Here is a 72089-nt window from a genome sequence, read left to right as displayed (position 1 = left end):
ATTCCGAAAGTTAGACAGAACAGACAGTGACTGACGAAATGTTTCTGATTAGACAGGGTCTTTGAGTAATACGAGTTAGAGATAACGAGGTCCAACTGTCTTCTTAAACGGAACGTGAGGTTGAAGTTTACATCTGATATACAGTCACAAGTCCCGTCTTTGTCAATACAAATATGATATCGATGAAGTAAATATATACATTACAAAGATAAATTTAGTACATAGATCAGCCGAGAACGAAAATACTTAGAATACAATTATATGTACCTAACGATAATCCCTTGAGTCGGTATTTATAGATTTATACAAATCGATTCTGCTCGATCCAGGACAGGTATTTGTGAACCAGAAAATTATGTTGCTGATAAAATCAATCCTCACAATGTAGACTGTGGTCATTCTTTTGAACAATTTATCCGAAATGTTGACAAAAGCAAGTTTTCTTGGCATTTCAATCATTAAACTGAAGGTGACAAGATTTAGGTTTAAATACTAAGGCAGCGGCGAGATACGCGTAGGCGTTCACACTTGGCAATGCATAACCCACAACTTATTTCACATATACTTCAGGGACTTTCTACGATTTTACATTTCAAAATATTTCACTACCGTAATAACTGACGCTGTTTACGGGTCTAAAAATGTTGATGCACACACAATCTCTCGCATGCAATTAGTACACGACAGAAATAATTCATCGCTGTGACACATACTTCTTTAGTTCCACTCGAGTGCATTCAAACTTGCTGTGTCAACAATTTCGGGCAAGGATGTTTTAAATTTTGGTTTACCTGAAATTTTCACTGGCTTTCTCAAGAAATGAACTGACCAACGTGGTTTGGCTGACTAAACATGTGCCTTCGTTCCCTCCTCAAAACGCAAAAAAAAATTTGTTCCAAATCAGGACAAACCACCAATTACACAACTTAAAAGAAGCTAACACACAAGAAGGTTTGTTTTCTGACTACTGCAGTAATCGCTTGTAGAACGACAATAATCGCTATTTAGACCTTCATCGATCGGCGAAACCTGAAATTGTAATGAACCTGCTTTTTCTCTAAGTCAACACGGTATCCAAAAACTGAGAGTCGTTATTTTAAAATCCATTTATCGGTTTTCTGTCTGAAAGCTTGCTCTCACAACCGACGGGATCTTTAAATTACTTAACAAGACTCTTGTAACACTTGTCTATACAGCAGACATGTACTCGAATAAAATGGTTTTAAAAGCTTCATAGCTAGTGGAGACATTTCTCTTGAAAACAATTCAATCTTTCACAATATCGACTGGTTAAAACTAAGGGAAAGTGTTCAAGATCAATGTACGCAAGTCTAAATTTTTATTAGTGTGTACTGTAAGTAAAACTAATTCATTTTAGTTTCATAGAAATGCACCTAAAGCTGGTAACCCTATACAGAGTAGTTGGCAAGTCTATAGAACAATTACGTATATAGATTGAATCCGTGATTACTTAGGCACTTATTCGGGAAATAAGTTGGAGCGGGGAAAGGAAGGTCGATAATCATGGAAGCTCAGATAATATTTATCAAGATATAGTATAATCCATAGTATATACGATATTGATCGGGACCCAATGTTAATGAATTACCACAATTTCTGTTACAGTGACAGATAAACCCCCACAGACTCCCGCCTGCCAACAGCACGTGCAGCACAATATACGGATATGACCTTGCCCGGGCTCTATTAGAGAATTGGAAATATCGACGAAGAAGGACATTGGAGCTTGCTACTGCTACAAGTAATTGCTTCCCAACAACACACGTGAAATGCACCAGCATGCTTCTGTTTGAACGTAACTTCACGCCGGCCTTCTAGATTCGGTCGTGTTTCAAGTCATGTTGGGGTGAGTGAGCTCTGTCTTCTATCGCTGTCAGAGAATTTAGTCAAAATCGCAGATACTACAGCCATTCCTGTACAGGATGTATGTAGAAAGTATTATCTCCAGTCTGGAGCGTTCGCTTTCGGAATCCATTTGTCAGAGAGAGCATCTTCAGGACATAACCGATGAATGTGTTCTAGACATACACAGGCGAACGGGATTTCTACATGCCGCCATTGATGAGATAGATAAAGATTTCACAAAACGAATTCTAGATTTACAGAACACTGAATTGGATAGGCTGTCAAAACATGAGCAGCAAATACAACGATTTCTAGTGGAGCTGTCGGCCAGAAAAACAGCAACAATGAAACAATGTACAGAGTTATCTTTCCATGATTCCATTGATATTTCTGATCACAACATGGAACTGGAATTGTTAGATGAAGAACTTAGAAAAGTTCAAAAACTAACTGATCTAGAACGGATTTGTTTGAATTTTAAACCAGCAAGTGTCTCCAAAGACGATCTCAACCCCATATTTGGATCGATAGATTTTTTCCACATAACTCTGCCGTCCTCTTTTACAACAGAATCTCAGGCACCTGTCCAGTCTCCAAGATTTTCGATAAAAAAGTTAGCTTGCTTTACTTGCAAGGAAATGTCCCCAAACATTCACGCGCTGTTGCCAATTTCAGCAACCGAGGCTTGGATTTGCTGTGGTTGGGGTAGCAAAGATATCCATCTCTACGACGTGGACGGTTATAAGAAAGCGTCTTTAACCTTAGATGTAGGTGTGGATCATATGGTTATGACATCAAGTGGAGATCTTTTGGTTTCTAGCTACAATGGAACAGTGATAACAAGAGTTGATGAACATCTTCAGATGACGACGTTTGCTGTCCTCAATTTTATACCTCGGGGAATGGCTGTGTCTGATTCACGGGAAGTATACGTCTGTGGCGTGGAGAGACTTTCGGGAAAGAGTGAAAGCAATCGTTATTTAATCGTTAAGATGTCAGAAGAGGGTCACGTGATCTCTGATATTGACGTTGCACCACATGATCCTCACAGAATTGCCGTGGATTCTTGTGGGAACATGTTTTTCTCGGATTATAACGGTAGCAGACGAGAGTTTGTCGTCATGGATACTGTTGGAAATGTCAAGGTCAAATACAACACGCCTCCTGGCGACCCCCTTGATAATCCGTTTTACCCTCTAGGCGTGACACGTGACCGATATGGTCACGTGCTTGTGTCGGACTGGAATAACGACTGCATTCATTTGCTGGATAAAGACGGAAATTTCGTCCGGTATTTGCTAAGGTCTGGAGACGGAGTAGAATGTCCGTCTGCTCTAGGAATAGATCGGGAACACAGACTTTGGGTTGGGAACGGTATTGGATGTGTCAGTGTGTATCAGTACGTGATATAGAAACGTGTGTGTCTGATGTTATACATGTATATATGTATATGGTGAGATGATAAGATAAATGTCAGTCTGCCACAACGAGCTTACAAGTAAACTGCTACGGGTATCTGTAATATTTGTGTCATAAAAAATCAATCGAACGTTTTATATTTTAAATGCTGTAATACGCATATATCATTGAAAACATAATTAATTTCAAAGCTAATACGGGATTATGTTTTTTCTACAAGGGTTTATTTTTTTATTAATAAAAACATACGTAGTTTTATAGATAACGTATTGATGTTTCAAATCCAAGTGTGCCAACCGCAGGAAACAAGTGCTTTGTTACAGTACATACAGCGGGAAAAACTACTGGCCAACTTTTGTTGAATAAATTCAACCGGGTACTTGGCAGATGACAAAATGACTTATCAATTTTCTTTTTAATAAATGGTTGTTCGGATATGACACCATGAAAATATTTCATATCCCGGCCTCTCGCTTAATGAAACAAGGCAACGAAAAAAATATATTGAAAAAAAGGATTTTTTTAGTTCTATTCTTTAAACTGTAAAGCATCATAATCCAAAGTATATTGTGTATTTCTTTTATAAAGCCATGGATATAATAGAAGAGAACCTAAGATAGCTGACTTCCTGAAATGTCCATCATTTTGATCAATGAATATCTGTTTTTTCCTAGGTGATATTAAACTGCAAGCCCACTTGAGATATATTCGAAATCACGTGATTAGTTTTGGTAGAATCGGTACAGTTATGTATGACTCTGGGGTACTTTTTTCTGTATTGACTTTTTCCTGTTTAATTGTACGTCGACACCGGGTACAGAAATCCAGACGGCTATCAATGGAATCCAATATTTAAACAAGACGATAAGAAGTGTTGGCAACTCTGACTGAACAGACTTGTCTGAAAGTCTATCGACCTGTTTTTTCATGTTTCCTTGAAGGTTTACCGACGTTTAATCTTATTTCTGTTTCAGAATCACGGAACTTGTTCTAATTTGATAAACATACGTATTTTGAAAGGTCACATTATTGAATATTTTAATGTCAGATTGATTTTTGGATATGCTTGGCTGAACTTTTCTCAGGAAGATTTCACGCACTAAAGATTAAGAATGACTTAGAGTTTATAATGTTAACTGTTGATTGCCGTTTTTCCGAGACTCCGGATGCGGGGATGTACAGCTGTAGTTAAACGTTATCGAAACATAAGTCTTTATCCATTTCTGTAGTTTCAATTTTTTTTTTTTTTTTTTTTGCTTTATTTTTACACAAACTGTAATCGGCATACAGCGATTCCGTTTTTTATGAGAACATTTGACGTGTTTGTAGTTAAAATCATGCGCAATATACTTGTAACGACATGTATAAAACGTGCTGTGATATCAAAGAGAATCGATCACATGCCATTGAAGATAAATTTGATAAAAATCTATAAATTCAGACTAATAAAATAAAATTTTGTGAACCCAAAAATAACCGATTAAAAAAAACCCACATAAATATTAATGTGAAAAATAGTAATAAAATTGATTTTTGCTTTAATCAGTACCAATGTGTTGACTTCAACCGTCATTCTGTTTGATGATTTATGTATCTCAGCAAGCAGAGACATGGGCCAATCACCGCTGCCGTAGTTATGTCCTCGTTGAGATTAGTCTCGTGCAGCCACTACAAACGACAAAGCGACACCGCCTCAAAATGACGATACTTAATTTGTTGACGGACCATAAACCTATAAAACAATTTCAATTAATGTTCGTACCCGTTCTTGTTCCTATGACAGTTTTTTTACCTATATAGGAATATAGTAAAATTTCCCTTGAAATCGACATCAAGTGCACTAGTAAAGAGTTCGATACAAGTCATGTATGTCATTTTCAACTACTTTCTATCTAAAAGTGCTAGAATACGGGTCTTTCTTTCTCAGTATTATCAATTCAACTCTTACTGATTCACATTTTAACAAACAAAAACCTGAATACACTAGCAGCTAAGCACTGTATATGTTTTGACGTGTCCCTGTTAACTGTAGGATATTTACGGTACATGTAGTGACGTGTCCCGTTTACTGTGTAGGATGTTTACGGTACATGTAGTGACGTGTCCCGTTTACTGTGTAGGATATGTACGGTACATGTAGTGACGTGTCCCTGCTTACTGTGTAGGATATTTATTGTACATGTAGTGACAAGTCCCTGTTTACTGTGTAGGAAAACTACAGTATATGCAGTGACGTGTCTCTATTTACTGTGTAGGATCTTTACGGTACATGTAGTTACGTGTCCCTGGTTACTTTGTAGGATATTTACGGTACATGTAGTGACGAGTCTCTGTTTACTATGTAGGATATTTACGGTACATGTAGTGACGTGTTCTTGTTTAATGTGTAGGATTTTACGGTACATGTATTTACGTTTCCTTGTCTACTGTGTAGGATATATACGGTATATGTAGTGACGTTTCCTTGTTTACTGTGTAGGATATATACGATACATATAGTGACGTGTCCCTGTTTACTGTGTAGGATATTTACGGTACATATAGTGACTTGTCCCTGTTTACTGTGTAGGATATATACGGTACAAGTAGTGACGAGTCTCAGTTTACTGTGAAGGATATTTACGGTACATGTAGTGACGTGTTCCTGGTTACTTTGTAGGATATATACGGTACATATAGTGACATGTCCCTGTTTAAAATGTAGGATATTTACGGTACATGTAGTGACTTGTCCCTGTTTATTGTGTAGGATATGTACGGTACATGTAGTGACGTGTCCCTGTTTACTGTGTAGGGTATTTACGGTTCATGTAGTGACGTGTCCTTGTTTACTGTGTAGGATATTTACGGTACATGTAGTGACGTGTCCCTGTTTAAAATGTAGGATATTTACGGTACATGTAGTGACTTGTCCTTGTTTACTGTGTAGGATATGTACTGTACATGTAGTGACGTGTCCCTATTTACTGTGTAAGACATATACGATACATATAGTGACGTGTCATTGTTTACTGTGTAGGATATTTACGGTACATGTAGTAACGTGTTCTTGTTTACTGTGTAAGATTTTACGGTACATGTGGTGACGTGTCCTTGTTTACTGTGTAGGATATTTACGGTATATGTAGTGACTTGTCCTTGTTTACTGTGTAGGAAAACTAGGGTAGATGCAGTGACGTGTCCCTGTTTACTACGTAGGATATTTATGGTATAATTATGACGTTTCCTTGTTTACTGTGTAGGAAAACTACAGTACATGCAGTGACGTGTCCCTGTTTACTGTGTAGGATCTTTACGGTACATGTAGTGACGTGTTCTTGTTTACTGTGTAGGATTTTACGGTACATGTATTTACGTGTCCTTGTCTACTTTGTAGGATATATACGATATATGTAGTGACGTTTCCTTGTTTACTGTGTAGGATATTTACGGTACATGTAGTGACGTGTCCTTGTTTACTGTGTAGGATATATACGATACATATAGTGACGTGTCCCTGTTTACTGTGTAGGATATTTACGGTACATATGGTGACTTGTCCCTGTTTACTGTGTAGGATATATACGGTACAAGTAGTGACGAGTCTCAGTTTACTGTGTAGGATATTTACGGTACATATAGTGACGTGTTCCTGGTTACTTTGTAGGATATATACGGTACATATAGTGACGTGTCCCTGTTTAAAATGTAGGATATTTACGGTACATGTAGTGACGTGTCCCTGTTTATAGTGTAGGATATGTACGGTACATGTAGTGACGTGTCCCTGTTTACTGTGTAGGATATTTACGGTTCATGTAGTGACGTGTACCTGTTTACTGTGTAGGCTATTTACGGTACATGTAGTAACGTGTCCCTGTTTACTGTGTAGGATATGTACGGTACAGGTAGTGACAAGTCCCCGTTTACTGTGTAGGATATTTACGGTACATGTATTTACGTGTCCTTGTTTACTGTGTAGGATATATACGGTATATGTAGTGACGTTTCCTTGTTTACTGTGTAGGATATCTACGGTACATGTGGTGACGTGTCCTTGTTTACTGTGTAGGATATTTACGGTATATGTAGTGACTTGTCCTTGTTTACTGTGTAGGAAAACTAGGGTAGATGCAGTGACGTGTCCCTGTTTACTACGTAGGATATTTATGGTATAATTATGACGTTTCCTTGTTTACTGTGTAGGATATCTACGGTACATGTAGTGACGTGTCCCTGTTTACTATGTAGGATATTTACGGTACATGTAGTGACGTGTCCCTGTTTACTGTGTAAGATATTTACGGTATAATGTTTTGCCTTGTCCCTGTTTAGCGGGCCGGGTATTTACGGTACATGTTGCGACATGAACTATAAAAATAGGAAGGTATATTAAACCTTTCTTATGGAAAGTATTTAATGCCTTTTTAATGTCAACAATTTCAAATAATAACTTGTTCTAAATGAAAAAGTTAATAATGTTAATTGTCAATGTTTCGAACTGTTTGAAAAGGGTTGGTCGTATTCACGTAAACAACTTTCATCAGACTTAAAAGTATCAGTTATCAAAAGACCCAATGCATATTGACCAAAATTGTTTGGATGAAGGACTTTCAATGTTAATCAAAATAACAAGCATTATAGATCAACAATGTCAAACGTTATATAACTTCATATCGAAGCAGCACGAGACATGCTGGTCGGCAAGTAGAATCTTGAGGTGAGATACCTTAAGGTTTGCGCAGGTTTATAACCTTGACATATTTTCAATGCCAGAAAGGGCAAATATGCTGAAACTTTATAATACCATTTTTAGCATAACCAAGTTGATCATTGAAACTACTTAATTTTTGTAGCATGTTTTTATTATATGATATATCATGCCAAGAATCAAGCTACTTTCTGGTTGTCGTGAAAACATTGCTCGCCTGGTTTATCGTCGTTCGAACAGCCAGAGTCATTCTGAAACAGGTGTTTCTTGTAATGTGGCTACCTCACCGAACATCATTCAAGTGGCTCGTCACATGCTATAAAACAAGTGGGCTTAAGTGTCTTCTTGCTTAAAGAAACATCCACGTCATCCCGGAACGGTTCGAGCGGAGATTTAATCTGTTCCCACAAGTTGCACGAGACTGATGGTCCGTCGACTTCTCTATCGCGGCTCAATCCTGAAAATTCGGAAGGCGCATTGTATGACGAAAGGACTCGACGCTATCTCTGATATCATTAGAGATGACTGTGACAAACTACCTCTTGTCTACTTTACGCTGAAAGGCGCATTGTATGACGAAAGGACTCGACGCTCTCTGATATCATTACAGATGACTGTGACAAACTACCTCTTGTCTACTTTACGCTGAAAGGCGCATTGTATGACGAAAGGACTCGACGCTATCTCTGATATCATTACAGATGACTGTGACAAACTACCTCTTGTCTACTTTACGCTGAAAGGCGCATTGTATGACGAAAGGACTCGACGCTATCTCTGATATCATTACAGATGACTGTGACAAACTACCTCTTGTCTACTTTACGCTGAAAGGCGCATTGTATGACGAAAGGACTCGACGCTATCTCTGATATCATTAGAGATGACTGTGACAAACTACCTCTTGTCTACTTTACGCTGAAAGGCGCATTGTATGACGAAAGGACTCGACGCTATCTCTGATATCATTACAGATGACTGTGACAAACTACCTCTTGTCTACTTTACGCTGAAAGGCGCATTGTATGACGAAAGGACTCGACGCTATCTCTGATATCATTACAGATGACTGTGACAAACTACCTCTTGTCTACTTTACGCTGAAAGGCGCATTGTATGACGAAAGGACTCGACGCTATCTCTGATATCATTACAGATGACTGTGACAAACTACCTCTTGTCTACTTTACGCTGAAAGGCGCATTGTATGACGAAAGGACTCGACGCTATCTCTGATATCATTACAGATGACTGTGACAAACTACCTCTTGTCTACTTTACGCTGAAAGGCGCATTGTATGACGAAAGGACTCGACGCTATCTCTGATATCATTAGAGATGACTGTGACAAACTACCTCTTGTCTACTTTACGCTGAAAGGCGCATTGTATGACGAAAGGACTCGACGCTATCTCTGATATCATTACAGATGACTGTGACAAACTACCTCTTGTCTACTTTACGCTGAAAGGCGCATTGTATGACGAAAGGACTCGACGCTATCTCTGATATCATTAGAGATCACTGTGACAAACTACCTCTTGTCTACTTTACGCTGAAAGGCGCATTGTATGACGAAAGGACTCGACGCTATCTCTGATATCATTAGAGATGACTGTGACAAACTACCTCTTGTCTACTTTACGCTGAAAGGCGCATTGTATGACGAAAGGACTCGACGCTATCTCTGATATCATTACGGATGACTGTGACAAACTACCTCTTGTCTACTTTACGCTGAAAGGCGCATTGTATGACGAAAGGACTCGACGCTATCTCTGATATCATTACAGATGACTGTGACAAACTACCTCTTGTCTACTTTACGCTGAAAGGCGCATTGTATGACGAAAGGACTCGACGCTATCTCTGATATCATTAGAGATGACTGTGACAAACTACCTCTTGTCTACTTTACGCTGAAAGGCGCATTGTATGACGAAAGGACTCGACGCTATCTCTGATATCATTACAGATGACTGTGACAAACTACCTCTTGTCTACTTTACGCTGAAAGGCGCATTGTATGACGAAAGGACTCGACGCTATCTCTGATATCATTAGAGATGACTGTGACAAACTACCTCTTGTCTACTTTACGCTGAAAGGCGCATTGTATGACGAAAGGACTCGACGCTATCTCTGATATCATTAGAGATGACTGTGACAAACTACCTCTTGTCTACTTTACGCTGAAAGGCGCATTAATTAGAGTTTAATCTCCAATTAACGTGTATTACGAAAATGAGGTGAACGGTGTCACCATCACATGTGGTTACATATAAGATATTAAACCGCGCTTAATAAGAATTAATGTTCGTTTTATGCAGTGTCATAAAGCAAAAACAAGATGTGCTACTATTTCTATAATTAAACTTCACGACGGATATGTCCTTATAACAACACTTAAGCTTTAACACATAGACACTGATTTGACAATCTTATATACGAGTTCGTTACCGGAATGACAGTAATGATACAATTTATTGCCTCAGAAATGTGTTCTATAAAAGCATAACAGTCTCACATAAAACAACCACAGCTTAAATATTCATTATCATAACTGACGTTACGATTACGTCTCTCTGTACAAAGATATCAAGGACTAGGTTTAAATTAACTCTCGTATACGTATTTGGTAGATTCACCTTGACCGATTACATCAAACACTCACATGATCAGATTTATTTCTGATCTTTAAGTTTAAACGATATTTATATTATTCATTAATGGAATACAAGAGGATAACACAAAATTCACAGAGGTTATATTAGTCATTGCCCATAAATGGATAAGCATAAACATTGCTAATGAGTGGTACAAAGATAATGATAGGTTATAGTATAAGAACAAAATGGGGTAAATACTTCACATATATGTGTGTATTTATATATATGTATGTATATGTGTGTGTGTTTGTTTGTTTGTTTGTTTGTGTGGGGGGTGGGTGGTGTGTGTGTGTGTGTGTGTGTGTGTGGGTGTTTATATATATTTGTATTTATATATGTGTATCTATATATTTATTTGATGATTGTTGCTCAAGGATAAAAACCAACAGTGAACTGATCTTTTCCAAACTCGGCAACCAACCAACTTATCACGATTTCTATGGGATTTCATTCATTTTACAAATCAAACGCTCATTTTTTTCAAATATTATTTTTGTAAAACGAGCATAACGAGTGTTCCTCAGTGGCAGCGGCCGTTTGATCATTGTAAGTGACATTCTATATGTTAATAACTGAACAAAGAACACTGCATGTAAGAAAAAAATAAATATTTATGACAACAAGAAACGTATACATTTTCAAACATTATTTAACGCGATTTTTACTATGAATAATGTATAGTTCAAGTTATCAAAACGACATAATTCAATTTTGACTGATTTAATATACATATTCAACACATTAAGACGTGAATATTAAGTAAAGCATGACTATCTTAATGGCTTATGGTCGACACAGAAAGTATATCAAGCTCAAAAACCCAAGCCATATGAAAATGTGCATACAAATGTACTTGTATAAGGAAGATATTGGTTTCTTAATTTTGATATTTCACCAATATAACATGGTTACTTATGATGATGATTGTGAATTAATATTAATGAGTGAAGTTTAAGTTTATGATTAACCCGTTTATAAAATATCTGATTCTGATATTTTTTATCTCTTGTCCCACAAATTCTTTGAATATTATCAATCAAAACCTTTTAAATTTTATTACTAATTAATATTGATATAAAATGGAAATTAGACTTTGAATTATTGTAATGATATTCGTATATATATAACACATAATTGTTTTTAACAACTGAATAAAGGATGGAACATCAACACAATGGATTCCGTGATCTGTAGTTTTATTAGGTTGACATGTTTCGACTAGCTAGACTAGCCGTCATCAGAACAGCGGTACAAGTATCGACATAGTTAAGCTTAAAATTACGGTTCAGGCGTGACGTAATAACGCATTGTCTTGGTCACGTGATGATAACAATGCAGTTCGTTACACTATACAAAGTAAAGGGACAAAGGTAGCTATAGATTATATAAAATACAAAAGTGGTACAGCGGTGATGTTTATAAACTAATTGAAATGTTCTGTAACGATTTTCAAATGTAAATTAGAAGTTCTAAAGGTATCATCGATGCGTTGAGACCAGCTAGGCTAGCCGTCATTGGGATGGCAGTGTCAGTAAATATCGATGATGAGGTAGTAACAACTAAATAAAGGATGGGACATCAACACCAAGGATTCCGTGATCGGTAGGTTTATTAGGTATTAGTTATCCGAAACATGTCAACCTAATAAAACAAGCGATCACGGAATCCTTGGTGTTGATGTTCCATCCTTTAGTTAGTGGTTAGTACCTATCTCGTCTATGGAGGTCTGCTAGAATCCTCCGAATCCACCTAGGATTCCTCTACCGATACATCTACCAACAAGTACCACTCACGGGACGTTGGACTCCTCCACCTCTTTTTCTTTTCCCATAATTGTTTTTAGTTTAAGTTGCCTTTTCGTGATTTATACTCGATATAGATTGACGTGACATTTATAATAGATATGAATGCCATCTCGTATATGATAATATCATTATTATTTTGTTTTATATTTGCACATCTATATTTGCATGACGATGTATGTAAAAAATATTAGGTTTATTTTGCAAAAACAAATGTCATATCCAGCTTAGCACCTTTATGACGTCAGCATGGGCTTTAAAAAAATAGATCAAATTTCATCGCAATAATACAGCAACATGGATATTGAATCGATGTACAAGCATGGAATTGTCCTCTCGTGGATTTTATAGTCGGTATGATTGACAAAGGTTTGTAGGCAATCATAATCTTGTATATTACGCCAATGAGTGCAATAACAAGATGGGTCAATGCTTAATGTTATCATTGATACACGCACTCTTTAAATGTGAAAAAAATACAAACATTAATTAAAAATATTTCTTAATTTAATTAAAAAAAAACAGGAAAAAATGTTTGAGTTTAAATATTCAAAAACAAAAAATCTCCATTTATTTTGCTTTGTTAGCTGAACATAACCCACTCACAGAAGCGCAAGCAAGCTCAATTTTTCATGAAATTTTCGTTTTCCTGTGACATTTATCGGCTTACAGAAATGAACGCTTTGTGTCAAATCTGTTAGGCTCCTATTTATTATAGTTGTCATATAAAAAGAAATTCAGTACTGAAATCTTTCTGGATGCTGATGGGTGACACTAATATTATGTTCACTATATCACTGAGTCCTACCTACACGTGTATAATACATACTGGGAACACAATGTATTGTCATCCAAAACTGTAAACGTGTGTTGTTACTAACATAATATCAGGACGTAATTAATGATTGGTGATTCATTAATGGCTTGTTAAAAATATGTTATATTTATAAACATGACAAGAACAAGAAATCACATGTTTATTAATTATTTACTTGTTTCCTTTTTAATTGTTCCGGCAGCATTAAGCAATGCCCAGTCACTACAGAACACCTACCGAGGTAAACATCAGTATCTTATTTCATGTATGATATACCTATCCGTCAAATTTACATCAAAAACGTACCAAAATATGACTTATACGTAATCATATGTCTCGTCTGTCTCGATTTGTTAGCATGGTCATTTTATGTCCAGTTGTATGTATCTCCCCTAAAAGTACCAAAATTCAAAATAAATTCTTATCGATAATATGTAAACACCATGAATATTTTCTTGTCACGTTTTAAAATTGATTCAACAGGAATGTTTGATATTTGTATTTTGGCTACAGATCATGTTATCTAACATTATATGAAACCTATTACATCGTCAGTGAATTTGATTTCATCTTTTGTAGTCCTGTAGTGATGGATGACAGCATATTTCTGATAATTTTATCATACGATATTCAATTGTCTGATAGTGAAACTGTCGTGATCCTGCACTATCTTAAAAATGTACCTGTCATTCATAAAATGAACTTATGACAAAATTTTGAATTTAATTTTTCCTTTCTTTTTCTGTTTCCGTGAGGTTTTTTTATTTTCCAAACATGACCTCTATTTCATTTAACCGTTGGCTGTCTCTGACCTCAGATTTTAGAGTTTTATCATTACTCTCAGGCATACACTTAGCACTAGGATTTCATCCGGATTTGGTTGAGAAAGAGAGCCACTCCAGTGAGAATTTAACGTCCTTCCGATGTTAATTTGGTCAAAATTTTAAAACTGGCTCACAGTTTCTGTACCGATTACACATTTTCTGAAAATTTAGTCCCGTGTTCTTCCTGACGTCCAATTTAAAGTGGTTTTCACCATCCATCTTATATTGCTTCCTGTAGATGTCTGCTGCTTGTGTTTGTCAGTTATTATCCTGTACACATGGGTTTGATCAGCGAGTGGTTGTGCTCGAATTTGTGAAGACCAAACTCTCCACGTCTTTCTGGGCAACTCTTGTTTTTTACCATCCTTTACTTTTTGTTGCATTGTTCTCTCAAAGAATATACTTTATTTTATAGTACCGACCTTGCTGGGAGACATATTCACGTCATATTCTCATTCTAAAAAAATAATAATAATAGTTAAAAATCGATCCTTTCCGGTTTTTTTCATTCACAAAATTCTTAATCAAAAGTTGACAATATAATAATTGTGACAAATAAACAATATTATCACTTGTCAACGTATAAATATAAAGCATGGTCACATGGTATTATTTACACCAATCAACACTCTAGTGTAACAGGGTCACACGGTAGTATTTACACCAATCAACACTCTAGTGTAACACAGGGTCACATGGTTGTATTTACACCAATCAACACTCTAGTGTAACACAGGGTCACACGGTAGTATTTACACCAATCAACACTCTAGTGTAACACAGGGTCACACGGTAGTATTTACACCAATCAACACTCTAGTGTAACACAGGGTCACACGGTATTATTTACATCAATCAACACTCTAGTGTAACACAGGGTCACACGGTAGTATTTACATCAATCAACACTCTAGTGTAACACAGGGTCACACGGTAGTATTTACACCAATCAACACTCTAGTGTAACACAGGGTCACACGGTATTATTTACATCAATCAACACTCTAGTGTAACACAGGGTCACACGGTAGTATTTACACCAATCAACACTCTAGCGTAACACAGGGTCAAATGGTTGTATTTACACCAATCAACACTCTAGTGTAACACAGGGTCACACGGTAGTATTTACACCAATCAACACTCTAGTGTAACACAGGGTCACACGGTAGTATTTACATCAATCAACACTCTAGTGTAACACAGGGTCACAGGGTAGTATTTACACCAATCAACACTCTAGTGTAACACAGGGTCACATGGTTGTATTTACACCAATCAACACTCTAGTGTAACACAGGGTCACATGGTTGTATTTACAACAATCAACACTCTAGTGTAACACAGGGTCACACGGTAGTATTTACACCAATCAACACTCTAGTGTAACACAGGGTCACATGGTTGTATTTACACCAATCAACACTCTAGTGTAACACAGGGTCACATGATTGTATTTACACCAATCAACACTCTAGTGTAACACAGGGTCACACGGTATTATTTACATCAATCAACACTCTAGTGTAACACAGGGTCACACGGTAGTATTTACACCAATCAACACTCTAGTGTAACACAGGGTCACATGGTTGTATTTACACCAATCAACACTCTAGTGTAACACAGGGTCACATGATTGTATTTACAACAATCAACACTCTAGTGTAACACAGGGTCACATGGTTGTATTTACACCAATCAACACTCTAGTGTAACACAGGGTCACATGATTGTATTTACAACAATCAACACTCTAGTGTAACACAGGGTCACACGGTAGTATTTACACCAGTCAACACTCTAGTGTAACACAGGGTCACATGGTTGTATTTACACCAATCAACACTCTAGTGTAACACAGGGTCACATGGTTGTATTTACATCAATCAACACTCTAGTGTAACACAGGGTCACACGGTAGTATTTACACCAATCAACACTCTAGTGTAACACAGGGTCACATGGTTGTATTTACACCAATCAACACTCTAGTGTAACACAGGGTCACACGGTAGTATTTACACCAATCAACAATCTAGTGTAACACAGGGTCACACGGTTGTATTTACACCAATCAACACTCTAGTGTAACATAGGGTCACATGGTTGTATTTACACCAATCAACACTCTAGTGTAACACAGGGTCACACGGTAGTATTTACACCAATCAACACTCTAGTGTAACACAGGGTCACATGGTAGTATTTACACCAATCAACACTCTAGTGTAACACAGGGTCACATGGTTATATTTACACCAATCAACACTCTAGTGTAACACAGGGTCACACGGTAGTATTTACACCAATCAACACTCTTGTGTAACACAGGGTTACACTTTATTATTAACTTCAATCAAAACGATACAAAACAAGTTAAAACATCTTTTCTCAATTTATCCTAATCAGTTGATATGAATATATGAATTAGCGATGGAAACAGGTTGCAAAATTTTTTTAGCGATTGTTCAACATAGTGAAGATATTGGAATTCTCTGCTGGATATGGAAGTATGATGCTAGAATTTCAGGAACGCTCTTTGCACTCCCGGATGAAGATTAAGAGACGGATCATTTGCTATACTTTTGTTAAAAGTCCACGTTTAATCCATAATGTCTACAACACAATCATGCATGCAGTAAATGGTTGTTTTAATATGCTTTAAATGTGTATGAATGACAAAACTGAATTCTGTTTAACTAGGTTTGAATCTTTTGCAAATCTAAATAGATTCAATAATCTCCATTCAAATATCACCGATAGCTGTACCTAACACTTGAACTATCTGATCTGGAGAGTGTTGTTTGTTTGTTTTGCTTTCGGCGACGTCGTGTCTTTGGCAAATTCAATTCAATTAAATAAACTATACCATAGTGAATTTCATTAATGAAAAAATGCACCTAATGTATATGTGGCAATAAGATAATTATACCAAGAGGGATAATTCAAGGTTTGTGATTATAACCACGCTGTATATATTTAAATCAATATCAAAACGATATACATCGTTTCAAATCAATCAAATTAATTTAATCAGCTGCATGTACCAAAGGGAACTGTGACATTTCTTCTGTCTTCCAAAGTATACATACCTTCCACAGGTTTCTGTGACATCACTTGACAATCCTGTATAACAGTAATACGTAGCTGAAAGGAGACTAGTGTTTTTATATTCCCCATCGTATATAACACCTATTCATGCTTTGTTTGTGGTGTGTAGATATCACAACCACATTTGTAAACACAATTACTTTTCTGAATTTCTCATTGTAGTATATTGAGACAACGGTAACACAGATGATTTCAATATGACAGGTTTCTCCTGTCAGAAACCTAAAATATGACCCCTGTAGTAGTTGTACAATATGTCTATCAAATATCAATAATTTAACACATCATATAATATACAGTGATGGTCTTCCTTCGTCATTTATGTGACCAAGTTAAAAAAGATAAATCATATATACTTTAAAAAAAACCCAGAGGCATCGTGAAAGGTTAATGCATATGAGTATCGATACATTGGTACCATCTGAATGCATATACATATATATATATTGTTTAGGTAACGGCTTACTAACAGTCCATAGTGTGATATATCAATTTATTGATGAGGAAGGAATGGTGCCGATGTTCTGACTGTTAAAACTAAATAATACGAATTCCATCAATTTTTGTTGTGTTTGGGAGATGGTTTCTCGCTCTGATATAGGGATAAATAGAGGTACGGAGTGGAGAGGCAGAAAAATAAGTTTACCCGAGACAGAGTAGGCTGCTGTGCAATGGTCTCTGGATGTTGTCAACATTTATTTGTTATTAATTGTTTAATGCATAGTCTTAAAAGGAAATTAAAATATAAATGTGTAAGAATGACTGAAATATCAGTCTGAAGTAGCGATATGATCGGATGGTCTAGTCGTGTTTTATCGTGTTATTCATATTAAAGACTCCCAGTATGATTTATGTGTTTAAGTATATCCTATTAAATTTATGCAAATGAGAATCATCTCAAGCTCAGACACAGGTGTAAAATGTACCTTTGTGTAATCAAAAATTGGCCTTCCCGAAAGTTTGAACTGGTATACATGTAAAACCTTCGCCTACCTTTGCAATATCTCCTCTGATTGGACCCAGGGGTTGTAGCAGTGATATGCTGATATCGGAACCTCATTCTTTTTGTTGGAAGTGAACACTGGTTAGATATTCGAAACTCTTTGCTATAGGCAGTTGTGTTTTTATTGGAGACCGCCGTAATAACATTCTTATCTCTCAGAGTTACTGCCCTTCGTTTTCACTCTGTCAGATAGTATAGCGAAAAGCTTGGTAGCCGATAAGCTCCATGTGAATGTATGTATTGTATCTTACGTTTTCGGTATATTTTGATAATTTTGAAACACATATTCTTGTGGTGTAAACTGGGGGTTTGCTATAATCATGTGCGAGGTGGAATAGAGGTCCTTTGGTGGTAAGATAAACGTTAATCAAGCTGTAAAAATATACAAATAACTACTGATATACAGGTAAACTGAAATGGATATAGAAAAGGTATTTCTTTAATTGTAAATTATTTTGTATTGAATATACAGAACCATATAAATAGTAAAGGAATATCAGGGCACCTTACCTAATGCGACTATAAATGTTAAAGATTAGTCGAGAACGTCATATGGGGATGGTTGACGACACATGTACCCAGACGTTTCCCTATCATACGATGGATGGCCTTGCTCGATTCACATTATTTCTATCAGAAGGCCGTCAACGTGTGTACCGGCGTCGAGGAGAGCGTCTTGCAGACGCATGTGTTTTAGAACTCGACATATCTAGGGGTGGATCGGTTATGGTTTAGGGAGGAATTCACCATGGTTTAAAGGCACTTTTAGTGATCATTAACGTGAATTTAACAGAGACGAGATCTTGAGGTCTCGTGTTTGGGATCGGCATGACAACTGCCTATCGGTATATTAAAAAGGACATCCGTAACACCGATCATATGCCAAAACTCAGCAACCACAAAATTTCGTTATCTGGATAATGTAAGCGGGATGATCTACTGAATATTGTTCAACTGACTTGTGAATGTTGTTTACCTGGCTTGTGAATGTTGTTTACCTGGCCTGTGGATGTTGTTTACCTGTCTTGTGAATGTTGTTGACCTGGCCTGTGAATGTTGTTTACCTGTCTTGTGAATGTTGTTTACCTGGCCTGTGAAAGTTGTTTACCTGTCTTGTGAATGTTGTTGATCTGGCCTGTGGATGTTGTTTACCTGTCTTGTGAATGTTGTTGACCTGGCCTGTGAATGTTGTTTACCTGGCTTGTGAATGTTGTTTACCTGGCCTGTGGATGTTGTTTACCTGTCTTGTGAATGTTGTTGACCTGGCCTGTGAATGTTGTTTACCTGTCTTGTGAATGTTGTTTACCTGGCTTGTGAATGTTGTTTACCTGGCTTGTGAAAGTTGTTTACCTGGCCTGTGAATGTTGTTTACCTGGCTTGTGAATGTTGTTTACCTGACATGTTTATAATGTTTATGGCCATGCTCTTGTATATATGTTAACGTTTCATTAATTTAGTGAACATTCAAATCTCTCTATGCCGACAGAAAAAATGAAAAAAAGAAAAACCGTTTCTTAATTGATATTGCTTGAACAGAACTTTTTATTGTTTATGTTATCAAAATGAAAACTAAAGAAAAAGATCGGGGCACAGGTTAACTGCAAAGAGGCAAATAATGTTAATCCACTGTTACTTCGGTGTTTTTTAGTCCAGTTTCCATCCTGAGAAAGTAGAAACTCCATAATGATTGTCGGTACTTACTATAGTCCCAACTGCTACAGTTGTATATCCCATCCGGATAAAAACATGATCTCCTTCGTTCAAAAAGATAACCACCACAGCGGTAGATTGGTAATAGTCGCCATTTTCTGAGGTATCTGAAAAAGAGGATCCTCTAACATCGCCGTTCACTATGAGAAAAGTATCGAATTCCTGACGAGCATCAGCCAATATAGTCCATGTTAAAACATAGGTCCCGGACTGTGGAACAATGTAGATACCCTCAGTCGGACTATATCCGTTCCCATTGTCCAGTGCCTCGTGATCGAAGATCACGGCGGCGTCAGTTTTGAAAGCGGTTTTGAAAGTGGAAAGGGCCGTGTGGAACGCAACTGCCCGCATTGTTGGAACGCCTAGAACAGGCAATGGTATGAATACAATACTTTTCAAATCGCTCATATTATCGATGTATGCTTGATACTGTAAAATCCTATATCTTTATGAGTTGGTATTTCGTTGTTTTTCAGAAATAACTATTTCGTGGATACTAGATTTCGTGGATAAATACAGCTTATTTTATCTTCTTTTATTCAATGAAAAAACTTGGACTTATGAATCCGAGGAATAAGAATATCCGCGAAACCAATGAAAATAAATTCCCATTAAAGATTATCGTCTTACAGTATATAGAGATTCGTTTTGAGATTAGGAGTCCTCATACTACTGGAGGTTATGTTCAGATTAATTCTCCTGAATTTTAGTCTGTAAATTTAATGTAAACTTCTTTAAGACTTAAATATAGCAATCGTCTGATGACACATTAAAAGAAATTTCTAAATATTTTCTGACTGTGATAAAAACACGACAGGAAATGGTAATACGTGTACTACAAAAATCGGTAAAAATCTTTTTTTTTTTTTTTTTTTTTTGTGCTGTTAGCAGTGTTTGTCATGTTGCTACATGTCACCATTTAATATTTAATAAAGGGGACTTACGGTTTTGTCTTGAGCTGGAAATAGTGCTAACTTCTTCATCATCATCATCAGTTCTCTTCAGGATATCATTTCGTTTGGTAGGTTGCTCCTGATGTCCAACCGTTTGTCTGGAAGACGGTGCAATAGAATTACGTTTCGAACTTACTTCTTTTTCTTCATTACACGCAGAACATGGCGGCGATTGGAATTGTGTGTCTTGTGGTTTGTTTTCGGAAGTAGCAGGTCCAAAGATTTTCTGCAGGATGGCAGTATTGTTTCGCGGTGATCGATTATCATTTAAAATATTAGCATTTGGTGTCGAAAAGTCTAAATGTGATTCTGGATCGTCCGCGTTTTTGTTTTTTTCTATAAACGGTTTGGATGATTCTATTGTCTCCAAGACTGAAACTCTTCTTATTAGCCGCTCTATAATAACATCCTTTTGTAAAATTGCCGTTTCGTGTGACGCGATTTTCAGTTCAAGCTGGTCAATGCGTTCATCCTTTTCGGCCATCTGACGCTCCATGCTTTCAAATTTTTGATAAACAAAATCAACGAAATCATGCTGGTGTTGTGGTTGAAATCCAGGGTTAAGGTTCTTCCATGGTCGCTGCTGGTTAACAGTGTCAAACTTTTTTCCATTCAGAAAGTCAAAACAATCAGAAGCTAATATGATCAAAACAATATTTACGAAAATGTCAGCCATTTTGTCTCTTAAACAATGCTAACACAGTTCTAGACGTTTCGCAGCTATCTTATCTTACCAGCGTACGTGACCTTGATCTTGGCTATGGGACAAGTACATAGACTTTGATGTATTATATATTACCAATTAAAAATATTCTGTCATTGATAAAGACAACCACAGTTAGATAAAAACTGTACTGATCCGTATTTACACCCACGTTGTTTTAAACATTAAAGCCTTTTATCGAGTTGTATACCTCAACAAACAAACAGATCAACATACAATGCCCTTTTTTGTGACCTGGCGACAACGAACGATAACATAAAACGAAATATGATTGTTCATATGGGGACTTGAGTTCCCAGTCCATAGGCAATAATATAAAAGCAGAGAGTTTTCCAGCACTAACAAAACAATATGGTGAAACACTTTATTGGTAGAAAGTGTTTTCACCGCTGTCCTATTTATCAATCCAAGTAAGAATTATCTAAAGTAATTTCAAGAAAGTAACAACATGTCAACATAATCATAATCCATACTTAGATTCCGTAAAGCTAAGGCAAAATATGAACAAAAGAAGATTTAAACGAAGACCCTTGACAAAAATATCAAGAAAATTCCAACATGTCAATATAATCATAATTCATCATCAAACTCAATTAAACTAGGGCAATATATGAACAGAAGAAAGATTTACATGGAGACTCATGGAAAAAGTGCAGGGACCACGTGATCAGGAAGAGTAAGCGTCTTCTCCTTCATCGACGAGATGTTCTCCTTGGTCAACTTAAGTAATGCCAAGGTCCACAACAACAGAACCAACTGGCAAACAAATGAGCATCAATTACGTCCAGCTTCAAATCGCAGTAAGAGATAGAATATTTCTTCATAAGATCACTATTATGGCGATATAATTCCCCCATCATTTCATCAACCTACATCTTTTGAAATTCCGAATTTGTCCGTCAGTTTTCGGGATCTTTTCATGAAAATCGTGATACTTGGAAAATGTCTTTGAATATCGAATTAACTGCGACATGTCAACATGGGGAAACAGGATGTTGCTATCTAGAAAATGGAAAGAATCGTGCTATTCAATAAAAGCTCTTGAAAAATACTTATTTGTGTTCATGTCTCATTTTGGTAAATGTCTCCATCTATTGTGATTTATTATAACATTCCTGTTGGGCGTATTGTTTTTCATTTTCATGTAAATTGAAATTTCCTTGCATTACGAAAACAAAAATATCATGAATTTTTGCCATCATTAAAATACTCTGAAAATAAACATATTATAGAGAAGCGTAAAGCATTTTGTTTAAGAAGTTCAAATAAACTTCAACTTAATCATGTCATACATGAGATGACAACGCTTTCTGTTTGTTGAAATGGGCTCCTGAACATTGTTACAGTGGATATGGCATAATTTGGTATTTTGAATGGCATCTCGAACTGACATCGCCTTCAGGAGTAAAACATTACAAAGTTACAAATTATTTATAAGAGTCTAGATCTACAATATTATTTGCATTGAAGCATCATAACGACCAGTGGTTGCATCTGCCTGGCAAATCGGTTAAATGCTGTTGACAAATAGTAGCTGCATACTTTGACCTCATACAACCTACTGACACCGAATCAGGAGTGTAGTCAATTAGAAAACAGGTTAATAATCCAATCTTTTCCCCGGCAAATTTACAGTATCATCAGCGATATACCTCATTTCGTTAGATACAAATGATGTGGAATGTTGATTTATTTTTTGTTTTGTCGGTTTCAGTTGGGTCCTGACATGCAAATAAAGTATTTTTCTAAAATCTTATATTTTTCTTATATCGATATACATGAACAATGCATACAGCACAATTGACTCTCTTTTGTTTTCGCAAATTATAAAATAAGAACACGTGCGATTCAGAGAATACATACATTTTAATATTAATATTTGCTATATTTATATAAATTGTACCTTTTAGATGAAGTAACATAATCAAAAATATGATTGTGCTACAAAAATTTTTTTTCATTTCAGAATATTTTATTGTACGGATCGTATGTACAAAAGGAATTGGGCAACAGGCAAAGCCTATATTAGCCCTCTCCTTAAAAAATATAACAGTAATTACATGCACATTACATATGAATATATCTTGAACATAATCTTCTTGTATTATTACATAACTTAGATAGAAGATTATTTGTACTATTGAGTGAATTTCAATGGACAAGAAACATTCTAATGATCAGAATTAATGTAATACTAAGCTAATTTAGAGTTCAGAAAAATCTTTTGGTGTCTCTGATGTATTTCTGAACCGCCTCCATAATATAAATATTCATGTTTATAACTTGAGGCTGAAAACCATAAATTAACGTTTGAATATTGAGTGGAATGGAATCGTTTATTGCTGACAAAGAGTTGAATAAAGTTAGTCTTTGATTAGAATATAGAGGACAGTGCAAGAAAAAATGTTCACGATCTTCTAATGGAGCACCACATGTACAAGCAGGGCTATCACTAAGGTATGAATTGAATAAATCAGAGTTCAGATTACTTGCAAAATTTCCTAACTGACATAATATTATGTTAAATTTCCTATCACCTTGATATTTAAAAACATTAGAACATAATGGATAGGCATCCGTATCTGATGAGTTTAAACATTCCCTTTTTAATGCTGCAAGTGATGTCATTGTGGGTAACAGACAGGCTGGCTCATTCCATTCTGACATAAGTCTTGGAAAAAAGCTACAAAAATTGTTGTAAATATATTCAACTGCACTTCTAGAGGCGGATACATGTAGGTGTAGATAGATTTTTTCTTGGAATTACACAATTCGTTACCATTGTGTCTACATTATGTTATTAATTTGCGTCACTATCGGACCAAACGAACAAATTTGCTGTTATAAATAAAAAAAATACGAAAAATTCCTAATCATGGTCTGACGTATTCCCAAATATTCAGCAAAACTGAAAAATTACGAATAATACCGCACAGCGGTTTATTTTTGCGAGGACGATAATTTCGCTATTTCGCAGTGGACTAAAGTGATTGCGAAAATTCAAAGTTTGAAGAAACGATGAATGCAAAATAAGACAACCGGATGGTTTGATGGTTGATCAACAGAAAATTATTGGCTGCCGGATAGTCGGATAGTAGATGACACGACGATTAGTGAAGCGATACAACGGATTAGAACTAAAGAGGTGCAGTTGGGTAGAGAGTAGGATAACCATGTCCGTTTGGGTATGGTTGGGGGTGGATAGGACAACAGGAAGAATGGGTGGCGGATAGCTGGACAGAAAGGCTGTAAAGTTACAAAAGAGGAATATTGGTGGTTAGATATGGATATTTACGACTGGTTTGTGGGAAAAGGTGATGGGCTCTGATTGGATAGCTAGATAAGAATTAGTATTGTAGCAGTTTGACAACCAAGTTTGTAATTGCAGGATGCTTTGAAATCCAGGTTCGGAGGTAGATTTGACAACATAGTTGAAATGCGTTTGGATTGTAGGATAATCTAATTAGGGATGAATGGATAATGTGACTAAATTGTAAATTGAACCAGTGAACACAAGGGTAAATGTTGGTTTGATATTATGTTTGTTTGTTGAGTTCATCGCCTCGAGAATAGCCGGGGTCATTTGGAGGCAGAATCTCACCGAAGTATACTTAGCTTGTGATCCACTCAAGAATATAGTGGAGGGAGCACATCTAATGATATCCAACAGTTTGTAGTTCGGACAGTAAGTTAAGTGATTCATGATAACAGGATTAAGTAAATAAATATTGTATGGATATATGGGATCAAAGGCGAACCTTTGGAAGCTGGTTTGTAGGACAGTCCTATAAAGAACCGATGATGATTTGATAAAGTTAGAAATGATTTAGCATTTTTGTTGAAAGGGTAGTAAGTGGAATAAAATGCACCAAAGATATAAAGCAAACAATGGTATTTTGAAGATTCACAGTACATTCATTGTAAGTATATTTTCAGCATTGAGATGTAGGCAGACTGTCTTTTCGATGTCGTAGTCTAGATCAATCTGCCACAAGAAACACGTGACATATGCAACTTCATTCGTTAATCATAGAGAACAAAATGAATATGATAGTTACCTTAAACCGCTACATCGAGAAATAAAATGGTTAACGAAGCATGATAAACAGCTGTATACATTGGTTACTTATTAACACAACACACTTTGTCGTTCTAGTCCAGTTTGCGGATGAATTTGGGATGGGCGTGATCTCAATTTCGACGGAAATTTACCAAAGAATGTACATGTATGTATCGTAGTTGTGTAAATAAATTACATAAAGGAAAAAATGCAAACAAACGTGACCGAATATTGATAACATGAGGTTTCAAATGTCTTTCTAAATCATAGCTTTATCACAAATATTTCTTAATTTTCGTTAGTGAAAATGCTAGCACCGTTATACTGCCATCCGTCCCATTTCCGCAATCTGGAAAAAAGTTTATTCTTGCGTTTCAATATTTCACACCTCAGGCAATTCTTTTTTATTTCATGTACTCCGATTCTGAGATTTGCCCAGCTCATCCTCGCGTTGAAGTTTACCCTTAATAACGCTACTCCTTTTATCGTCTTTCGATATGCTTGCTACAACTATAGCTGGCAGGATAATTCGATCTCCGCGATCGACCTCTCCCTGTGCTCCATAATACCGATAATGTAACTTTGATTTCTCCCAACAAAATTGCAAGGAAGGCGTTTCCAGTAACATAATCCACACAAGTTGAATGCACTTCGAAACAAAATCCTTCATTTTTACATTTACGTTGTCTTTTGTTGTAATCAGACTCGATTTGGAAGCGCCGTGATGATATATTTTTTCCATCCATACGTCATCAAAAAAAGCCTGTAATCAAACCAAACAAATTTGGTTGTTTTCTTTCTTTCATACAAAGACAGTGTTATTTGTACAGGAAGATCCTTTCAGTTTTTGTTGAATAATACTGTGAATAAAGTTTCATTAATATTCATTGTGAAAAGTAAAGTGAATATTTAATAATGAGTTTTTGCTGTATATTGCAATTAAAGATCGCAAATTACAAAAAACTACAAATAAATAAAACAATGATAATCAAAAGCAGAATTTAGAATGAAAAATAAAAACTTTAATCTATAAAAGCCTACCTTACCACTACACCGTAACATTTGACATAGCCCCTTAACTCATAACTACGCATTTTTACGCATTGTGACGTCGGTGTCCCCCTTATTTGTGGAGGCGTTGATCTACTCATGAAACCAGAGAAAATGCTGAACAACTTTTGTTACTATCAAATTTTCGTTTAAAAAATATTTCTTACAAATTTTGCGAGTTGAAAAAACAAGGCGTTGTTTTTAACATCATTGGATTGATGACGTCATGTGCACGGTTGACGTAAATGTCTATTCGCGGGTCCGGTTTGTTAACCACACATATGTTCGGAAAGAACGAGAGCTTTCACTCGAATTTCAAAACATGGACACCTAATATATAAAACCATGTGCATGTGCCATCACTTTTCATAATTCACTGCAAATGTTTTGATTTGAAATTCATCCGATACTATTGAAACAGCCTCGTGTCAACCTATACTACACACCTAAGGCCGATTCGAATGATATTGCATACAAATACTCACTGAATTTTATCGTCATTTAAAAGCCAAAATCTAATCAAAATCTATCTTTTTCAATTTCAATTCAGAAAATACCAAAATAAAGATTTCTTGAGTTGACAAAAGCAGTCGCTTTTAAGTACCTAAACAAACACCACAGTAAGTTGAAGTCTTGCGTTGAACAAACACGTGTGTGATTACGATCGCAACAGTACAGCTTTTCTGTTAGTTTTATAATACGCTATGTAAACAGTCGTTTAGCCTGAAATATTTCATTTTATTCACATAAAGTAAAAAACGACGATCATCCAGAAACTGAAATAAAACATATGAAAAAACCTAATCATCGACGGAAAAGGCTTTTCGGGTATTTCCAGAGTGACCACTTCCGATTTACAGACTCGATCACATATTTTGCCGAAATACAGTACAGTACGCTGCGAACAATGTACATATCACTGGTTCTTTCATGCGCCACTCAACCACACGTGCATTCTTAAATCCTGGCAAACCTATTTGTTTTAGTTGCCAATTTATTTCGTAAATGAATTTTGAAATTATCATGACAATTAAAGGAAAAGTATGAATTCCTATCAAGTTGTACGAGATTGAAAGTAACATGTATTAAAAAGGAATGGTATTTTTCACTGTTTGAGGTTTGAGTCCGCAAGCCTTATACATAGTTTGAATGTCAAGATCCACCAACCCCTGTTATCTGGAAACATCTATATTAGGAAAGTTACATAACAATTATAGTGAAAATATTTTTATTCCATACAAACTTCTAACTATTTCCAATGAAGTTTAAATAGTTATTAAGTGTACAAAATGATGCTTATATTTTCGTTTTTTCCCCCGAGTTTCTCATAACAACACAAGATTGTTATAGATTGGACAGAGTGTGATGATACTGGAACATTCAAGTCATTCTATGCCATCGGAGCCAGATATTCTTCATCTATTTTCCCCTTACCATTTATTTTCCATGAGGATTATGCAAAAAAAACTATTTCATTTAAATTGTGTGCAGTTGGGTTTTTTTTGTTTACACAGAAAATGAAACCCCACAAGCGGAGAGGAAATGTCTAGACATTCAAATGACAAACCATGCTTGAAGTTATTGGTCATCATGAGAACTAAAACACATACAGAATAAACATATTGAAAAATTAATTTTATATTACAGATATTCGTAATGTATGTCCTTACACAGTTTTCACACTTTGTACATCAGCACTACAGCTGTGTAACGAAGGTTTACATCATTATAAAACATTTACACTTTTTGGTACACGTTTATTGTATGTAAGCTGATCAAGATGCCTTTTCTACATTTTCCAATTATGAATTATGCTTTTTCATTTTATCAGATTCGTAATAATAACACTCGATAAAACTAGGGGAAAATATGAACAAGTAAAAGATTTACACGAAGACTCTTGAAAGAAGTAAAGGAATTTTTTTATGAATAATAAGTGTCTTCTGCTTCATCGACGTCATTCACCATGCACATCCTGGTCAATCCAAATAAGTAAAGTCATGTTCCCAAATAAGTTAAACACCAAAGGAACCACGAGGCATACTTACCAGCATGAAACACGTCCATATTCAATTTTTAATTACCCTTACCTCCAGTAACGCCTTTTCGATATCGTAGCTTAGAGACCGTTGAAGGTGTTGGATTTTATTCTGATTCTGTAACAAAAAGCAAAATGTTGTCGTAACATACTGTTTGAAACTTTGACAATGATAGATATCATACGATCATGTACCAGTAAACCCACATAATTGTTATCAAAAATCTGTGGAGTTATATAAATAGGAACTTGACAAAAGAGCAAAATACAAAAGAAATAAATCCAAATAGGCCGGAAACGGAATCTTCTTATGTTTTCTCTGTGGTTTAGACTTTATGTTGTCTATAGGGTAAATAGACCGATTGGCAAAAGGTAAGATATATAAAAAATACATCGTCAGTGTCTTAAAATATAAGCTGTATTTTGGCTAGGGTGAAGAAAGACAGAAGTGGCAAGTCTTTCTGTCCCGAGCGAAAATACAGCTTATATTCTACGACGTGGACCATGCATTCTATTTATCCTGAAACATTGCTTGGAAATCTTACTAATGAAACACAAACAGTTTTGTTGTTCAATGTGGTCAATCACGTTGACATTACGCTGCATTTTGCCTAATGTGGGGCGCCAAAAGAAGTGCTCTGCGCGGAAATATGGCTCCAAACTTCATCGGATATAACAGCAATTTTAAAACGTTTTAATGAATCAGTTTGTTCATTAAAACATGTAAAATCACATATTTCAACAGCTATTTATATTTCTAAATGTAATATTTAAATGAATTCGGAGAGTATGTATGTCAAATTTCCGCACATGCTAAAATGTAAAAAAATTCCGGTACTGCCAAATGCAACAAAAATATATGTGGTAGGCGTATTTCGACGATGACAGCGCCAGTTGCAGGATAAATTCTATTATGATATTAGATACGTATAAAACTGACTCCTTTATCCATGTGTAGAAGCTCTGATATTTTCTTGGCCTGTTCCTGTTGTTCCTCTTGTACAAATTTAAACACTGTCTGAAATTATAAATTACAAATTGATTTTGAAATCAAAATCAGTTCATTTCAAAAACTTTATGAGTAGATAATTTCTAAAAAAGGGAACCTGTATAAAATATATATAGACAATAAGAGAGCATTTTACTTAAAGTATTTACTTTATTCGATTGAAAGACAATAAAAACTTCATTGTAGGTGAATGTTACGATAATTTCATTTACGTATTTTATGATAAAAAAATTAAATTGATAATCTCAACGAAAAACACACATACTCAACGAAATAAAATAAGATATAACACAATATGATAGACGATGATGAACTGAAATGGCAACCGTTATGTCAGTATTTGGTTTTTAAATATTTCATTTCCTTGTGAACACTGACTAATGAAACCATTCACACAAGGAAGTCTGGCAGTTTAAACCAAATCAAATTTCAGCCAAATAGCCTAACAAGGATTGTATCAGTATAATCTTTGGGGGTTTCCGAGAATTCCGAAATCTCTCCATCCAAATTCCTTTCAAAGTCATTTTTATTTCTCCTTTACAAATCATCCCTCCCCCGAATTCCAGATGACGTTTATGTACCCAAATCATTGATATGGATTACTGAATTACTGTGACAAGTATTGAATTAAAAAAATAACAGCCAGGCAATATTGACTTTTTTAAAGAAACGCGGGAAAAAGGGGACAGCATTTTAAATCTAATATACAAAATGAATCCCTTTCCCCCAAAATCCTCGATTTATAGAAAACAATAACAATATACTTAACAAGCCACTGCAATTTAAAAATGAAAATATAATATTACTTTGATAATCGTCAGTATTAGTTCAGAGTCCTCTCTGGCTAACACGCTCATTTCTGTTCCTTTTGAGAGAGTACTGATAACGGAACTGCGGGCTGTGTTGAGAGCCTCCATCGCCGTCTCGACTGGCACATTACCAGCACTGGCGGTAGGAGTCGATTTTCTCTTTCCTTCTCCACGTAGCAAATTTAACCTGATAAAGAAATTAGATACACCATTAGAACGTGTACATTACTCTTCAGTATACAATGGGATCAAATGGCACTGGTTACCCTTCTACACGCCTAACATGTAGGGAGAAGGACGGGAAGAAGGGGGTTATGGCAAACATGTCACAACCCAGTGTGGCCAACGCCTATCTCATAGAATATTAACATCAAGGGGTCTGCTAAAAGTAACTATCAAAACTGTAGGAGTATAGATGTCTAACTGATTTCGCAAAGACACCCTTTTAATCGTTTATGCAATACATACATTCGCGGTCGGTAATGCATTCCATGACCAACACATTACGTCACTGTGGTAGAACTAGGTCTGCTCGCTAAGCAATGTTTTCATCTGAAGACAGTTGAAAGTTTTTATCTTTTAAATTGTGGCATATTTTTTTGAATTCGTCGTTCGAGTCATGGACAAACTTTCTTCGACTGTTGCGTAGGCAACTTTCGCAATATTTAAAGGATGACCTCGGCCTAATTCCAGCCAATACGATCTAACGTGCCTAGAATTAATTTTGACATGTACGGAATGGATCATTATAATAAATCTATGCCCGTAAATATGCTTATTGATTTTTGTTTTCGTTTTGAAAAACAACTCAAATTCAGTTTGAAATAAGCTTGAATATTTGAAAATAACGCTAGATCACAGTTAGAGACACTACAATCCGTGTGCCCCTTCCGTCCGTTGCGCCGTGATCAGTGACTAGTAGGATGGTAACTATAATTGTCAGTTTAAACGATATGGATAAAATTCATTTTTATGGCTTTCTACGTAATTTATATTTCTAAGTTAAATATACAATTGATGAAACTTTTTGGCTGATTCTGCAATCGATTTTTATTCTCTGGCATTATGTTATTGTTAAAGTTAATTTTGTTTTTTCTCGAAAAGGTCGGGTCATTCATTAAACAACGTCAGCCTTTAGATATGAACTATTACTGTTTTTGACAAATATCAAATACAAAACCAATCAATATATTTTATTTGGAAGATTACTTATCTAGAAAAGTTGGAAAATCAAACATTCTGTAAATGCAATTTATATTCGTGAAAATTTCACTCTCACTAGTGTTCGCTCGCAGTTTTTGGAGTGAAATCAAGGTTATGAAGGTGTAGCACTACTATAATTTGTAATGCTAAGAACAGAAACTATAAAGACTTGTGAAAAGATGCCTCATATGTACAGCATATCAAATATCTAGATTTTGTTTACGCTAATATTTCCGATTATACCTCTAATACCTTAAAAATTATCGGATAGTAGTTTGGCTTTAAAAAAACGTAAATGTGAGTTAGAAAATAATTCGATAAATAGAAGACAAAATAGGAGATCAATACATATACGACTTTAGTACTAGTTATTATTTACCTTTCTTGTAAGTTTGCAACTTCATCTCTTTCGTGGTCATGTATACCTTTCAGTACCCGGAATGTGCCCTCCTGAATTTATCAAAAACACAAAATGATTGTTATAAAAAAAATACACAGAAACATTAGCATATGTATTTTGAAATTTGCAGTTGTATATCTTGGAGTTCTTATATATAGAAATACCGCTGTAAATTGCGACGCCGAACGGGAAAAGAAAATGGATATGTCATGTCTGAATTGTCTTATTAAGACTTTTATGACTCAGTGTCCGAATTAACGACTTCATTATAATATCAAATTATCCACACTTCCTCGTTGACTAGATTGCCATGTGATTTGTTGTAGAAAAGAACATATGGATCGGCAGTTCAAAAATAACTGGTTAACAAACTTATTGAGTGGGTGTTACTGAAAATATATTCATTTCTCAAAAATGAGTCCTGCGACAACTTTGACAGAGCATTAGCAAGATTGCAGTGTTGTTATCATAAACAAACTAAACAATAACAAGTGGGACACAACACCAACTGTTCTTTATCAGAAGTATCTCGAGGTCTGCCAGACCTGGGACGCTTGTCAACAACCAGTTTGGTTAAGAAACTGCATTAATCACGAAATAGCAGAATGGCTGACACTAAACCATTCAGCTACATGCCTGTATGTTATACCAACTACAACCATTCCAGAAACTTTCCATCTTTTAGCAAATGTCAATGTTCGACTTGTCACTTTGAGATACAGTATGAGTAAGGGTATGATTTACCAGCAATACACGTGTAAACGTTGCTTTTGGTGGCAAAACAGACTTGTGTTTTGAGGATAACATACCCCAGTTTAATACGGGTTATCTTTAACAGAGTGCATCGCTTGGTGACATACAGTGTCAAACACAAAAGGAGACAATGCAAGGAGTATGACAAGGTTCAAGTTTACAAAAGCGAAAATCAGTTTTGAATAAAACTTTCATACTGAAATCGATGGTCCCCTAACGTTTGGCTAAGTATACAGAAGGAAGGTCTATAAGGCCGGATTTTGGCACTATGTTTCAGTCACCAAGTTTTGTCGGAAGCCTGTAAAACACACTAGCTTTCTACATTTTTCCCTAGACATTTTTATAATCAGGATTATCATTTATCCATTTTATTTATTTCTAACCTTTTCGTGTGTGAAGTGATCTACATGTTTACGGTCTAGACACCAAAGCGAGATGGATTTGTCTATAAATTTGAACAAACATTATCTATTATTAGTGTTTCCTGTGTTGTGCTCAATCCTTCATCAACGCAAAAATGTTATCAATGCCTAAACGTAATTTATATCACATTCAGTTTTACTTACTAAAACATCAGATCAATACTTTGTGGTACAAAAAATATAACTCTATCTTGCGTTGTATCATACCGATCTCTCATTATCGACAATATGATAAATGATATATTTTTAAAGTTTTCATGAACGTTATAAACTACCGGCTTTCGCAAACCCGTAGACAGACATTCATCCTGACTGAAAAACAATCTGAAGATCAAGGGTTAAAGAAATACTAATCCGCTAAAAATTGGTAACATTATTACTCTATTCCCCTCTTTCGGATTTGTTGCACGTTTCGCTTGATCAGTCAACTGTTCTTCTCCACCCATGCATACCTACGTATACGCTCAGTACGGTAAGTACAACTCTATAACACCTTTCGTTCAGACAGAGACGTAACATGTCTGTTATCCACGTATCTGGTTCAGAATAGACATTTTCCGTTTCTGGTATAACTTACTTTTACCTACCTGTTTTATTCTGAGTAATTCCAACATTTCCTTGATCTCGTCATCAGGCGGGGATTCATTAATCCACTCTTCAAAATGTTTATCTAACTTTTCCATAATGCTTGCAGATCTACAATACTAAAAAGGGTACACCTCAGCTTACTGGCTTGGAAAGCAGAAGTGACACCCAACAACGCAAAACGATAAAAACATGCACATTTCTAGATAAGATGAAACTTCCTCGTTTCAGTAAAATATAATAGATGTTAAGTTAACAGTTCAATAACTTTAATATATAACTGTTATCAAGGAGATCGTACTGGGCGAGGCGTGTGGTCGACAGGTAGGTAAACAAATAACCTTTTGGTGATCAAATGTACGAGGAACGAGGAAGTAAACTAGATAGATAAGGCAACTTGACGTTTTTACAAATTATTGACATAAGTAATACAGGTTGTAAGTATTAAACAAAACAGACGAGACTTCAGGACCCGGAATTAACTGGTTTTCATGGTAACGGAAGATTGTTGAAACTTAAGTGATAATGAAACCTTTAAGCTCAAAACAATTGTGATAACACAGCTTACTTATCATCATTTTATGATTTATTATTTGTTGAATGATATGAACGATTAGGTGAAAATATTTAGTCATCAGGTTGAGTTAGGTTTTTCCTTTTACTCCAGGTATTAGTAATTTTTTTCCTTCATTTTCATTATTTGTCATATGCTTCTGTTGATTATACTTATATTGTATATTGTTGACTAAAGCGTTGACATTTAAAGACTTATTAAGACATCTGCTTCTATAGATATATTGTTTAATGATCAGCATGAACATATTATCAACAGTACAATTCAGACGTCTGTCAGCAACTCCACCGATTGGAAGGGATTGTTTGTTGATTAAAAAGAATGTAAAGCTTCTAGGAATATTTCTGAACTTTAAAGTAGATTTCATACTGACATCGTCACTGTCTATGACAGTACATGGTGTCTATGTCGTCCCTGTCTATGACAGTACATGGTGTCTATGCCGTCCCTGTCTATGACAGTACATGGTGTCTATGCCGTCCCTGTCTATGACAGTACATGGTGTCTATGCCGTCCCTGTCTATGACAGTACATGGTGGCTATGTAGTCCCTGTCTATGACAGTACATGGTGGCTATATATGATTTCTGTGTAGTCCCTGTCTATGCCAGTATATGATGGCTATGTAGTCCCTGTCTATGACAGTACATGGTGGCTATGGTGTCCATGTCTATGACAGTATATGATTTCTCTGTAGTCCCTGTCTATGACAGTATATGATGTCTATGTAGTCCCTGTCTATGACAGTACATGGTGGCTATGGTGTCCCTGTCTATGACAGTATATGATGTCTGTGTAGTCCCTGTCTATGACAGTATATGATGTCCCTGTCTATGACAGTATATGATGTCTATGTAGTCCCTGTCTATGACAGTATATGATGTCTATATCGTCCCTGTCTATGACAGTATACGGTGTCTATGTCGTCCCTGTCTATGACAGTATATAATGTCTATATCGTCCCTGTCTATGACAGTATATGATGTCTATATCGTCCCTGTCTATGACAGTATATAATGTATATATCGTCCCTGTCTATGACAGTATATGATGTCTATATCGTCCCTGTCTATGACAGTACATGGTGTCTATGTCGCCCCTGTCTATGACAGTATATAATGTCTATATCGTCCCTGTCTATGACAGTATATGGTGTCTATGTCGTCCCTGTCTATGACAGTACATGGTGTCTATATCGTCCCTGTCTATGACAGTATATAATGTCTATATCGTCCCTGTCTATGACAGTATATGTCGTCCCTGTCTATGACAGTATATAATGTCTATATCGTCCCTGTCTATGACAGTATATAATGTCTATATCGTCCCTGTCTATGACAGTATAAAATGTCTATATCGTCCCTGTCTATGACAGTATACGGTGTCTATGTCGTCCCTGTCTATGACAGTATATGGTGTCTATATCGTCCCTGTCTATGACAGTACATGGTGTCTATGTCGCCCCTGTCTATGACAGTATATGGTGTCTATGTCGTCCCTGTCTATGACAGTATATGGCGTCTATGTCGTCCCTGCCTATGACAGTACATGGTGTCTATGTCGTCCCTGTCTATGACAGTATATAATGTCTATATCGTCCCTGTCTATGACAGTATACGGTGTCTATGTCGTCCCTGTCTATGCCAGTATATAATGGTGTCTATGTCGTCGTCCCTGTCTATGACAGTATATGGTGTATATATCGTCCCTGACTATGACAGTACATGGTGTCTATGTCGTCCCTGTCTATGACAGTATATATGTCTATGTCGTCCCTGTCTATGACAGTATATGGTGTATATATCGTCTGTCTATGTCCCTGTCTATGACAGTATATCTATGTATATGTCGTCCCTGTCTATGACAGTACATGGTGTCTATATCGTCCCTGTCTATGACAGTATAAAATGTCTATATCGTCCCTGTCTATGACAGTATACGGTGTCTATGTCGTCCCTGTCTATGACAGTATATGTTGTATATATCGTCCCTGTCTATGACAGTATATGGTGTCTATGTCGTCCCTGTCTATGACAGTACATGGTATCTATGTCGTCCCTGTCTATGACAGTATATGATGTCTATGTAGTCCCTGTCTATGACAGTACATGGTGGCTATGGAGTCCCTGTCAGTGACAGTATATGATGTCTATATCGTCCCTGTCTATGACAGTACATGGTGTCTATGTCGTCCCTGTCTATGACAGTATATGATGTCTGTGTAGTCCCTGTCTATGACAGTATATAATGTCTATGTCGTCCCTGTCTATGACAGTATATGGTGTATATATCGTCCCTGACTATGACAGTACATGGTGTCTATGTCGTCCCTGTCTATGACAGTACATGGTGTCTATGTCGCCCCTGTCTATGACAGTATATGGTGTCTATGTCGTCCCTGTCTATGACAGTATATGGTGTCTATGTCGTCCCTGTCTATGACAGTATATGGTGTATATATCGTCCCTGTCTATGACAGTATATAATGTCTATATCGTCCCTGTCTATGACAGTATATGATGTCTGTGTAGTCCCTGTCTATGACAGTATATGGTGTATATATCGTCCCTGTCTATGACAGTACATGGTGTCTATGTCGCCCCTGTCTATGACAGTATATAATGTCTATATCGTCCCTGTCTATGACAGTATATGATGTCTGTGTAGTCCCTGTCTATGACAGTATATGGTGTATATATCGTCCCTGTCTATGACAGTACATGGTGTCTATGTCGTCCCTGTCTATGACAGTATATGATGTCTGTGTCGTCCCTGTCTATGACAGTATATGATGTCTGTGTAGTCCCTGTCTATGACAGTATATGGTGTCTATATCGTCCCTGTCTATGACAGTACATGGTGTCTATGTCGTCCCTGTCTATGACAGTACATGGTGTCTATGTCGTCCCTGTCTATGACAGTATATGGTGTCTATGTCGTCCCTGTCTATGCCAGTATACGGTGTCTATATCGTCCCTGTCTATGACAGTATATAATGTCTATGTCGTCCCTGTCTATGACAGTACATGGTGTCTATATCGCCCCTGTCTATGACAGTATATAATGTCTATGTCTATGTCCCTGTCTATGACAGTATATGGTGTCTATATCGTCCCTGTCTATGACAGTATATGGTGTCTATGTCGTCCCCTGTCTATGACAGTATATGGTGTCTATGTCGTCCCTGTCTATGACAGTATATGGTGTCTATGTCGTCCCTGTCTATGACAGTATATGGTGTCCCTATGACAGTATAAAATGTCTATATCGTCCCTGTCTATGACAGTATACGGTGTCTATGTCGTCCCTGTCTATGACAGTATATGTTGTATATATCGTCCCTGTCTATGACAGTACATGGTGTCTATGTCGCCCCTGTCTATGACAGTATATGGTGTCTATGTCGTCCCTGTCTATGACAGTATATGGTGTCTATGTCGTCCCTGTCTATGACAGTATATGGTGTCTATGTCGTCCCTGTCTATGACAGTACATGGTGTCTATGTCGTCCCTGTCTATGACAGTATATAATGTCTATATCGTCCCTGTCTATGACAGTATATGATGTCTGTGTAGTCCCTGTCTATGACAGTATATGGTGTCTATGTCGTCCCTGTCTATGACAGTATATGGTGTCTATATCGTCCCTGTCTATGACAGTATATGATGTCTATGTCGTCCCTGTCTATGACAGTATATGGTGTATATATCGTCCCTGTTTATGACAGTAATGGTGTCTATGTCGTCCCTGTCTATGACAGTACATGATGTCTATGTCGCCCCTGTCTATGACAGTATATGATGTCTATATCGTCCCTGTCTATGACAGTATACGGTGTATATGTCGTCCCTGTCTATGACAGTACATGGTGTCTATGTCGTCCCTGTCTATGACAGTACATGGTGTCTATGTCGTCCCTGTCTATGACAGTACATGGTGTCTATGTCGTCACTGTCTATGACAGGATATAATGTCTATATCGTCCCTGTCTATGACAGTATATAATGTCTATATCGTCCCTGTCTATGACAGTACATGGTGTCTATGTCGTCCCTGTCTATGACAGTACATGGTGTCTATGTCGCCCCTGTCTATGACAGTATATGGTGTCTATATCGTCCCTGTCCATGACAGTATATGGTGTCTATGTGGTCCCTGTCCATGACAGTATAAGATGTCTATGTCGTCCCTGTCTATGACAGTACATGATGTCTATGTCGCCCCTGTCTATGACAGTATATGATGTCTATATCGTCCCTGTCCATGACAGTATATGATGTCTATGTGGTCCCTGTCCATGACAGTATAAGATGTCTATGTCGTCCCTGTCTATGACAGTACATGGTGTCTATGTCGTCCCTGTCTATGACAGTACATGGTGTCTATGTCGTCCCTGTCTATGACAGGATATAATGTCTATATCGTCCCTGTCTATGACAGTATATAATGTCTATATCGTCCCTGTCTATGACAGTACATGGTGTCTATGTCGTCCCTGTCTATGACAGTATATGATGTCTGTGTAGTCCCTGTCTATGACAGTATATGGTGTATATATCGTCCCTGTCTATGACAGTACATGGTGTCTATGTCGTCCCTGTCTATGACAGTATATGATGTCTGTGTAGTCCCTGTCTATGACAGTATATGATGTCTATGTAGTCCCTGTCTATGACAGTACATGGTGTCTATGTCGTCCCTGTCTATGACAGTATATGGTGTCTATGTCGTCCCTGTCTATGACAGTATATAATGTCTATATCGTCCCTGTCTATGACAGTATACGGTGTCTATGTCGTCCCTGTCTATGACAGTATATGGTGTATATATCGTCCCTGTCTATGACAGTACATGGTGTCTATGTCGTCCCTGTCTATGACAGTATATAATGTCTATGTCGTCCCTGTCTATGACAGTACATGGTGTCTATATCGCCCCTGTCTATGACAGTATATAATGTCTATATCGCCCCTGTCTATGACAGTATGTGGTGTCTATGCCGTCCCTGTCTATGACAGTATACGGTGTCTATGCCGTCCCTGTCTATGACAGTACATGGTGTCTATGTCGTCCCTGTCTATGACAGTATATGGTGTCTATTCCGTCCCTGTCTATGACAGTACATGGTGTCTATGTGGTCCCTGTGTATGTCAGTACATGGTGTCTATATCGTCCCTGTCTATGACAGTATATAATGTCTATGTCGCCCCTGTCTATGACGGTATACGTTGTCTATGTGGTCCCTGTCTGTGACAGTATATGGTGTCTATGTAGTCGCTGTCTATGACAGTATGTGGTGTCTATGTCGTTCCTGTCTATGACAGTATACGGTGTCTATGCCGTCCCTGTCTATGACAGTATATGGTGTCTATGATGTCCCTGTCTATGAAAGTATATGGTGTCTATATCGTCCCTGTTTATGACAGCATGTGGTGTCTATATCGTCCCTGTCTATGACAGTATATGGTGTCTATGTCTTTCCTCTTCTATGACAGTATATGATGTATATATGGTCCCTGTCTATGACAGTACATGGTGTCTATGTCGTCCCTGTCTATGACAGTATATGATGTCTATATGGTCCCTGTCTATGACAGTACATGGTTTTCCAGTTTGCTACGGGGTTCCGTACCCGCAGCTTATGTTCACTAGAAACAGATCGGTCCGTGCTGACGTGGCTGTGTCTTCCGCTCGGTCGATGTTCTTAATGAGATTAACCAACCATGAAAAGGAGACCCCGCCTCTAAATGATAGGCCTGCTATTCAAGGGGTTATAAACTATACTTACAGGTGCACATGAACTAAACTTTACGTAATGAGTAAACAACATAGTATCAATAGTATTCATGGAAAAATAATATAAAAAAAACATCTCTATTTACAATATCTCAACAGGTATATTTGTGTTTCAGGATCAGACATTTGTCATACTGGTGACTAGTTATTTTTACATTAAGGATAACACCGCGATGCTATCCTCGGGTGGCGTACCCGACTGCACATTGTTTCATACTTAACACAGGGACTTGGAACGAATTCCAAAGTCATGCTTAGTATATGCAATATATGTAGGCCGTGGGTTGGGAATTAATGCAAAGTCCTTATGATACTAAAGCATAAACAATGGGTTTTAAAATTCATTTAGAAGAAACAACCTAAAAGCACACAGACTTCGAAAATTTGAGAAATGCATGCCTAGTTTATATCGGCCGAAACATAAAACACAGGGACATGACACATGTACCTCAGGAGCTTACGTGTGTACAAACCATTGAGTGGATTATTCGTCACGTCCCTGTGGCACGACATATATTATACTTCTATAGATATCCATACCTCATGCACACTGTCCCTTTATGTTTCAGTAGGTGATCAGAGATGTGGTTTCAGTAGATCCAATGTAATGTTTACGAACACGTGTAATAGTGTGATATCAAAGCTTATAAAGATATCTCCCCAACACACTTCGGAGTCTTCCGTCCGTGTTCTTTCGCCAGAAATAGGTTATAGATTACTAAACAAAGAAATAGATCGAAAAATTACGATATTGCTGGATTCCAAACTTGTCTTACCTGTAACAGCTGTGGAATGCCTACTTTCGTTTTGACTAGGAAGTGATAAAGCGTGTTTTGTTCGAGTTGTCTCCCTTCTGTCATTCGGGAATCAAATTGTTTCTGATGTTTTACCAAGAAATGCTCCTTTGAAAACAAAAACTATCAAACATTTAATGCCGTATGTTTTTTTTTGTTTTGCACGTAATTTAACAACTTCAATATATTTTCTTTGGATTTGAAGAGAATGCAATGTTATTCTTCCTACTCCTCGTAACGTGGTAGGGATACATGTATGTCCAAGCCTAATATGGTAGGTAATCCTGGTCTTGTACAAGTGTATGGTGACGAATGGTAGATTCTGCGCAAAATGCATATATACGGTACAAATATCAATTAATTAATGAATCTATAGCTTTATTGAAGTCACATGGTCTAAATCAAGTGTTACAAGTAAAGAAATGTAGTTAAGGATTGAATAATCTTGTTATGGCATAACAAGACCCGCAAACACTATACTGAGAGGTAGATAAATAAGGTTTCCCTGCTTGTAATGTCTGGCATTAATATCGACCATGAATGCCAAGACCATACAAGTTAAAACATGTGTTTACTTGCCCCATCCATTCCGTTATCTTACGTCGATTATACTAAGATGGTTTAGACTAAGATGACCTATCATCTTCAGCACTGTAATCCGTCAAGCGGAAAGGCCATTTTGACGGCGAACCGTAGCCATTTCAATGCCCACAAGACTAACGTCATGATTAATTTTGACATAACGGTCGCGCTTTGAATAGAATTGTATCGTAAATCACGCATCTTTCTGGTTTCTGCCATTGTAGTGAAAATTTGAATATTTCGTTTTAAAACAGAGATGAAAATAAAACTAATATGACGTATGACGTATGACGTATGCAATTTCTAAATTAATTTTTAGACTTTCCACAATTTTTTATCGAATAACAAGGAAAATAATCACAACATAATTATCGGTGTATTACCTAATTCGGTTTTGTCAACAACTCAGACAATGGTCAATAGATTATCCATTTTACTTTTTTTTCTTTTTGAATTCTAAGCAATGAATCGTTGAATGTTCAACAGATACTGTGTAACGTACTAGTAGTCTGGAACGTTAAAAATGTGTATTAGACCTCAAGTTAATCCCAGATTTCAATCTCCTGCAAGTTGAATGTCTTTGAAAGTATCTAACGTACGATACATATGATCCCGAACATTTGCAACCTCTAGGGTGTGTAATATATTATCGTGACCCTAGTCCGTGAACAGAGGATCAAAAAATTTATCCGTAATTCGATAATCCCGCCTGACAAAGCGTACCAGATTCGTTTTTATTCTACCGCATTTGCGCTAAAATGACACTTTTAAAATCAGATAAAACAGGCAGAGCTCCTCTCACTGTAATAGACTGTCATACTTTTGTCCTGTTTTAAGTTTTCACGCCGATATTTTACTTGTCTATTCGTCAAATCTATTTTCTAATTGACGTATAATTAGCAGTTTACAATGTAGTTCATAAGATTTCGTTTCCATACACTATGTGACATCAGATTGGTTTTATACCGATCATTATTTTTGTCTTGTTTGAAAATTTTGTCATTGTATCTGTATCATTGATGGCCATTGGTCTTAAATCTTTTGTTTGTTTGTTTGTTTTGTTTTTGTTTTGTATACAAAATGGTTTCGCAACCCCTCTCCCCCCCCCCCCTTTTTTTTGATTTTTGGTTGCTTTTTTTTGTCATAATTTTCAAAGTGTATTCAAAATTATATTGTATTCGAAGGCACTGATACTCACAAGTCTATTCAATAGGATGTTACCCAACATGAGAACTGTGGCATTAGAATCACGCTAGGGATCTGAATTGGTAAACACAGTTAGGTTACTAGGTATGGATAGAAAATACACTGGTGCATTCAGTGTGGAATTTATTACAGGTGTGTGCCAAAAAATATCTACCTACCAACTATATTCAGTTAACACAAGTATCCATATTGTTTAAGTCGTTGATCCTCTCATCCGGATTATCTAGATCAGACGTCAATCGTCACAAGTGTAAGGCGATACAAATGTATTTATGTGATATTTCTATTTCAAACTGTATGTCAAGTTAGATTGTATTTTTTTATGAACAGTTCTGAAACGTAAAATAATTAATTATGGCCTTACCTTCCGTTCGGAACTACTCATCTTCGCCATTTTGAATTCTTACTCGAATACCATTCATAAAAAAGACAAATGCTATTGTCAAAGACATTAGATTTATCGTCAGTTGATTGATAATGGGGACCTAGGAATATGTTTGGTGAAAAAGTCTTAATCATGAATACATTTCGTTTATGGATTTTATAGGAATTTTGTTAAATGTGATATTTATTTGATCAAACTACGCTACTGGAACTGTCGTCAAAATGTATCTAGTAATTTTCGCAGCTGTTGCCATATTCCTGTTCGGATCTGCAGGTAAGTGTGATATCAAAAATATTTGAAAATCAATTGTCGTTGTAATTTTTGAAGTTTATAATGCAATTACCGATATTTTCTGATGGATTTGATTCAATTGTTTTATTTTCTGATGGTGTGTATATCAGGTGTTCATTTTATATATGTATAAGATGGAATACTTTACCTCCTCGGATTGCAATGATCCTTGTTTTTGAACCATTTTCAAATCTTCCGGGTGTTTATTATTTACAAAACATGTTATTCAGCATTTAGCTGAAAAATACAAATTCGTTTGTTTATTGACTACAATAATACTTATGTTAATATTAATATATCTAACTACAAAGTAAAGGTAAGATTTAGGCACGGAAGTATACAGTACGACACTGCACTGTTAGTTACATAGATTGTGGTGGAATTCCCGCAGTGGCAACTATCGTTCAATGTTCTTGCTATATAGTGTGTATTATAGAGAGGACTTTGGGCGCCCTAACTATGGTGTCGCCATGTACCTATGTCTTAGTGATTAATTTCATATGTTTGAGATTTATCGTTCTTGTAGAAGAAAAAAATATTTATTTTCACTTATTTTGGGTTTCCCCACACTTATTAATACTATGTTATTAAAACTTAATTTATTTTACAACGATTGTCATACGTGTTTTCTCTACCTATGATAATCACTCGTAGAAGTGATGGAGGGGTCATACGATGTGAGGAAACTGGAGTGCTATTGGAAAACCCACGTGATAACCCTATACCTTTCCACGTGCGTTGCGGAAATTGAAATTTCTCCCTCCCTATTTCTAAAGTTTTCCTGGTTTTGAGTATTCATAAACTCAACAACTTGTACCCATGTTTACCAGGAAAATTAGCTCATGTGGCAAGCAAATAATGAGTACCATAACGGAATTAGATTGTCTTCATTCTCTATACACCTTGTCCATGTCTAGGTAACTGTATACTGATGGGTAAACGGTCTAAAGTTTAGATAAACTTTAAACTTGAATTATAACGAATATTCTGTAGAACATGATAACCGGAAAAACAGATGAGTAATTTTACACGTTACTCTAGTACATCAAAGAGTTTTCTTGTTTTGATATCAGTTTTACAACACCTTTCCTTTACCTCCAGATTCCTCGTGTACATTTCCAACTGAACTCACTGGAGATTGGATCAGTTCACATAAAGGTGTGATTACGTTCTCAAACGACAGTACCCTTCTGTACAACTACCCCATGTACATGTCCGCTACTGTGAATGCACTGAACTTCACCTGTGACCAACAAACTGATAGAAAATATTTACTCAAGTATGTGTCAAATAAGTTATTGTATTTTTATACGTTGAATGTTAACATATAATACATTTCATCAGGAAAATATGATTAAAAGAATATTATGCTAAGATTAACTTTGAATTTCTAAGTTGCTTTTCCCGAGAAGGTAATATTCTAATATTTTTAGATTGAGAAATCGGAGAATATGGAGTGGTTCTACAACTTTTCAACCGCGTAGTGGAATTTGAATAATAATGTTTTTTTGCCTTTTCTCGACAGTAACATTTCAATAGCATTCTGTATACCAGTGTACAGTTCAGTGTGTAAGATTTTGTTTCAATTCTAGGTCCACTGGTTCTGTATTGGCGTTTGGCTCCAATATTGATGCGTACGTCTGTATAGAACTCCACAGAGTGTCCGCATACAAATTCTACTACTATCTTGGAACAGGTAATATTTGCAGCAGCAACATCATTATAGCGAAAATTTCCCCACAATCAATGAAGTGAGGTATGAAATGAAAATGTTCACGTATACACGTCGTAAACACAACATTTCTTTTTTATAAATTAGATAAATAAATAGTTCAATAAATAAGTAAATAAAGTTCAATTTTAAATTTTTTCTTAAAAAATGTCAAAGTCACGCTGTAAACGCTGACCACCGACAAAAGTCTGGAAACTCGTGTGTTGGTTAATTTTTAGCAAAGAGCACATCTTTGTCGGAAACAACTCTTTAAAGTTTATTTGTAATAACCAACATTTTGCTAACATGTGCCATTATATCCACAGATGTAGCCATTACAAAATAAATAGATAATAAATGATGTGAGAAAATAACATTCTAAAATGAGACAATTTTCATAGTGGTAGATATATCTTTCGATTTTGAATTTACAAGCGTATTTGTGATAACTAAGCACTGTTTTATTTGTAAGTATCATCTGTTAAGATTTTACAATCACGTAAAAATGAACAAGTTAGAACTAAGAAGCACTTTTAACGAATATTTTTAATCCTAAGCGGAGAGTAGCACGAACAGTGATTATGTATACGGCAGAGCGACCGGAACGGTGGTGTATCTCGCGGACGCTTGTAACAGAGCGGAACCGTACGAAACAGGAACTTACGTCACACTCGTCAAGTCAGGTGAGATATATCATTTTTCCTTTTATCAATCTGGATAAAAATCAAACGTTTCTTATGCGATGAATTCTGAATTTAAGATTTTTTAGTATTTGTTATGATGAACATAACTTGTATCTGACGACGTTATCTCATCGCATTTGAATCATTGTCCAAATACACAATACACGAATATGTATGTATGTATGTATGTATGTATGTATGTATGTATGTATGTATGTATGTAGGCATATCAACCGTTCGGCCGTTTAATTCAAATTACCTATATTTATAGGTGCTGTCGAAGGCGGTATGGCTGATGCTACTTGTCCAGATGATATTTTGGCTACCTACACAAATATAACTTACACAGACCATTCCGGAGCATCTGCTTGTTCTGGTAATTCTGAAGACGCATGCGCCAACAAGGTTTTGATGACGTATACCTACCAGAGCTGTGCAAGCGGTAGTGTGTTTTCAGGTAGGCAAGGGAACAAAGAACATTTTTGTTAAAATAGTTCAAGCTGTGTATTTTTCTTTCTAGATTTGGATATAGATAAATAAATTGATGATAACATTCATTCTTTGTAGACCAATGGTAAGTAATCGACATTTTTTTTTAGAATTTTATACTTGTTTTAGCAAATGGATCTTTCCACTGTATGTATTCGGCGACGAATGGATCGACAACGTACCTGTCTGTGTGGAATGATGACGTCACAGTGGATGACTCGACCACATTTCAATTCACATGTTTGGTAAGAATTGCACTTCAGATTTGTTGTAATAAGTTATTTTTTTGTTTTCTTTTTTAAATTGTTGCATATTTGTAAGGAGTACAATGAGTTGCGATGATTGTTTTTTTTTGTTTTGTTTTGTTTTTTGTTTTGTTTTTTGTTTTCTTTTGTGGAATGGTGTTCTATTCAAATATCATTATAATATTCTTCAGATTCACTCGGACAATAGAACTTATTTAAACGTAAACAATTTATTTCAAATAGTTCAAAGAAGAAATCATTCCCAACATACTTTTTGGTATTCAATCCCTGCGTTCATATTAATAAAAGTAAAGATAATAAAAACTAGCACTGAAGTTTGTTAGTAGCCTTCACAAATAAATAAATAATTTCTTTTTTCAATAAAGAAAGCACCAGATTGTGTACATCGTAATTTCTGACATGAAGAACAAATGTTTCCGTTAAAGGCTTTCCGGAAGGAGGGAGCTACTATCTATGCCACGGAGTATCCTCGGTTTTGTAAAGACGCTACACAAGATAGTACAACGGTGGCTTCCCCAGGAATTAAAGTAGTGTTTGAGGCCCAGTCTGCTACTTGTGGTGAGTTTATCACACATCTCATGGTCGTTGCAGTTTTTGTTCTGAATATCACCTATAATATATATGAATATTGTTCTGAATTATTGTGGAGACTGACACAGAATTTTGAGGAAATGAAAATAAAAAGATTAATAACTAAGAAATGAAAAAAATCTTTCACTCCAAATTCTTTGTGTAAAGGTATTGTAGAAGACACGTACATTATCCTTACTGAGCAAGCACGATTCTGACGGACTGTGATATTACTTTTTTAAGTCTATTGAAAGGATATTAAACTTTTGATGAAAATGAAGACGTTGATGGCTACTTAATGATGAAATATCACTCGACGACTTTTAACACGGTAGTAATTTTCTTATTTTCATTTCGTCTTGATAAATCCTTGTTAGAGAAATACATTAGTAAGATAAGACATGTGTCTAAATATGCGTCTTTTGTTTTTGCTAGAAACACTGGTTTCTTTTTAAACTTGCCAACATTGGATGTAAAGAAATAGGTTTTCTGACAAAATCTATTTCATACCAATAACCTTTAAAATGAAAATCAAAAATGGTGATAACTTAGTTCGTGAATGCTAGCAATAAATATCACATATCATTTATAAAAAGTACCAACAAAATTTGTCTATGGACATTATTTTGCTTCGATGTTTTTCAACTTACGACATCTACAATTAATAAAAAACGGATCTTACATGAGTGTGAATGTCATATGGAGTTTATCAAACGAGTTCAATAAATAGATATTGTATATCATGATCCTTTAGCCGAGTGATGCATAAAATTATTAAACAAGTTTGATCAATTTCATATTACATCGAAACGAATGTAAGATTCTGTTTATCGCAAAATCCGTAATTATGAAGAATAACCAAAATCTTTCAAATTAGTTTCCCTATTAGACAGACTTATCTCGACGGGGACGGTGCCTTTTCACTACTGAGACAATCTTATGATGTCATCAAAACGTGACTTATTTATGACATCACAATAGTGTTATGACTTTGCCATGAATGCCGTAACACAACAGGCAACATGTATATTAAAACCAAAATTTTCTGTGTAGATTATATTGATATATTGACGTATCAAAGTTGTAAAACGAATATATTTTTTCTCTGAAAAATCACCTTTAAGATTCAAATCATGTGATACTACCTATATTTTGTTTGGTTTACCTAATTTCAGTAACGACTGTGACGGCCATATCCAGTGGCTGGTGGATCGCACTAATTGTACTGTTAGTGCTGGTCGTAGTAGGAGGTATTTTGGTCGGAATTGTTTTACTTAAGAAACACAAGAACAAGATCAACATGCTGTAAGTATACATTTTCACAGTTTGTCATTAAAACAGATATAGATCGTATTAATATGTCTTTTTCATTGATGTAACCATGACTGTGCAGCTTCCTTTTTCCATTTGACGTAATATTGAAAACCATCTTTCCCGCACCATTTTTGTATGATACAATGTATGTATTTATTCTTATGTTATCTTAACATCTTATAAAGAAACTCATTATAGGTACCAATATTGTCTAACTTTGAGTCCTTCCTCTTATAAGCCTGTTACATACAATCTTTCATGACCTCCCATCTTGTTAATTTGCTTTTGTGACCAGTAGGTGAAGGAAGAAGCTTACTCACAAGATCACTTGGAATTATATAAAACATTTATTACTCTATTATCAGTTACTAAATATGATTGATTTCGGAACACTGAAACCTTATGAGAATACTATCATCAACTCGAAGTACCATATAAGATATGACAGTATCGGTACCTTCCTCCGACTGCGGTGACCATACCCTTAACCAGGTTGATAAATCACTGAATTGACATCGATAGCGGTTTTACGTTGTATATACCACTTCAGGCATTTGTGTACTACGATGAAACATAGATAGATTGTGTTCTTCTTTGGAGAATGTTTTGTACAGTAATGTTAAGCTTCCGTCCTGAACATGAAAGCAAGTTAACGTTCAACCATACTGTAGAATCATATTTTTTCGAGGGGCCCAATTTTCGTACTCGAAAAAATCTTGCACGATTAATTTGGTGAAAAAAATATAGTTCAATAGATCTACTGACTTTTATCTTAGCAGTTTATTGATACATAAATTCGTTGATTTACAATACCCACAAAAATAAATCCCCCACGGAAAATAATGATTTTACAGTAGTAATTTTCTCGTGTCGTTAGTTATACCAAGTTTTTGTTTCCCATACTCCAGTGCTAGCTATCAATTCACATCCAACATGGAAATCAAACGCCAAGAGCAGGATAACCACAAACCCAACGGTGAGACCCCGTACAGATTAATTATCATGTTTATTATTACAACAGTCGAACCTCGTTATCTCGAAATCGACGGGACCATGAGAAAAAATTCGAGACAACTGAATATTCGATTTAAGTGAGTTCGAATGTTTTGTTTTAATTAGACAGGGACCTCGAATTAAACGGAGTCTTCGAGGTATACGAATTCGAGATAACGAGATTCGACTGTATTCATATTCTAATTTAGAGTTCAGATCGGAGACATTTGTAAACAAAAGTATAAATTGTTTCGTTACTACCAACGGGGATAAATTTTCGGTGTAGTATTGATAAAACATCCAAATCATGCATGACTTGTTCTATATCAGTATGAAAAATGAATGTCGATGTTTAGTAATCATATTTCTAGATTTGATATTCCCTTTTTATCTCTTGATCATAAAAACACACTTGAAATATAATGGTTGTACAGCAAATAATTGGTATTTGCATCAGGTAGTAATATACAAGATAACGCTTGCTGTGTTTTATACATGTTGAAAGTACCAATGTGCAGTCTTCCCAGGGTGCAATCTCCTCTCTGAGACAAATAACAAGTATAAACTTCAATGATGTGTCACCTTAATATATCTTTCCTATTCTATGTAACACAGAAAGTGTTATTGCTGTTTAGATATACGTGTTAGTACATTAGTACAGTGGACACTACAAGGAATGACGACAGCTGTTAAGCTGTAATATCATTGAACTATTAAAATTATACAGCAAAGTATTTGAAATATAGAGATTGTTCCACCACTTAAATTCAGGAATACCTTTTGAGGAGCGAACAGTTTCCATATTTGCTCGGTTTTGGTTTACCTATTTTGCCTTCCAAATATCAAAGATATAGGCTCTCATTATCATAACGAGTCCTAGAAGGACGCTTGTATGGAGCAGATTATTCATTATATGGTCCCATGTATCTAATGTTTAAACTAAATTGAAATGTGGTATACACTTGTGTGTCATTTGTACAAGTTTTGAATATTGCCAATAGTTCGGGATATGCATAGCTTTATACCGCTAGACATTCCACCAAATCTTAACGAGAAGTACACATAGTGATAATAATTAATTTATATAGAATGTTTTGAAAATAAAACATTGAGTGAATGCTGTTTACATTCGAAAAAATGTCATTTTAAATAGTAGTAGTAATGAACCTCTCAGTGTTTTGAGTAAAAATCAAGGATATGAGGATACGGCTATACATATAACTATATATTTAATACTGTGTGACAGAAACTCATAAAACGTTCTGAAAAAGTTCCTTCAAAGGTAAAAAATCTCAAATATGTATGTTTTATTAATGTTTAAATTTCCTCCGATCATACCCCTAAAACCTTAATATCATTAGGATTATGTCTGAGCCACCATTAGCGCGAGTTCTGCGTTAGACGGTTACAAGAAAATAACAATAACAACTGCTACATATATCTTGTAATGTTATCATACTTGTATGAGACACAGATTTATTAAGTCATGTATATCAGTATTGTAGTCATTGATATTCCAAACACATCTATTTATTTCAGGGAGCTCGTCCGAATAAGCTAACGTCCATTTCAGGTAGGTTTTATAAGGTGTAATGATAATATGTACATATCGTACATCTATTTCTATTATAACAAGTGGTTAAGTTGAAAGGTGAAAACCATTTATATGTGAATTGTGAGTTGCAAATTCTATAATAGAAATATCAGCAAACGTTTATGTTTAATGCTATACTGAAGAACTAAAACCATTTTTGATGTGATTTACAGATATATGTTCAAATGCAAACCGGTCTCTTCAAAATGGCTAACTTCGAGCTTAAGACGATGGACGGCAACATATCCAGGTGTTTCAAGTTCACAGGTGGAATAACCTATGTGATAATGGTGGACATCCTGACTGGTCATTACCAAGATTTGTATCAATATAAGTGAACATTTGAGAGTGTTACCATGTGAAATATGGGTAAATTTAGATATAAATGGTGTGGTGTTGAACGGCAAGCTTGACGAAAGTATGTTGACATTGAATAGAATGAAAGATCCTGGTTGGAGACAAGGTCATCCACACTGTCAAGGAAGAGATGCTATGTGAACATTACAGGAAGAACCTATGAGAAAATTCACTATCAGTTTCGTAAAACAACTTTAGAAGAGTGATTTACATAACAGGAAAATAACCTATTGTCTTTCATTGTAACGAATAGTAACTAGCTTTTTTACTCAACTTGTTTGACTTTAATATTAATTCATGTGTGTAGCCTTTTTCTGTAATGATGTACTTCAGAAATCTTTGCGCATTTGAAATAGTTTATCTAATATCTTAACTATGTAATAGTTATGCATAACATAACATCTTATCATGAACATTGTTATATTTATCTTCATAGATATTCTGAGTTTCGATGCAGGGTCCGTTAACTAAATGTGTTTTGCTATATTCCATCCTTCTTTTAATAGTTACAACACATTTGTGTTTGATTTTCCAACATTTGTATTTTTCCCGTGTTTTCTCTCCTTCTCCACAAATTTGCCAAATATCACAGGACTTTATATTTCCTAATTTACTGTAAATTATGTGAAGAAATACACCTTAGTCTACCTGATGATAGATTGGAATTAATTCCGATTTTCTCATAATGGATTTGTTTAACAAAATGTAAACTGTTGTATAATAGAATATTAAAACAATAGTCATTCGTTAGATTTCAAATGTTGATGATTAATTTCAAACTGTCATATTCCGTCTTGATGTATACGATATAATATCTGTTTGCATACCGTGGTAAATCAAGCTAATTTTCTGTGTGACTTGCCTAATGGGATCAGAACAAAGTATTTTAAATGATATTATAATTATCATTTTAAACGTATTTTGGATGATTGCTTGAATATCATTTTTACAACGTCTTATATGGTTTGTAAATGACATGTTTGTAGATGGGTTTAATAAATGTTTAAGTGATACACGAAGAGAAATAAAAGATCCATCAGCCTCTGATCAATTTTTGCTTTTAATGACGGCATTTTTTTGTCTATAAAAGGAAAATAAGCGACAACATGAAGAAAATATGTGAGTGTTAATAGAATTTAGATTCAAATTAATCATCGTTTAAATGATGCCAAAAATAGAAAAAAGAAATCAGACAAATGTGTTCCGGAAGGGCAAGCGTCATATGCTTCATCAACGTCTCCAGCCATGCAAATATTCGTCATGTTTACAAGTAAGAACCAGTTTTATAATAAGGAAATCACCACGAGCATATGACACATCTTAAATCATTAAATCATGAAACAAGAGTTGCCCCCCTTGAGTTGATAGTACATAGCAGCATCTGACCATAAGCTGTTGTTTACATAAAACTAAACCACAATAAAGCACACACAATGAAACCTCTGTGGTCGTTTTCCTTTCACCTCTCAGTTTTCCTTTGCCTGCGCTCTGGAGATAAATAGATAGATATTACGCATTAATTTTAATAAAATCATACGAAACGTAGCTAGCTAAGATACATATTGTTTAAAAATTCGTACTTTAAGTCCTCTCTTAATCACACTAATGAAAATAGATATAATGAAATAATATGGAAAAGATAGGAAAAAAAACGGTAAAAAAACAACTATAGATTGCAGCAAGAATTTAAGGACCAGTACATTGTACTACAGGAATCTATAACGTGTGAAATTCAGACAATTTAGAAACCAAATCTAAAATATTGATACACGTATTGAATTATTCTTCACATTCATAAACGTATGAATGCATCTCAGTAACATAAATACCAGCATATTTTATGCAAAATAGATAAAAGCTGTCTTCTTCTCCTGACGTGACATTCGTATCTGTGACGTATGTAATATTTTGGACAAATATTAAAGGATGTTGGTGATGGGCATATCGTTGTGTCCGTTAATCTCTATATCTTCTCCTCGTGTTTTACCTCCGTATCACGATTTATAAAGGTTTATAAGGGTGATTTTGTCTGCCCGTTAATACATTGTACCTTTTCAGGCAAATTGAACAATCGTAATATAAGTTTGCTTGTTTTAGGTTTAAGAAATAGTTTATTCTGACTCAGAGTTTCATTGAAGTAGCTGGTGACTATTTCACTGAACAACATACGAGAGAACCGCTAAGAAGAGTAAGATGATATTCCCATTAACACTATCAAACCACATTATCACAAAACGATATCATCTCCAAAAACACAAACCCTCCCAGGTAAGGATAATGATACATCGCTTATTAATGATAAATACTGTAGAAATCATCAGCTGGATACTAGAACATAGTATGTAGTATGAAAGATTTCTTTTTCAATACGTTTACACTAATATGACTTGTCTATGCTACTGCTTGGTGACCTTATGAATGACACGGAAACTAAGGGAGATAATCCAAGACAATCCAAGTCACCGATCGAAATGGTTAATTCTCTACAACTACATGTACATTTAGCACTACTTGCCACACAAATCGTTTATCCGTTCTCGGTGCTTACTTTTATTAACATATTTTATTGTTCAAGACAGTAATACCTGTTTAATCTAATAAGTTATACATATGGCAAGCATCCAACTGTGTTTCAATATTGATTTATCATGCCTTACAACAAAACGGAATGGCTAGATGAACAAATTGCATATTCTATGTACATTACAAATTTTAGTTTCAAGAATGGATTATTGTCACTAACTTTGTCACAAATATCGGATAATGTAGAATATGATGTGCTGTATTTCTAATTAATCGTTTTGCGCTGCTATGGCGGCAGAACGATGGATTATTCTGTTGGTGTTTGGAAGATATTTACTTCATACAGGTAAGCGTTTCTATATTGGATATGGAAAACATATGGAAAATGGTGTGCTAGAATAACCATCAATCATTTAACCCATAGTTAAAATGTAGGAAACACGAACACCCATTTTATTCTTATTTTTCTTTGATATTTAAACTTGAAAATACCAATAAAATTAATATTAATGTGAGATTGAATATCATATTGCTATCATATACAAATGTCTGATCGCTCGCTTTATGTCGGTTACAACAATCGGGCATGGGTTATTACATTTCCATATTCACATCAGCAAAAGATATTTATTGTAATTAACGTATTTATATGTAGTATCCAATTGTTATGAGCATTGTTTTCACACACAAAATGAAGACATATTCTCTTTAGTTGAAAGCGTTTGTTGCTTTCTACTTGGAACCTTCAGACATATAGATAGTCTGTCCAGTTGTTAAAATAATAGCATATATATGTATATGTGTGTGTGTGAGGGTGTGTGTGTGTGTGTGTGTGTGTGTGTGTGTGTAACAACTTGTCATTATTTGAACTCAAATTCCTTGGGTGTTGCGTGAATGTGTCTTTAAGTTCATATTGATAGCTGAAAGTTTTAAATATGATAAGTTGTACTATCCAAACTCTTACAACTTTAAAAAATTTAATGTTACATAAAAGATTGTTTATCTTTTCAAATTTGATATTCAGTACACAATATCTTACATATTACATATGAACATAGTTTCCTTTTTTAATTCGGAACTTTGCAGCAAATGCATATGTAAAGAACATATAAGGAATAAAGTGTGTATCGATAATATTTCAATACACATACTTATCAAAATCTTATGTTATAATCTGCATGATCAATAATCCATAATTAACAATAACATTCTACAGATCTATACAAAGATTGTTTCAGAACCAAGATTTGACTTTGTTGTCTAAATGGCTTTGTTATTGTTTTCACAAATAAGCATTTAGCTAACCAACGCCAAGGGCTTTATGCATCGAAAGGAACAAATTGTGTATATAAGCAAGCTTAAAAGAATATGGCCAGACTATAGTGCCATTCATTGGTGGAAACCAAGTGCTCTTTTATAGTAAATCTGGGTTAACTCCCGTAGATCACAATGGAATGATTTAGCAACAGTAAAACACAGTCAAATATTTCTATATAGGAGTTTCCTTCATCAATAATTTAGGAAATTAACAGTTGTGCTCATTAATAACCATCTTTGCTGGTCGGTTTCCATTTGATGCTATATTGCTTTTCATCAGGAGTGAATATCGCCTTAATTAGTCGATACGTGAAGTTCCTATCTTTTCTATCCTATTTTGATGGTAACAGTTTACAATCTATTATTGATCTTGTATTAATCATATAAATACATTTTACATTGCAACACCACTGACGTAGGAAATAATTTTTTGTTCTTGTCCTGTCCGCGCCTATGGCACCATATCACGTATCCAGGAAATTCTTTCAATGGCTATCCATTAAAACGACCACTGCATCCTCAAAAAATGATTCTTTGAGGTTGTAATTATAGACTGCTAGTAAATGTCGACTCGTTCATAGGAGTTAACTGTCTAATTACGTGATACCTAGAACGCACTATATATACATACAATGAGACGAATTGTACAAATATCCAGACAATTAAGACAGGATACTTAAACTCTTGAACCTCCGCATCAAAAGCATTACCGTATACCATATCAATATCACATACATGATATAAAATTTCAAAAGTCTGATCCTTTAGATAGATATATTTGTTTGCTATCCATGCTGACTCGTCTACAGAGTTCTAGAGATTTGAAACTTCATTGATTAAAGCACTGTCTAAAATGAAATATTTTTATATGTCAATATTTTCTTTACACCCTAATCCTCGGTATTCCAGAAGATACATCACATTCGCTCTCTGTATCAATGTACCATTTCAATATTGAAAATTCCACGGATAAGACGACAATACGAATTTGATACTTTGATATACTCAAAACGAATCTCGTGATCGTATAAAGATATGTTGTATTGGCTTTGAAGTTGGGTATCGCTTCTTTGTAATCTTCAATGGAGCGTATCAATCTTTTGTTGGCCAGTTATTTCTCTGGAAGCCCGTCTAGACCTATCAAATTACTTTGCTTGTGTCTTCAAATTTGCGAAAGTGATCGTAACCCCATGAGTATCGAGGATGTCTATATCTTTACGAGCAAACCTATCCCCAACAAATGTTGCATTGTCCGTTTTGTGGTGATATATTACTTAATTAGTTTTAATGTACATGATATCAAAACCGCCTACATCCAAGACTTCAAGATCTCAGTAATGATGTCATACAAATACATTTCTTTTCGAATAGGAGTAACGAGTTCGCTTGTTTTTAATCATATACTAAAAATATTTCTGTTCTCATTTATATCAAGTTTTATAAAGAAAATCTTGTGTTATTTTGATATCTGTTCGATGCGATCATAAGTAAATTGATAATGCAAAGAACTACAATGATTCTGAATTAAAAAGAAAAACAGTGTCTGAACATCTAAAAAATATTATTCATTACATGTATTTTTGATATATCAATCCAGATGCTGTATGCACATATCCAACAGACGTGAGAGGTGAATGGTATTCGTCGTCAAACGGCCTGCTCACATTCCAGAGCTCATCCATTGAAGGTTTTACCAGCAGTGCTACACTTATAGGTACACAAAATTACACATGTGAATTTGATGGAACAGGCGACAGATATATAAGCAAGTAAGTAGCCAATAACACAAAGTTACTTAAAGACTAAGTACAATTGTGATATTTTATAAACCTTGCAAAATCGTACTTTGTGGCAGGTAGTTTACTAGCAAAGCAAACCGTCCCAGGTATTTTGCTGCGAAATCAGTATTAAGTCTTATATGCGCATTCAAAAACAATTATGTATTTACTTATTATTTTTGTCAAATATCATGTCAATGTTTCCAATATTTTTTATATTTTTTATGTTTTTGATATTTGTATAATATTGATATGGCACATATAAGATTGTTTTTGTATCCTGTCTGTACGGACACAACACATCAATTCATGAAATTTGAGTGTAGAAATAAGTGAGTCGATGCTACCATTAAAAAGAACAATTTACACCAGACATGTATTGATGCTAACCTCCCACCATACATCCAATACAAAAATACATTTAATACAGCTACTTTGCGTACAAACTTTTACTGGCAAAATCTGTAGTAAATGAATGTAGATGCGATTAAGGTATTGTCCAAAAACAGATACTTAAGGTTCGTTCTCACGAATGGCCACAAATACTGTGAAACCTCTTCGAATTTGAAATTAAAGATGGATTATTATACAAGAGTGTTGGGTCAATCCCTCTAGATTTACATGATAAGTATGTCGTTTCATGGTATCTAATAGCTTGATCTTTCTTTGTATACATCATAACATTCGCTGCATACAAAAAGATCTATTCTAGCTGGATAACGGAAACAATTCTGCCCACACATTTATTCAATTTTCCCAAAGAAGGAACACTTGCTAATCACGCTTCAGTATTGCAATTATATCGGTTTCTGATTACAAGAATCATTATGAACAAAGTTATATTGCTAGATCGTCTTATTGCCTAACCAAACCTTTATCAAGCTTCTTACTATCACATCAAGGTTAAGGTCTTATTGCAATACTGTTGACCTAAGAAGTAAAAATAAAGGTATAAGGACCTCCAAAGAGTTTTTGATAAAAAAAAACACATTCTACAAGACTTTTTGAATTTTCGACTCTGTAGACTACTTTGTCAATTTTAAACTTAAGGAACACGTTCGTTTTCTTGTATTGAGAGAACGACGGCACAAAGATATGTGGATGTGAATAATACTTCAACGATTTATTTGAAAATACTCCAAATTGAAAAAAAAAAAGAAAAAAAGAAGAAATTGCGAAAATAATAAAATTTTTGGTTTGACAATATTGTCGAGTTCGGCGGTAAGATTTTCCATCAGACTATTGGAATACCTCTGGGACAAGCTGTTCCTGTTTTGGATGACTTATTTTGTTATCAAAAGTCATGTTTTGTTTACCTTGATTCTATTCCACACGAAATCATCTGGGGAACGTAACAATTAACGATTTCTGTCCACAATTATCGTTTGACTGCTGACACAGGTCGTTAATTTCCTCCACTTTAAACAGGGTCAGAGTTCTGACGTCCATCGACCCCAGAACAATATCAAAAAGTCGACAGAACGTCAGAATGATTTGGAATAATTTCGTTTGTATTCTGAATATGCACACATTTTTTACAACAAACTTGGAAATTTAGTCACGATTTATGTTTCTGATAACAATCAATAATGTATATTCTGATGTCATTTCAGAGCAACCGTTCAGTTTTTCACGACAGTAACCGGCGAGGTGTATCTCTGTATCAACATGATGAAAGTCACAGAAAACAAGTATATTGTCCAGTATGAATCAGGTAGGATGCTGCCAGAGAGAACTGAGGTGTTCTAAGCATGTAGTGATAACCAATTTGTTTTGTGTGATATTAATGCCACGATTAACTTATAAAGAAAGCTTTTTTTAACTCACACACTCTCCTATGTGCTAATATCCGGATATTAGTTATATGCCCACAGCAAGACAAAATCCATCTCACATAAATTGGAGTAACCTTTGTTTATAAATGGAAAAAAAATAGCATAATGTCTTTGTTCTCTATTCACCATTACTATAAATGGGACATTTCAATATCCAGTTGTAAATCGAATAATGTTACAATAAGTTGCTCTGACATAACCAAAGTAAAGCTACAATATGAAGATACATCAATTTCTGATGTTACGAGCCTGAATTGTTACTATCTGAATTTGCGAAATAGACACACTGTTGTAATGTCACTTCGCGCTGATATTTACTTCATTGATATTTTAATAAAGTTTAATGTTGATTATCTGTCTGAAATATAAAACTGAAGAGTAAAACTTCATCCGTTTCAACCTCCTGCTGTGTATCACCTCCTACCTCCCAGTGTTGTTTGCGAATCCTGTGAATATTGTGTCATGTAAGGCTCATTAATAAATAATGTATTCACGTCGCACTATGACGTAAATAAGCACAGAAACATTGTTTTCTTTAACATTTGGTTATACTTTAAAATATACATTAGAAAATATTTTTGTCCGTCTAAAATTCTGAAAAACCTAAATCCTTAAACAGTGTTAAGGCGTTCGAATAAATAGTGCTCGCCAACGGCGATAGTGTAAACAGCAGATTGATATATGATGTTTTGCGGACATGAAACAGCGATTCAACTTTAAATATGCGGTTTTAAATAGATTAATAGGATGTGCTCAAATGCTATTATGATTTAAGAATTTGGCAAGTATCCAAATATTGAGCGTCACAAGACGTTATTTCCTACATAGAGGGGTTAGCACTGGATCCGTAATAGGTATTTGTCCGTCCATCAAAATGCCTGACGTCTGGTATTTGTGGGAGTGGAAATTCAGGCTACGGACATTGCTGCCAAAGCTGTGCATTGTACGAACATTTGTTTCTCAATGTTTCTTCTCTCTACAGAAATCGACTCCACCACAAACCAACGCGAGGTTGTCATTTTTTCTGGAACTGGTCAAGTGGCCACAGAAAATAACACATGTAATATAGTAGGTTCCTATCCGACGGGCAACCATGAAATCTTCGTTCAAAAAGGTAAGTTGTTCCATTCTGTTAAAGAAGCCAAGATAAATTTATCTTATACATTTCAACACGATAAACATAGAAAAACACAAATGTAAATTGAACTTCTAAGAGGTACACGTGTTCTCATGAATGGTGAAATACAGATGAATGCTCTGTTTTTATCTGGTTGATGATTGAACTCAAAGAATTTTAAAAATGGAATAATGAATTACAAACACAATCAACTATATATTTTTAGACGTTGAGGATGGAAATCTTTTCTCTGTACTTTTGCGTTAAAGGCACTTCACAACTCGTTAATACTCACTTCAGATCAAAACAAACCCGCGGTTGTTGAACCAGAACGCAAAGTTTCAACAGAACAGTTATGAAATTAAAGTGTTCCTATTCCAGTTATGTGCATTCATTTTCTTGTCAAGGTCAATTTAATTCGATGATTTTCTTTGATGAATGTTTAGAATATTACTTCATCTGGCATCGTAATGGAAACGTTCAGCGCATATTTTTTTCAATTTTTATGCAAGGTTAATTCAAGTGAAGGGCAAACTCATAACACATGTTTCAAAGGATGCACATTGATAACGAGTATAGAGAAATTTTTTACATTCGTCATAGTGATGTCATTGAAAGCAATTCTGTTTCTTTGTGCAATATGAAACTGGACGTGTTTTGATGCTCATTAGTTTGTCTGATGGTTCCGTTGTTGTATACATTGATCTTATTTGAGAATGTAATATTACATACTTGGACTAATCAAGGCTATGGCGGATGTTGTAGATGAAACAGAAGACGTTTACTCCTTCGGAACACATGATCTTACTTCCTTTATTCTTTTTAGATTTTTCGTGTCCATATTTTATCCTAGGTTTATTGATATAAGTGCGGATAATGATTATAGTCATGTTGTTATTTTCTTTTTTACGACTTTTGTAATTGTTTTCCCCTCTAATAATGTTTCAACTGTATTCCATGATATCATTAAAACCGCACAACACAAGACAGAATAACCACAAGCGGTAGTACAAAAAATAGTTCAACTTGTGCCACCCCTTCTTCTAACGTATAAAAACCTAAGATTAGCTTAAGATGGTATATGCTGTATCCGATCCAATTGAAAATATTATCTTTGATCTAACATTAATCTGAATTTCCTGGAGTTGAGTTCACTTGAATTGAATTAATACTATTTCAGATTCAGTAGAGAGCGCTGCTATATCGTGTCCTGACGTTCTAAAGAGTACATTTGATGTCTTGGTTTCCGATCTGTCTTGTACCGGATCAAAATTAGACGGAAAAACAAACACCACTCGACTGTCTTTTACGTATTCCAGCTGCGCCCAGCAAGCGTTATTTTCATGTATGTTGTTCAGTTTTATTTGCACACTAGTACAAACAACAGCAGACTAGTTATTTCGGTAGGCGAGTATTTGTTTTGACAAAAGCGAAACATCAAATTGGACGTACATATATATGTTAAGGAAATACCGGAAATCTTATTACATTTTTATGTAATCGATAACAGTAATGACTATTATTTCAAAAGGTAGATGCATCATCCTAATGGTCTTTACTGAATAATACAATAGGCCCATAGGACTGTACCGCAAAAAGTGATTCATTCGAATGAAAGAGTATTAAGTCGCCTTTCTATCCAATAGATGTCAGATACATCGTTTATTCAAAATTAAGCTCCTTTCAACCCAAAATGCTTCAGACTTCTGACTAGATTTTTGTAAAATCTAATTATTCCTACAGGAGTAGTAGGATATAAAAGACTCTTAAAATATTTGCCGTATTAGGCGGTGTTTCTCACACCACAAAGGACCAAACATTTATACAAAATTGAAAACCTTTCACCCAAGGGTGTTTTAGTCGAAATTTGGGCAATATTCAATTTTTCGTACGGTAGTCGTAGGATCGTGCGGAGTTTTCTCTATTCTGCATAGAAGGAATCCCTCCTTCCGCCAAAGGGGGTCGGGGTATAGGTGGGTTGGGGTTATTCTGTTGTGTGTGTATCTGTGTGTGTGGGTAGGGGACTTACTGTTTAATTGAGTTCCCTTCCCCCAAGACTTTAGACCAGTTGTCTTTCGAACCAGGTGAGCTAATAATTTATTCAGTAAATGACGAACACAATTATTTCGCCAAAATGTTACAAACTTATTGAATTAAAGTAAAAGCATGCCTTTTTTTTTAAAGGATTTCGAGTTCTCTTTTAACAAAGATTCATAGAAAACAGGAATGATGAATTATGATGTTTTTATTTATTTATTTATCTTTGCAGCAAATGGACAGTATACATGCATGTACAGTTTAAACGAAGGATCATATACTTATCTTAATGTACTCAACAATGATTCTTCTGTAAATGAGCCAACAACCTACAGGTTCTCATGCTTCGTAAGTATCTGCCTGGAAAAGTCTTATATTCCATACCATATTTAATACCGTATGTATAAAACAGTCTACCATATCGTAAATATCAGTAAAGCCTCACATCTCACACCGTATTTAGGAAATCATGTATTCTCACATCTTGCATCGTAAATATGAAATCTACTCTCATTTTCTTTTCTCACATTATCTCGTACTGTAAATGTAACACACCGTAAATAGTCTCTCATCTCCTACTTTTATAAGAAATAGTAACTCCTTGTCAATGTATAAGATAGACTTTCATCGCAAACCGTAGGTACGAAATAGCATCACATCTCATACCAAAATATTGTTATTGGTAACTTATACCAAGGCCTCACAATATGATGGTTATACAAATTCATTGATAAGTACATTTAAACCATTTATCTTACATACATCAAACATAACAAATATATTAATGCTCATCATTGCATCGGATCAACAGCTTTGTATAATGTTATTCTTGTGTCATCAATTTAATGAATGCACTATAAGACTCACGAAAACAAATATCAGACATTGTCCGATATGAAGACTATGTTAACTACATAAAGGACACCAAATGTTTTTTTTTTTTTTTTTTTGTCATCAATATTCAAGACATATTATATATATATATATTAATTTGATACAATGAACAGCCCATGATTGTTGTATAGTATCGTCCGATAATCGAAAGATTCTGGAATTTATTTCAGTATCATTGATATCAATATTCACATATTCTTTATCAACAACAATAAAACCCTAGGTTTGGGAGGTCATATGTTGTTAAACTTTATATATGAAAATAATTATGGTAATTGATAATATATATATATATATATATATATATATATATGAAGTGAAATAAGTTAGAATGCTATTGAAGGACAACAGGTTTGAAATCCGTATAAAGGATATCAACTTCAAACTTCAAACTTGCCTGTTTCAATTTAAAGAGTGAAAAGTTCAAATTTACCAAGCTATCAAATAAATGAATAAGTATTCGAGATACGACACCATATATTTTGACAACTCAAGTGTACCTTATTGACCTTAGATAAGGTTGAGGTTTTAAGTAACTGGTACACAGGGGTGATGTATCCTGTGTTGCCATGTTTACAAACAATAATTGGTCTACGTCCTTGAGAACTCATGTCTGGAGACACTTGTCATAATTCCCAAACCTACTTCAACAGCATCACATTAAGCTGCTCCTGCTATTGGATGAATATCGGTGTACCGTTTCAAACGACATCTGACTCCTAAGTTGATTACAGTCTCACATAGCAACACGTTGTTACTCATGTGTATTTATACCACTGGTGCGGCGTACTTTGTACTTTTAAAAACGTTGACATTTGCTCTCGGCTCTTACATAAAAACTTGTTACAAACAAATGCCAGAATAGTCAGCTTTAAAACAGCTAAAGGTGTATATAATTTTAGCTATGTTATTCATGATTAAGCAGTAAAGAATTAAAGATGTTAGCTGCAGCTATGATTCCCTATACGGGAAAGTCTTTACCCGTAATTTTAACAGTGAATGTAACATATTATTAAATTGGTTTTATTAAGCTTACTATTGCTAAAGAATGGGTCTCAGAAAATTATGTCTCACTATTCATACGGACCAAATTTTATTAAGCTTGGCTTGCTTAATATCGTAAACTTAAGCATCATTTTCTCAACTGAAAACCAAATAAATAAATATATAGGACTTTCCTTTGATTCATTAAAACATAGTTATTTTCTTTGGTTCAAACTTCATGTTTAGTACCTTACAGGCCCATATCATTTACAGGCCAGTCGTATTGAAGTGCCGATATTAAGTAGCTAATCCGATTTGGATTTACATATCATTCTCAGGCAAGTCAGTAGTTAAATGGACTTCATGTTACTACGTGGTGCACCCGGCTAATACTAGATTGGAATACTTCACGACAAACGACAGAAAGTTTCTTGAATTTTCCTATATTCAATCAATACCGTTGGGCTGTATCCCACACCCTTATAACACATCATTTAAAAAAGTCTCCTGGCAATATTTGAACCACAAAAATAATATAAAAAACAAAATCGAATTTACATCAGTTCTCATATACTACAGAAAAGTAAAAACGCTTATTTTCAAACAATATTCAACGGAAAGGAAGGAATGAGAATGATTATGAATATTCCATGCTATATTACGGTATGAAGTAGCAGCTCTTATAACACAACCAGTGGGAGAAACATACGAACTTCTATTCTTTTGACATCGAAAAGCTGAAAAGAAACCTTCCGGAGCATACCTTATCACTTTTTGAAAACAAAATCAAGACCACTTTGCCAAAAATGTTTTCCAAAGGAGCTATTTCAAACTTGATGGCGATTTTTTCTCCCTGAAACATTATTTAGGTTCGACATTAAAAAACAAACATAGGAAATTCGTCTTAGTTTTATATCAAAATAGCAATCCGATTTCCTACATATGCAAAATGTGTAATAGGCCGTTGTGACTTTTTCTATCTCAACAATCAATTAAAGTTAATTCTGATAATGCTATTAGATTCAGTTGTAGGCATGACTGTTCTACTTAATCATAATCCTTTTTTGTTCTTTTTACAATTCACACCAATCTCCATATCAAAGAAAAAGGATCAATTATATTGTCGGTTTCATTTGCTTTTCATTATTATACCTTAGAAGTTTGGTTCGATACAAGTGATTAATGAAATTATTTTTTTGTTAACTGTTTAAGGTATTGGAGACACAAAAGAGACTTGTTTATCTAACACAATACCCGGAAATATGTCAATCTGGACAGACACCGTACAACGTATCCTCACCCGGAAGATACCTGTTGTTTGTTAACAACGGTGAGTTGAATCAGATTTACTTTAATGTCAGTTATAAGAGAAAATTCATTCATTTTGTTCACAAGACAGCTCAGATATTCTTATAAAGGTTACATTGTCATATCATTGATAAATAGCTTAAATATAGAATTTAAAACAAAATATTGAACATATACCTGTTTGTTCCCGTAGATCGTGAGTTCGATAATTTGACAGGGCACCAGTCAAAAATTGTAGTACAATGTCCAGATTATCAAGAAATTAACATAATTCGTCATATACATTTACGTTGTTGATCCAATGGTCCCAGATTTGAATTACCTTTCGTAAGTGTGCCAGAGTTTAACATATATTGTTATTACATATAATATTGTAACGAAATTTACTTTATTAATTTAAGGCCCGAAATTAATTCTTATTTTCCAAACTCAAAAAATGACAATTCATTTTTATAAAGATACAATTACTGGTATGTCCTTTTACTAGGTCTAAAAAGTGTATGGATATAGGTGTGGAGTAATTATGAGGCATAGTCTAGGGTTCGCTGACAATCGGAAACACGCAGTGGATGTGACATATATACTGTGATATGTTTAAGAGGTTTACCTACTTTAATTGTACGTGTACTTAAAGAGTCAGGAAACAAAATATGAGTCTACTCATGCATCATGTCGTCATACGGTTTGGTACATCCTTGTTCTTTAATCCCTAATCAGATAAGCATCAGTATATTCAGTAAAATGTCATCTTCAAAAGTTTCTCAATTTGATAAATTATTTCAAGCATTTTGTACCCCAATAACCGACTCGTTATACCTTAAGTAAATCATTAACGTAATTTCAAAACTCTACTCTGTGGGATAATTGATGATATCAACAGGAAGGAAAAAATGTTATCTAATGTTTCAGGTTGTAGTACAATTAAGAGTATTTATCTGGTTTACACGTTCCCAACCAATCAGAAAACATATTTGTTTTGTTAGTTGTCTCATTGTATTAATGTATTATTATATAATGCGGATAAGTGTTCCGATTATGTACTTCTGAACTGTTGTTTACGTCCAGCTAAGCACTTACATATTGTTTAATCGAATATACATTTAAATGTTACAATCACTTACACATATATTATTTCGCACTTATGTCACATCTTATGTAATCTTCTATAGCCTTATGTAGTTCAGTGTTTTGTATTCAAAAAGCTTGTACATTCTTTTACTATAACTTACATTCACAGACCCCGTTACAGACATGGGTGGACAGATCGCTGTTGGGGTCATTGTCGGTCTTGCGGTCATCCTCGTCTTCGTTTTTGGCATTGTATCATTTCTGAAGTGGTTTATGTACGCAAGCAAGAAAAAAATCAACCCATTGCAAGACGCAGAAGCAATTCAGGACACAGCAAGATACTACTGGAGATTCCTTAAAAAGAGGTTTGCTGAAAAGGAAGAACCTTTCGATGATATTCCAAAGATCTTAAAGATCAGAAAGAAAAGAATGGAACGAAAAGCGCAGTTGGCCAGAAAGGAATCGTTTGTGATGGAGTTAGAAGTTCATGAAGAAATAAGCGAAGAACCTGAGTTTTCTGATATTGAAATAACTGTGCCTAAGTCTGCTATTCGGCGATTACCGTCAATGGTATGTATGAATCTTTTATTTCATTCATATGATCAATTTGTTAGTCGAGAAACTGTAGGGCGTAATTGATACATATTCACCAAGGTTTTTTTGCTGTATATTTTACACGGTTAGATAAATATATTCTACATACCGTCAATGGTAGGCATTAATCTTTTATTCAATAGATGGGATAAACTTGTGAATTTATGACCATCTAGAAACCATAGGGAATTATTGATATAATTTTTTATCTGTTTTCCCAGTTTGTTGTAGTTTGCTCTACAAGTGAAAAAATCTTTACAAAATACAATGTAATCCACTTATAACGACATGTGATTTATATTGTATTGTAATGAATAGTATAGCTCAGAGACTGCCGCTTGTTATTTGTTGTACATATCTTATAAACAAAAAACAACAGGGGAAAGAAATGTTGTCAAATGGTCATTTATTAAATGACAGGAACATTTCAAATACAACCATAATATCAATCACTTTTGTTATATAAAATATAGATCTGAATGACATTAACTTCAGTCTATTTGTACAACAAAAAAGATGGGGTACAAATTATCGGCATACAACCATAAAAAAACATGGATATATAAGCTGGCTCAAGACAAAATGTGGGAGTGTGGTATGGGTGGGACTTCGAAAGATATTAAACGTAATCACAGCAGCAGAAAAATTATGAGGAGTGATGAAGATATGAAGCGGTCAAAATCACGAAGAGGTGCGGTCTCGCTGATTGGTCAATCCAGGCCCTGACCGCCTAGCATCACGGCTACTGCCGCTGGTCACGTGAACAGCCCCTCTGACTGGTCAAGCTAAAACCGTGACCGCATAGCGAGTTGCCCTACACGGCCCTCTAGCTAACACGTGCGCACACATAACATCCAAATAACAAGAGATACAAACTACATAGGGTAACAGATGGTCACCAGGTGGTCAGAGTTCAAGATCTTATTCCAAATAACAAAATCATGCAAGAGCCAACTTACATAACATTATAATGTGAAGAACATCTGTAGGATTATGACAATTATACATATATATATAAAGTAACCATCTAACACAAATGTATTTATTTCATGAAATAAATTTTATATAGTGTATTGTATAGCCTTTTCTTGTGTTCACATTTAAATCTATGCACCAGAATAATGATTGTTTCTGAATATGGTGATATTTACGTGCTTTTAAATACTAAAAGCATATGTGAAGTACTTTAAAACGTACGGTAAAACATCTAATTTTCATAGGAGTTATTGTTTATAATCTCTTCTTTTTTCTTTTATCTAACGAAGTCACACACTGTAAAATAGAATAAATATGTATCTAATGGGCTATATTCATCCACTTTAACGATATTACAGTAGCCTTTATTGATAAAAAAGTATCAAACTGACAAACACTTGTTCTTTTATATTTACTAGCTAAATAAACATATGGTTTATAAGTAAATAGACATATCGTAAATAGTTGATGAAACTAGCACGTTAATTGTGTCCTTGATTTATACATAAGTAGCATTAAGTGCATGTCATGAAGCACTTGCATCCTATTACACTGAATATCAATAAGGAAGTTAAGTCTCAAAATGTCCTCTTTATCTCCTATTTTTCATGAGGAAATGAAATTGAAGATGCTTAAACCGTTAAAAACTGTATCTGTTGTTACACATTTTTCTCAACTTTTTAAATGATGGTTTCGTTAGAGCATCATCATTATCAACAATTGTAACCGAACTTAAGAATATAGACCTTCAGCATCATTGACGAGTCCTAAAAAGACGAAATAGCTGTATAACATATTATAATTCATTATTTAGTACTACTCTATCCAGTTCTAAGTTTGTATGAAAAGGTTATTATTCACTTGTGTGTCTTCTGTACCGTTTTACAGATTGTGGTAGACATTGCCGGCTGATGTTTGCCGTAACCTGCGTGGCATGTTTTAATTGATTTGAACAGTGACACGGTTCCGAAAGGTACTGAATTATTGGCTAATGAGCGACAGAAATGTCAACAGCTAGAAAGGAAGGCTCATTAGCCAATAATTCAGTACATTAAGTGTATTTTTATCACTCTTCTCATAGATTTCAAATTGTTAGTCCTTACATCACTGACAAACCCTAGAAGCACGAAATAGCTGTATGATGCATTTATTTGTAAATCATCAAACATATGAAAGTTTCGAAATTTACTGAGATATGAGGCAAGTAAATCTTCCTATCTTGATATTTCTTTCGCTCATGTTGGATTTTGTACAGTCCCCTTTCAGGTTTTAAAAATCTTTATTCACCGACGAGTACGAGGACAAAATAGCTGTATGATGAGTTTAATTCATTATTTGAAACTATTGCAAACTACTCTTAAGTTTGTATTAAAATATTGTATTGACTTGCTTGTCTCTATTTCAATAAATAACATGACAATACCAACATGTCAACATAATCATAATCCATGGACGTAATGTCACGTTCTCAAATGAAAGTATCCAACAAAGGAACAAGATAAGTAAAGAGCATCAATCACATCCAGCTTTATATCCCACAAAGAAATTAAATATTTGTCAATGATATCACTATGAAGATAGCAAAACTTCCTCATCATTTTCATCAATTTGCATCTGTCAAGCCCATGTTTGTCCGTCAATTTTTACACGAGAATCGTGATAATGGAAACAGGCCCTTGAATGTCGAATAAACTATGACATATCAATTCCATAATCTTGCTAAGAACGATTAGGTAAAAGAGGCAAAAAAGAACTTCAAGAAAATTTAGAATTAAGTATGACCAAATGAAGTATAAAACTGCATCTTACAGCTGTTTCGCCATTCAAGGACGAATGTATATTGAAACCTGGATTGGGAGTTGTGCTTACATTTTATTTCAAACAGTTTCATAATTTTTTATTTTTGATAACTTCAGAAGAGGACACCAAATGTATGTGTATATTTTGACTGTTGACTGTACAAAAGACACAAATGTTAAATTATTGCTCTAGTACTTCAATGTTAAACTTGAATAAAGTGTTCAGCAATAAGTGAAAAGAAAAACCAGCATTATAAGCAAACACTTGAATAAATCCACAACTATATGAAGGGTACATTGAGTTAAGTTCAAAAAACAGATTTTCAGTCAAACTAAACCACACATTTATGATATGTAGCTCATTCTTCTTCCACAGTCGAACCATCAAAGATTACGTTTGAATGTGGCAGCGTCACATTTTGTTTTTCACTTATAGTTAATTAAAATTAAAATTATGTCGATATTTTGCAGGATCGTAAGAAATTTGTACAGTGGATAGATCACAGAAATACAGGTGTGACGGACTTCCGAGCGACGCCAGTAAGTGTTATAATACGGGGTTTGAGAATAAGGTCATGTCACTATTCATGTATCACATTTTTATTAGATATCTATTGTCTTCAGTCTTTTAGATTTTTAGTATTTGTGTTGCAGATCAAATATACTAAAGAATTAACTACAAACGTAAATCGTACCAAATTGAATGACATTTTAATCCCTCAACGCATGTTACTGGATTTAACATTACAACTGCACCAAAATCTCAAAAAATAAGTTTGAGTTTGGAAACAAAATAACTGTGATCAATATTAAATTTTCATGTCTGGAGAAGAAGAAATTTCAAAGTGTTTGGCGTAGGATGTATTTTTGCTCTAAAAACCTAATATATATCATCGTGTTTCTTTTGTATTCACAGATCTGGCAGAAAGACTGGGAATCCTATAGGGACCCATTTAATATGCAAAATATAAACAGATGCGCTACACCTAGTACCAGTGGATTTAGTGTCAGAACACTGTCCTCCGTAATAGACTCTGGGGAAATATCGTGGTATGAACCAGAGAAGGTGGAGAAAGGAAAGCTTAATGCCATGTGGAGAAGAATATACAAGTTACTGCCTATGTTATCGAAGAAGAAAGAGCCAGATTATTTTGGAAGTTGATAATTATATTTAAAATTAATATAAATGCCATTTAATAGGCAATAATTGATGATATTGATACCATGATAGATATTCGCACATTATAATCAATTTATTTATTGATTTATCTATTAATCTATCTATTTATTTATTTGTTATTTGAAACGTAAGCATATGTCATATTCTTATCAGATTGAAGTCATTTGATGAAACATAATCTCATTTTTCTTACAAACATCCTAGTACTAAATTTCAGATTTGTCTTTATAAAAATGGTCCTATTCATAGTATGAGTTCTTTATTTAGAGCAGAATAACACAAGGATCAACAATTTGTTATGATTAGAATCAATATGATTTGATAAATATGGAAGCCTGCCTTATGTGTATCACAAAATGAAATCATCACTACTTAACAAAAAATAAAAAATAAAATGAAAAATGCGGAAAATCATTACATGTGTTAACAAAGTGTTACAGGCAAACAACGTTCTTTTCACAACTTATTCGTTCCATTTTATCAGACAGACAGACAGACTGACTGACAAACAGTCAAACACAGGTCTTAACGTGTGGCAACAAAGTGTTACGGACAGAATATTCTTGTAGCAACCAACTAGTTCCATTTTCAGACAGACATATAGCACCCCCTCTCCCTACAGAGGTAGTGAAACGTCATCAAAATATAATCATTTTGCTTGTGTCTTGATCATTTCGATCAATGGTCAGAGTACATGTGTAAAATAAATAAATGAATGTGTATGGTATGTGTATTGTACATGTGTAATATATGCCTTGTCAAAGTCTTTCATAACTTATGTACAGTTTTGTTAACTGAATACCTTATGGATCATTTTCAGATCCGGATTCAACTTTCTATTATTCGCTAAGGGTAATGGTATCAAAATTATCAAAATATAAATAAATAAAAATATGAATTATAATTTCCAACATACCGATTGATTAATATTCAATAAGATAATATTACGGCTTGAAAATCTAACGGAAAACTCGTGTAGTTATGACTAAATAGCGATCATAGGAATGCCATATACTGATTGGTGATAATAAGTAAAATGAGTCAACAAATATTGCCTGTATACAGGTATGTATACGTGTGTCAAGTATAAGGAACTTTCCCCTAGTTAATTGGCAAATTTTCAAACAGAACAATGTTTACAAATAGAAGTGTTTT

At 35.1% G+C, this 72089-nt stretch overlaps 4 protein-coding genes and 1 pseudogene across 4 annotated transcripts in view; 3 read left to right on the top strand and 2 right to left on the bottom strand.

Moving 5' to 3' along the window:
* The window catches only part of LOC132558020 (uncharacterized), a 4494-nt gene extending 1020 nt beyond the window's left edge, over window positions 1–3474 (top strand). Inside the window, exon 2 of the mRNA XM_060222539.1 lies at window positions 1627–3474. Within this exon, the coding sequence (XP_060078522.1) occupies window positions 1944–3278 (1335 nt within the window). The 5' untranslated portion in view covers window positions 1627–1943 and the 3' untranslated portion in view covers window positions 3279–3474. The remainder of the gene's footprint in view (window positions 1–1626) is intronic.
* Window positions 3475–19848: 16374 nt separating this feature from the next.
* On the bottom strand, window positions 19849–21543 carry LOC132558017 (uncharacterized). The gene is made up of 2 exons (XM_060222536.1): window positions 20859–21543; window positions 19849–20276 (listed from the first exon to the last, which is right to left on the bottom strand). The coding sequence occupies exons 1-2, from the start codon at window positions 21541–21543 to the stop codon at window positions 19849–19851; spliced, it is 1113 nt and encodes a 370-aa protein (XP_060078519.1).
* Window positions 21544–26060: 4517 nt separating this feature from the next.
* LOC132558016 (uncharacterized) lies at window positions 26061–34018 on the bottom strand. Its single transcript, XM_060222534.1, has 6 exons — window positions 33923–34018; window positions 32140–32210; window positions 30555–30744; window positions 29680–29757; window positions 28792–28857; window positions 26061–26414 (listed from the first exon to the last, which is right to left on the bottom strand). Exons 1-6 carry the CDS (start codon window positions 34016–34018, stop codon window positions 26061–26063), a joined length of 855 nt encoding a protein of 284 aa, XP_060078517.1.
* A 9460-nt stretch (window positions 34019–43478) lies between these two features.
* Window positions 43479–52612, top strand: LOC132558015 (uncharacterized; annotated as a pseudogene).
* A 1724-nt stretch (window positions 52613–54336) lies between these two features.
* On the top strand, window positions 54337–70916 carry LOC132558031 (uncharacterized). Its single transcript, XM_060222552.1, has 10 exons — window positions 54337–54394; window positions 56963–57134; window positions 58757–58857; window positions 59961–60092; window positions 61276–61440; window positions 62365–62480; window positions 65223–65340; window positions 66556–66956; window positions 70226–70294; window positions 70671–70916. Exons 1-10 carry the CDS (start codon window positions 54337–54339, stop codon window positions 70914–70916), a joined length of 1578 nt encoding a protein of 525 aa, XP_060078535.1.
* The last annotated feature ends 1173 nt before the right edge of the window (window positions 70917–72089 follow it).

Source organism: Ylistrum balloti, unplaced genomic scaffold (assembly GCF_031769215.1).
Source record: "Ylistrum balloti isolate Yb309-2 unplaced genomic scaffold, AGI_CSIRO_Ybal_v1 Utg370744, whole genome shotgun sequence".
Classification (NCBI taxonomy): Eukaryota; Metazoa; Mollusca; class Bivalvia; order Pectinida; family Pectinidae; genus Ylistrum; species Ylistrum balloti.
Note: the sequence above shows the minus strand (reverse complement) of the source record. Positions and strands in the feature narration are given on the sequence as shown.

What these genes read in the sequence shown, in the direction of transcription:
- LOC132558017 (XM_060222536.1), bottom strand. Translation starts at nt 21,543, where the DNA reads ATGGCTGACATTTTCGTAAATATTGTTTTGATCATATTAGCTTCTGAT. An exon ending in TTCCAGCTCAAGACAAAACC is followed by an intron (nt 20,277 to 20,858) that starts GTAAGTCCCCTT and finishes TGCCTGTTCTAG; the next exon opens with GCGTTCCAACAATGCGGGCA.
- LOC132558016 (XM_060222534.1), bottom strand. Translation starts at nt 34,018, where the DNA reads ATGGAAAAGTTAGATAAACATTTTGAAGAGTGGATTAATGAATCCCCG. An exon ending in TAATACTGACGATTATCAAA is followed by an intron (nt 29,758 to 30,554) that starts GTAATATTATAT and finishes TTATAATTTCAG; the next exon opens with ACAGTGTTTAAATTTGTACA. An exon ending in TTCTACACATGGATAAAGGA is followed by an intron (nt 28,858 to 29,679) that starts GTCAGTTTTATA and finishes TTTTTGTTACAG; the next exon opens with AATCAGAATAAAATCCAACA.
- LOC132558031 (XM_060222552.1), top strand. Translation starts at nt 54,337, where the DNA reads ATGGCGGCAGAACGATGGATTATTCTGTTGGTGTTTGGAAGATATTTA. An exon ending in CCAGCAAGCGTTATTTTCAT is followed by an intron (nt 61,441 to 62,364) that starts GTATGTTGTTCA and finishes TTATCTTTGCAG; the next exon opens with CAAATGGACAGTATACATGC. An exon ending in CGGACTTCCGAGCGACGCCA is followed by an intron (nt 70,295 to 70,670) that starts GTAAGTGTTATA and finishes TTGTATTCACAG; the next exon opens with ATCTGGCAGAAAGACTGGGA.